Source organism: Notolepis coatsorum (genome assembly GCF_963971535.1).
Source record: "Notolepis coatsorum genome assembly, chromosome: 1".
Classification (NCBI taxonomy): Eukaryota; Metazoa; Chordata; class Actinopteri; order Aulopiformes; family Paralepididae; genus Notolepis; species Notolepis coatsorum.
The window spans coordinates 258,588,778-258,660,866 of NC_140165.1; the positions used below are offsets into that span (position 1 = coordinate 258,588,778).

Sequence of the window (72,089 nt, forward strand, 5' to 3'; positions counted from 1 at the left end):
GCCTATCATCGCTTAATAGAGATAGTGAATGGATAAACAACGTTATTTAACATTGCAGAATGGCTACAATTACAATGCGGCTCAATACAAACAATTGTTAAGGGGCCCAGGGGGTGTAGACTGTTGTAGTTTGAGCTCATTTACACCATGCTCCAAAAAAAGAAGAAAAAAAACTGCCGAGCGATCTGGCGCGGGGAGCGGGGAGCGCTCGATTCAAGGTGAGCGGGGAGCGAGCGGAGAGCGACTTGGGGGCGGGGTCAACATGAGTGATTAGCGGAGCGGACCAAGCTTTAAAGAGCGAAGAGCGGATTTCTCGGCCGCGCCGATCCGCTCACGTGGTCTGATAGGGTCAGTAGGAACTTTCTCTATTTGCATCTGATTTAAACAGTATATGGCCAGTAGGAACTTTCTGTATAAAGATACATCTGATTTAAACAGTATAGGGTCAGTAGGAACTTTCTGTATTTGCATCTTATTTAAACAGTATAGGTCAGTAGGAACTTTCTGTAATTTCTGTATAAAGATACATCTGATTTAAACAGTATAGGGTCAGTAGGAACTTTCTGTATTTGCATCTTATTTAAACAGTATAGGGTCAGTAGGAACTTTCTGTATAAAGATGCATCTGATTTAAACAGTATAGGGTCAGTAGGAACTTTCTGTATTTGCATCTGATTTAAACAGTATAGGTCAGTAGGAACTTTCTGTATAAAGATGCATCTGATTTAAACAGTATAGGGTCAGTAGGAACTTTCTGTATTTGCATCTGATTTAAACAGTAAGGTCAGTAGGAACTGTATAATAATATACATCTGATTTAAACATCATTGACAAATACAAACAAGTGGCTGTGTGTTTTTTGTAACATGAAGGTATATATTGTAGAACGCTATCATCATTGGAGTTCACACAACGGAACAGTTCACATATAACATTCTGTATAAAAGAAAAGTAGCCTACAAAAAACAAACAAAACACATCCTATAGGCTACATAGAGGATGCAATCAGGAGCTGCTTTGTAGGCCTATTATTTTATACGAGCGTGTCTCCTGGCATTCTTCTACAAGATACAACAAGATACAAGATACAAGATACTTTAATGCCACACAACGATGGTTGGTGGTAATTGATTTCGGTACAGATGTTGAGCACTGGTTATATCAAACACGAAACAGACATCAAACATCAAAAACGTCAAAACATATATACATAAATACATATAGGACAGTCACAGTGTCGGTCGGTGACAGATGCTTGCCCGTTTGTGCAAAGGGGGGCGGGCCAGGGTGTTCAGTGTTCGGACTGCTGTGGGGAAAAAACTGTTTGTGAAACGTGTGTGTCTGGTTAGGATGGACCTGTAGCGACCTGAGGGCATGTGCTGGAATAAGTGGTGTGCTGGGTGAGAGGGGTCGTTGACTATTTTAACAGAGCAGGTGACTGTGCGTGAGGTGTAGATGGAGTCCAGAGAGGGGAGGGGACAGCCAATTATTTTGGAGGCTGTCTTGATGATGCGTTGGGAGTTTGTGTTTAGTAGTGTTGTCAAAAATATCGAAGTATCGATAAATATCGATACTGAATATTTAAAACAGTTACGATACTCATTTCCCGAAATACCGATACTTTCTGTAGTATCGGTACCCGCTGGCAGTGTTCTACCGGAAGTTTGTTGACACGCTGTTCAGAGCACGCTTGCCCCTCCAGCTGTTCAGAGCACGCTTCCCCCTCCAGCCCTCCCCCTCACAGAGCGAGCCGTCGGCGTCTTCACTCTTCAGTAAACATTTTAGCTGAGTGAACTAAGATGGCAGATGCAGCGCCTCCACAACTTAAAGATAAAGAAAACAGCAGAAGTGCTGTTTGGAAGTACTTCGGTTTTGAAGTAAACACAGAAGGGAAAGTTAAAGATGTCACAATGCCCATTTGCAAGCGGTGTTACAGGGCAGTGCCAACGAAAGGTGCCAACACCTCAAATATGGCAAAACACCTGAAGGACCGGCACGCGGATCTCCACAAAGAAATGAAAGAGGTTTGTGACTGAAGCATTAAACCACTAACTCTAGTTTAATACAAGATACGTTGTCTACTGATGGCGCATCATATCAACAGCTGATTCGTTGTACGTTACAGCTATTAGCTAAAGTTAGATAGCTACTGCTAGTCGTTCCTCTGTTAGCTTATGCTAGCTAGCCGGCTACCGCATGGAAACGGAGTAAAATTACGTTTAAACGTTATGTCGAGGTCATACAATACTACACTCGACACGAGGTTGGTTAACGTTACCAGCCCCGGAGAAATCTCTCTCTCTAATGAAAATTGTTGTAGTCATATATTTTAGTCTTATTAACTAAAATATTTTAACCAAATAAAAAGCAGCAGCACTATTGCATAACTAAGTCATGTTTGCTATGTATTTCTTTCTTTAGAGAGAAACAATGGGTTTTAAAAGTCTTATATTTCTCTTTTCTTATAGTACCAGAGAGAAGCTGAGGAGAATCGACCAGCAACAGCACAGCAGCCTACCCTACCAGCATTACTTGAACAACAAAGGAAGTATCATGCAAACTCAAAGGAAGCCAAGAAACTTAACAGGGCTGTAGCAGAGTACATATGCATGGATCAGGTCCCTGTCTATACTGTTGAGAAACATGGGTTCAGACAACTGCTTGGACAGTTAAATAACAAGTATTCCCTTCCTTCACGGAACCACTTCATGTCAACTGAAATCCCTGCCCTATATAATGAAACAAAAGACAAAATCATGGAGAGCCTTAGGGGGAAACCCTTATTTTCATGCACCACTGACTTGTGGACCAGCAGGGCCACGTCCACATTCATGGCAGTAACTCTGCAGTTTATTACAGAATCCTGGGACATGCAGAGCTGGTGTTTGGGCTGTGTTGGGCTGCACTCAGAGCACACGGGGGACAGTTTGAGAGAGGCGTTGGAGGAGATGGTACATGAAACATGGAAGCTGGACATGTCAAATATGGCTGGCAGTGGCATCACCACTGATAATGCCTCAAATAACAAGAAAGCATTTAAGCAGGACTTCACATGGGTCCCCTGCTTTGGGCACAACCTTCACCTAGCCATTAGCAAGGGTCTGGATATAGGCCGTGTGTCTGCAGCACTGTCGAGGCTGAGAAAGACAGTGTCTGCCTTCAGCAGGTCACCAAAGATGTCCCGACAGCTGAAGCAGAAGCAAAAAGAGTTGCAACTGCCTGAACACAAACTGATCCATGATGAGCCGACACGCTGGGACTCAGCGTATCAAATGGTGGCGAGATTTCTGGAACAGCAGCAAGCGGTCTGTTCAGTTCTAGCCGACGATCGGAAGAAATGGCACCTCATGCCTAAAGATTCAGACATTACAATTCTTGAGACTGTAAAAGATATATTGAGCCCTGTCAGCTCTTTCACTGATGCCCTTAGTGGTGAAAAGCACACCACACTCTCCTCTGTCCTGCCCCTAATTTGGAAGTTATCTTCAACTTTGACCATTGAGGAAAATGACAGCCTCCTCAAATGTGAACTTAAAGAAAATATTGGTACAGATCTCAACGAACGATATAACGACGTCGACGGGGCTCTGCAGCTGGTGTTGAACACAGCCACGTTTCTCGACCCAAGGTTCAAGGACAGTTTTGTTATGTTAAGAGACGAGGTCAAACGAAATCTGATGGACACTCGCACTGAAACAGGAAGACAAACACCCGCTCCTCCTCCTCCATGTGCCACTGCCATGCAACCACTACCACTACCAGGCGTACCAGCGAAGAAAAGTAGAACGGATCTGAAGGGACTGTTAACCAGCATACAGGGGGAAAAGAAGGGTCAACATGGTGGTGGCGAGGATGCAGAGGACGCAGAGGCTGAACTAAAAAACGAGTTCACAATATATGAAAAGATGCCTGAACTCAGCGCAGGAGACGACCCACTCGCATGGTGGAGGACACATGAGAGAACTTTACCTCACCTTGCCCAGCTGGCGAAAAAGTATTTGTGCATCTCTGCTTCAAGCTCAGCTTCAGAACGTGTATTTAGTACGTCAGGGCTCATTTGCAGTCCAAGAAGGGCACGGCTTACAGAGGAGCACATTGACATGCTGGTGTTCCTAGCAAAAAATCTGAAAGTTGTAAAGAAACTTTAGGCTAGTACATTATTACACTACTTGCACCACCTTATGTGTGATTAGTCTGAGGCCGTTGAATAAGTGCACTACCTATTTAAAAAGAATTTAACTTGAAAATGCACTTTTTTTTTGTACTTGCACTTTAGTGCCTTTTGAATGTGTGCTTAATGCAAAAAAGTTTGAATTATTGTTTTAGTCATTCTGCTGTCTAAATGCCCTACCTCAAGAAGAATATTGTTTCATTTGCTAGTTGCTGGCTGCTACTTGAAAATGCATAAGATTGCAGTTTTTTTTTTTACTTGAGGCCTTTATATAAGGTATGATAAGGTATAAGTACTAAGTAGGTATTGTGCATCGTTCGGTTCGAGTCCTACAGTTATCAGTACCCCCATCGTTCCTGACGTTATCTGGACGCTTATCCAGGCTGGTCAGACCCCTAGTGGTGATTGCATCCGAGGAGCTCCGGGTCAAGAGCGACTGGACCTGTATATTGGATTACTCTACCCGACGACGGCGAGCCTTCCACGGCTCTTATGCTTTATGTGTATCACTAGGTAATGTAGAAGGTATGAGAAGGTGGTATGAGAAGGTATTAGAAGGTGGTATGAGAAGGTATTAGTAGGTGGTATGAAGGTATTAGAAGTTGGTATGAGAAGGTATTAGTAGGTGTAGGTGGTATGAGAAGGTATGAGAAGGTGGTATGAGAAGGTATTAGAAGGTGGTATGAGAAGGTATTAGTAGGTGGTATGAGAAGGTATGAGAAGGTGGTATGAGAAGGTATTAGTAGGTGTAATGAGAAGATATTAGAAGGTATTAGAAGGTGGTATGAGAAGGTATTAGAAGGTGGTATGAGAAGGTATTAGTAGGTGGTATGAGAAGGTGGTATGAGAAGGTATTAGAAGGTTGTATGAGAAGGTATGAGAAGGTGGTATTAGTAGGTGTAATGGTATGAGAAGGTAATGCACTACCTAAGAAGAACTTGACTTGAAAATGCATAAGATTGCACTTTTTTCTTACCCTGCCTTTTGAATGTGTCCTTATTGTTTTCACTAATGCAAAAAAAAGTTTTAATTATTGTTTACTACTACTAGTACTAGTAATTTTGCTGTTGTGAAGTTATATATGTTACACATATAGCCCTCGCCCTGTTATCTTTATCAAAACTGTTACCAACTGTAATACAAACAGTTCAGTTTGTCAGGTACATGCAACACAGATTACAGTGAGTGTTTACATCTGTCTGCTTGAGAAAATACTATGTTCTAACTTCTGCATCTGCAATAAAAATGATTGAAGTGAGATGAACAGTTCTTTTTAAATGTGTGATCTAAAGATAAACAAAGGGTTTTAAAAGTGTTATATTTATCTTATCTTATAGTACCAGAGAGAAGCTGAGGAGAATCAACCAGCAACAAAAGCTAAATTTGTTTAAAAAAAAAAAAATATATATATATATATATATATAATTTTTTTTTTTTTTTTTTTGATATCGAAATGGTATCGAAGTATCGATACTTTTCAAGGTATCGTATCGAAGTCGAAATTCCAGTATCGTGACAACACTAGTGTTTAGTGTGTTTGTCCGTGGAACCGTACCAGACTGTGATGGATGAGGTGAGGATACTTTGAATTATGGCAGTGTAAAATTGGACCAGCAGGTGTTGTTGGACTCTGTACTTCCTCAGTTGTCTGAGGAAGTACAGGCGCTGCTGGGCCTTTTTGATGATGGCAGTGGTGTTAATGTCCCATTTGAGTTTGTTGCTGATGTGGGTGCCGAGGAACTTGAATGAATCAGTTAGGGTTATGGGTTGGTCTGCGATGGTTATTGGGAGTATGGGTGTTTTTTTTGAAGTCCTGAAGTCTATAGCAATTTCCATGGTTTTGGAGGGGTTGAGCAGGAGGTTGTTGGATGCACACCACCTCACTGCTCTGTCCACCTCCTGCCGGTAAATGGACTCGTCGTTGTTGGAGATGAGGCCCAGGATGGTGGTGTCGTCGGCGTACTTGAAGGCCTTGACTGAGCTGTCCAGGGGGGTGAACTGGTTGGTGTAGAGGGAGAAGAGCCAAGGGGAAAGGACGCAGCCCCAGTGCTGAGGGTCAGAGGGCGGGATGATTTGTTGTTTACTTTGACTGTTTGGGTTCTATTGGTGAGGAAATTGAGGATCCAGTGGTTGATGGTGGGGTTGATGTCAATGTCCTGTAGCTTATGGAACAGATTATTGCGGGAGATGGTGTTAAAAGCTGAGGTGAAGTCAATAAACAGAATACGGGTGTAGGTGTTGGGGGTTTCCAGGTGCTGTAGAGTGTGGTGGAGAGCCAGGTTGATGGCGTCCTCTACTGACCTGTTGGTCCGGTATGCAAACTGGTGTGGGTCCATGTGGGGTTCTGTGGCAGTTTTGAGGTAGTCCAGGACCAGATGTTCAAATGATTTTATTGCTACTGATGTAAGGGCTATAGGTCTGTAGTCATTGAGACAGGTTATTTTGGTGGTTTTGGGGACTGGGATGATGGTGGATTGCTTAAAGCACTGAGGGACTGAACAGAGTTGTAGGGATGTATTGTATATGTCAGTGAAGACAGGGGCCAGTTGGTCTGCACCAGGGGTGTACAGTGCGACATATATATCGCACGTGCTACAGCAACAGCTGTCTGTGCGATGGATGGATTTACTTCAGTAGCACTGGTGCGATAGGGATTCGGTTCATATAGATACTCTTATTTTGAAAATCCTGTAGCGGGTCTCATTTCTGCCCACGCGCAGCTCCAGCTAGGCTCCGAAAGCTAGCAACGTTCAGGTGCATATGATACTCTTATTTTGAAAAAACTCTTGTGACAACTCGACGAGTCGTATCCGCCCTATCCGTGCTTCTGCATTTTTATCTGCAAGCAGAGCAGCGCGTTGGTCGGTTGGTGCGCACTGCTGCGTTAACACAGCAGTGCGCCTACACGTCCCGAAATAAGTCCGTGGTGTTTTTTCTTTCTCGCAACGGGTCAAATGCATCTACATGCTTTGCACCGTCGCCATTCCTTTATGCGCACATCGCCCGAAATTAACGTTTATGTACCATTACAATCACTACAACGTTAGCAAGCTAACAAGCTAATCCTGATCAGAGGCGCAGAGCCAGCAGACACAGTGTGGAAAGGGAAATGGGGGGCACTCTCTCCCCTTCCCTGTGTGTGTGTGTGCGTGCGTGCGTTTGGAAAGACGATGAAGTCACTAGTCAGGACTCAGGACAGGAGTATATTATAGTAAACTGAGGATGGACAGATAATGATGATATTCAAATATAAACAAGTTTCGAGAGGAGTGGAAGTTTGAAGACAGACTAGACTACAATATGATGCGGGGGTGGTGAGTTGAAACAGTGTGTGTGAATGAATGAATGAAAACTTTATTTAACAGATTGCAGAATGGGTACAGTACGGCTCAATACACACAATTGTTAAGGGGATGCAGACCAGAGAAAGACGTTTGTCTTGTTTACATCAGGGTCCCCCATTGTGTGTGTGTGTGTGTGTGTGTGTCCCAACCGACCCCACTTCTATGTTTCAATAAATTATTTGCATTTAAAACTATTAACGCTGACTCATTCCTTCAGTCCACTCAAAATTATGCTAATATTCCTTATGTTGTTTATGATATTAATTGAAAATAGCATATGAGAGTATCATAGTAATAATAACACATGGCGATATACTAAATGACAGCCAAACATGGCACTGCAACTAAATAACACAAATACAATAGGCACATTTGTGACTGTTACAAATATAACACGTTTTATACTTGTGCTACAAGATTTTGGCCTGTGCTACAAAACTATCAACCTCTGTAGCACCAGTGCTATGTGCAAAAAAAGTTAACGTACAGCCCTGGTCTGCACAGTAGTGGAACACTGCAGAGGAGAGGAGGTCAGGCCCGGAGGCTTTCCTCTTATTGGTCTTTTTGAAGACAGTTCTCACTTTGTCCTCGTGAATGATGAAGGGGGGGGGAGGGGTCCTGTAATGACGCAAAGTCAAGTCTGCGCAAAGTCCTGTAATGACAGTCTTTAAATCTATACTGTGCGCGCGTCGGCTCTCAATACTAAGGACTGCTAACCCAGACAGTCTCTCTTGCGACATTGTGCTCCTCAAATAGGTCTTTATTAATTTAAGTTTTGAGAAAGATCTATCAGCACTGGCAACAGTCACGGGCAGGGAGCGAAATTAACTTTTTGACTCACCGGCCAGTGGCGGGTAGATGGGAAGAATCTACCCGCCAAGCATATTTCTTTTTTTGATTAAAAAAAAATATATATATATTTTATATACATTTTTCTTTAAATAAAATATATATTATATAATCATACTTGTAGTTGTATTATCTGCGAGACATCGACACCACGCAATAAGTCAAAATGCTCGCTATCTGCAAACAGCTCCACTGTCAAAATAAGAGTATCGTTATGAACTACACGCCAGACCTCTCAGTGGCAAGCGCCAAACGTAAAAACGTAAAACCTTCTGCACCCTGTTCCCACGTTACGAAATCTACACACTGTATAGGTTGTGCAGTATAGGTTGTGCAGAGGTAGTTTTGTTTGTTGTAGATTGTAAGCAATCTTCTTGGGTTTTATGGCCTACTTTCAAAGCTGCTTTTTCTACAATGTCCTGTGTGTACCCTCTGGTTTTAAACATCGTCTTTAAAGTATCTGTCTGTTCCTGAAAAAAGTCATCTGTACTACAGATCCTGTAGAACTGGCTGATAGGTAAACTGATTGAAATCTTTATTTTTTATTTTTTATCTCCAACCAAGATGAAAGCAGTCTCTGGGTGTTTACCTTCTTTGCTGCTGATTGTTCTGGCGTCGAGTCTCCTCGCCCAGCCATGTCTCCGTCAAACATATGATGTTGCAGTCCCTCGTTTCTTGTTGGAATGATATCCTTGCTCTTAGCTCGCACAGTTTATTATCCAGAGAGTGTACATTGGCAAGCAGAATGCTGGGAGGAGGGGGGCTATTGGTTCGCTTTCTCAGTCTCACCAGGAGGCCGGCTCTGCATCCCCACTTTCTGCGTCTCTTTGACCTCGGCAGCACTGCGTTGAATGGGTCTGCTGCAGTTCGTATGAACAACGGATCTTTGTGTAAAAACTCCAGTTTTGGAGTGATCGTCAAATCTTGTATGTCCAGTAGTGCCTCTCTGTCATATCTATATATGCTGGTCACCTTTTGTGTAAAAACATTACTAAAAAACATCATAACTAAAAGAGTTGCTAGGTCGATAAGGAGCGCACAACACATCTTACTTACTTATGTGGCGCCATCTTACTTACTGTCCAATGGAGAATGAACAGTCACCTCATGCTATGTATCCAATGGGGAATGAACAGTCACCTCATGCTATCTGTCCAGTGGAGAATGAACCTCTGTAATTTCACTGTAAGGCACGGTTCCTCAGGTCTTAAAGCATAAATCTATACATGGCCTTAGACTGCCACTTATCTCTTTATTTGAATGTTTCTTTCTCTCTCTGTTCCCCAGATCCATCCCCTGTCCTGCTGCCCGGCAACCAATAGAAACATGGAGGAATTGAGACGTCATTCCTGTGACCAGTGTGGGAAGAGCTTCAAGACAAAGGCACATCTTAAACGTCACCACATGGTACACACAGGAGAGAAACCTTACTGCTGTGACCAGTGTGACATGAGCTTCAAGACAAAGGCAGAGCTTAAACAACACCACATGGTACACACGGGAGAGAAACCTTACTGCTGTGACCAGTGTGGGAAGAGCTTTAAGACAAAGACACATCTTAAAAGTCACCACATGGTACACACAGGAGAGAAACCTTATGGCTGTGACCAGTGTGGGAAGAGCTTCCAGACAAAGAAATATGTTAAACGTCACCATGTGGTACACACAGGAGAGAGACCTTACTTCTGTGACCAGTGTGACATGAGCTTCAAGAGAAGGGCAGAGCTTAAAATTCACCACATGGGACACACAGGAGAGAAACCTTACTGCTGTGACCAGTGTGGGAAGAGCTTCAAGACAGAGTTTGAGCATAAAAGTCACCACATGGTACACACAGGAGAGAAACCTTACTGCTGTGACCAGTGTGGGAAGAGCTTCAAGAGAAAGTTGCAGCTTAAAACTCACCACATGGTACACACAGGAGAGAGACCTTACTGCTGTGACCAGTGTGACATGAGCTTCAAGACGAAGACACATCTTAAACAACACCACGTGGTACACACAGGAGAGAAACCTTACTGCTGTGCCCAGTGTGGGGAGAGCTTCAGGAGAAAGGCAGAACTTAAAAGTCACCACATGGTACACACAGGAGAGAAACATTACTGCTGTGACCAGTGTGACATGAGCTTCAAGAGAAAGGCAGAGCTTAAACAACACCACATGGTACACACAGAAGAGAAACCTTACTGCTGTGACCAGTGTGACATGAGCTTCAAGAGAAAGGCAGAGCTTAAACAACACCACATGGTACACACAGAAGAGAAACCTTACTGCTGTGACCAGTGTGGGAAGACCTTCAAGATGAAGGCAGAGCTTAAACAACACCACATGGTACACACAGGAGAGAAACCTTACTGCTGTGACCAGTGTGACAGGAGCTTCAAGACAAAGGCAGAGCTTAAACAACACCACATGGTACACACAGAAGAGAAACCTTACTGCTGTGACCAGTGTGACATGAGCTTCAAGAGAAAGGCAGAGCTTAAACAACACCACATGGTACACACAGGAGAGAAACCTTACTGCTGTGACCAGTGTGACATGAGCTTCAAGAGAAAGGCAGAGCTTAAACAACACCACATGGTACACACAGGAGAGAAACCTTACTGCTGTGGCCAGTGTGGGAAGAGCTTCAAGAGGATGGAAGAACTTAAACGACACCACATGGTGCACATAGGAGAGAAACCTTACTGCTGTGACCAGTGTGGGAAGAGCTTCAAGAGGATGGAAGAACTTAAAAGTCACTACATGGTACACACACGAGAGAAACCTTACTGCTGTGACCAGTGTGACATGAGCTTCAAGAGAAAGGCAGAACTTAAAAGTCACAACATGGTACACACACAAGAGAAACCTTACTGCTGTGACCAGTGTGGGAAGAGCTTCAAGAGGATGGCAGGACTTAAACACCACAGACGGCGGAGGCAGCCATGTAAGGTGCCAACCTGCTTAACGGGAGCAGTTAGGGGTTATGTGTCTTGCTCAAGGACACTTCGACACACTGCCCGGGATGAGCTGGAATCGAACCAGGAACCTTCTGATTACCAGACGGCCGCTCTACCTCCTGAGCCACTGTTTATGCAGGTGATTATATCACTGTAATGATGTGTTTTGATCTAAATCAAGATCCGTGGTCCGAGGTATTAAGAATAGAAATCGGAATGCTAATATTGAAATGAATATCCAAATGATTAGGAGACAATTCCTAAAGTTCAATAAGGTTGTCTATTATAATATGGATCCATACAGTTTAGGAAATAAAAATGCTCTTTCATTAGTAAAAGAGTGGGGAAGAAGGGTGGCGAAGAGGAGAGGATAAAGAGCAGAGGATATAAGAGACCGTAACACAGTAACAGTGTACATGTTTTATATCTGTCACAGACAAAGTCATATTACTTGATACATATTTAACATGTAAATTCTGATGTGTAAGTTCTCATGATGCAACTACTGTGTCTCGACTATGTCCATATTAGTCCATAAGGTACATCTCCCTTCGCTGATTATATATCATAGGCCGTTTACATTATAGTGTCGGAAGCAGATACTGAGCAGAGACAGGAGCTATAGAGCAACTGAGAACATAGTGTACAGAATATGTAAGGATGTGTGAATAATTTTTACTCCTTACATTCACATTGTAGGAGTCATACAGTATCATATAAACATCAGTAGCTATTCTCTATATTTACTAACTGAGGTTAAATCTGACTATTCTTTATATTTACTAACTGAGGTTAAATATGACTTCTTTATATTTACTAACTGAGGTTAAATATGACTATTCTCTACATTTACTAACTGAGGTTAAATATGACCATTTATATTTACTAATTGAAGTTCTATATCATGCTAGCTTCCGCTCAGCGTCATATTGCATATATCTCGCTTCAGTGGATATGCACTGAATAAATTTCAAAATGTACCTTTACATACCAACATCCGTCTGGCCACACCCCCATCTGCTACCTATATAAGCAGGGGTGGGGCCACACACTCATCTCCTTCTCAAATTTCACCACGAACAAGTGCCTGTATACCACCACTTGAATTAGGAAACGAAGAGAGGAAAAACAAGACAAGGAGATACGTTGACATTATATCTTTATTTTCTCTCTCACTATTTTCGAGAAAATACGGCGATATTGTCTTCGTCACTGGAGCGTCTGGAAGATGATGATCATTCTGACCTCCACCGGCTTTTTCGTATTAGGGGCTCGCGCCGCTGATATACTCCCCACCTGCAGTCCTCCTTGCTGCGGCTGGATAGGTATTGAACCTCCGGTCATACAGCTGGACTGTGGGAGGCACCGGCTGTTGTGAGAAACCGGTTTGCTTCCGAGCTGGGTGAGTACTGTTTTGCTTGCGAGCACTAGTTGTCTGTTGACGCTATGGGGGTTAGCTGACAATTTTACGACGGCCAGCCCCGGATTGGGGTCCTCTGCTCGGCTTCTTAAGCGGCGGACGGAGGATCTTGGTCTGACGCCCATGATGGTCAACCTAGTGGGCCGCGACCGAGACCTGGTTGAACCCGGGATTCTCTGGACAAGCGGATGCTTCTCTGTCCCGTGCAGGCCCCATCTTTCACATGAGTGAGAGTACACCCTAACGAGGAAATGTGGGCATGGATCTCCGTTATCGGAAGATCCATGCTCAAGTCGGCTGCAGCCCGGATGGGAATTGTGCCGGCTCCGCTGTATGTCTGGTAAATCACTGTTGAAAACTGTGTTTGACATTTCTTTTTCTCTTCCCTCTTAGGATGGGGAGGGACTCAGGCGGCGGCCTGTCTGAAGTGTGGCTTATTATGTCGTTGTGTACAGTTCAGGTGATAGTTGCTTAGCTGGCGTGCTAGTTTGTGGCCTACTGTTGTTAGCCAGTCAGCTGTTAGCTGCGGCGCTAGCTCGTTGTGTTTACTAGGCTAGTAAACGTTAGCTTGTTGCTATCAGTCGGGCGGCTGTTAGCTTAATGCTACACTGTTGAACGTTACTGTGACTATAACATGCCTTAAACACTCTGACTACGACGTCATCTTTGACAGAGGATGTTAGTCGGCCCTACACCCGGGTGCCATGCCAGCGAGGACTTCGTCAACATGGAGAACTGCGGTTGGGTGGCGTAGCGGACATTACCCTCGTCACCAATGCAGGAGATGCTGGGTTCGACTCGGTTGACCAGTGTTGCAGTCCTCTCGGCCTGCGCTCAGGGTGAAGGTAGGAGTCCTGACCGGACTTTAAACACTTCTTGTTTTCTTCCCTTCTAAATGTTTTGTAATAACGATGTTTCCAAAACGTGTGTTGCTGCAATACATTGAGGATACGACGCGTGTTGTGTGTGAATTGTCTTGTCACTGGTATAGCTTCTCTCTCCATAGAAAATCTGCGTTGTTTTTTACATGTGTAAAAATGAACTGGTTAGTTGTGATGAGAACATGTGTGTTCATGTAACGTTTGTAATGTGGGTGAACTCACAACTAAGAGGGTTAATTAACCTGTGAAGCTATGCTTAGTGACATGTGATTGAGGAATGAATCTTTTTCTCAGCCTGTGATGACAATGAACAGCATGTTCACATATTAACAGGGGTACCTGTTCAACTTGGTCGTGTCAAGGGTAAGATGGGAGGGGTGACCCCCCGGTTTCCCTGGGGCTTCCCCCCCTCCTCTCAGACATGTTTGTTTACAATATATTGTGTCACTGTGTTTGTGGGGATTAGGCTTGGGCGGTATCACTTTTTTCATACCGTTATACCTTGATTATATAATACCGCGGTGTACGGTATTGAACGGTATGACTTTCATTTTCATCGGGGGGGGGGGGGGCAACCCGTGGCAACCCGTGTTACCAAGTAAACAAGTCGCGGAGATGGCCAGTTAGCCCGCAGCATCCGAGTGCTACTATCATTAGCTCTCAGAATGGAGCCACTAGCCAGAAGCCCGCAGCAACCTAGTAATACTAACGTTAACTCTCAGAATGGTAGCCAAGAGCCCCGCAACACCCTAGTACTAGTAACGTTAGTATTGTGTATTAAAAAACACACCGGACTGCGACGTAACGTTTTACCGTTTATTTGCTTGTTCCACCAGTCCACAACAACACACACTCGTTACCACAACGTTTTACGGTATTTTCACATCACTGTCGCAATATTACCGTAAAGCGTGACCACCGTTGTGATACACATACACAACAGTTAGCTCTCAGAACAGCCAGTTAGCCCGCAGCAACGGTAAGCGTGTCTCGACTCTCATTTAATTTCCAGTGAAGCGGGGTTTCCCCATCTCCTCCTGTGTACTCCTGTGTATAGAGAACCAGCTGCCTCGCTCCACTAGTGACTCGAGTTTCCTGGTCCCACGCCCTGAAAAATTGGGCGTGTGCACCGCGGAAATTCCCCCGCCATAGAGTACGTCACTGAGCGTGTTTCTATTGGTAAGACTTCCGTGAGTTGTTCAGGTTCCATGTTATGGATCTGTTTCAGGGAGTTGTCAGAGCTCCTCCTCACGAAGTTCCTCCTCAGGGAGAAGTGCATTCTGTGAGTTCGGACTCTCCTTCCCAGTGAGGGAGCCTCCTCAGAGTTTCAGAGCATCCTCCTCAGATTGTCAAGGTGAGTAGAACTTCAAAAAGGAGTTCTGCTCTATTGTATGTGTATTCGATTCAATTCGATTATTGAGTGTGTATTGGTTCAGTGCCTCCTCCTCGGAGAGCCCTAACCTAAGTGTTACATAGCTCAATGTTGCAATATTTCTTTTCAATCTATACAGCTCGCGTGGGAAGTCTCTCTGGGGATTCCCGTCTCCTCCCTGTGGCGAGGGTGGCGGGATGTAAAAATGAAGAAAAAAAAATTACCCTCAGCCGCGTCACGTGGGATTCATGTCAGTCTGTGTTTCTTTCTTTTTTAATAAAAAGAGGAAAGAACATGAACGCACGACGGCTCCTTGTCGTTCTCCCAGGCGACTTGGAGGAACGATGTCTGGTGTCTTGTTAGTCTATCCATTGATGTGTTTGGGTCTCGACGCGTACATAGTGCTGGCTCGGGGTGTTTCTGATAAGAATCACGCATGAGGCTGGTACGCCTTGGTTGCTCGTTATTAAAACAGCGTTTTTATAGGGCAACTGGGATGGAGGTTTTCTCTTCCGAGCGCCTGTTACTAGGTCTCGACGAATTCTTGTTCATATCTGGGGGATGTTAACGGAATAGATCAAAACATAGGTAGAGGGGTCTCACGCCCTTGGGGTGGGCCACTGAGCGCGGTACGAATGGGACCGTCTGGGTGGCGCCCTCTTTTCATGTTTTAGATCGACACGCGTACCTACCCCCTCTCTTGGAGTGGGGATGTCGGCGTGATTAGGGCACGGGACTGGTTCTGGTCACGCTGGTCCAGGTAAGTTAACCAGTTGTCCGCCGGGGACGCAGATCTGCTGTTCTGGTACCCTGAGGGGCTTGTGCTTTTTTCGGGGGGAAAAATGCCAGGTCGGCCCGGGTGTCACATGGTTGGGCGTTATGGAGACCCTTTGTTGGGTACATGTTGTACCCTGCGCTATCATGAAGGGGCTGGTTCTCCATTATTTGTGCCCCTCTCTTACGTATGGCGGGGCGTAAGAGGGGGCTGTTGGGGTGGTCTTATGGACCTCCTCTGGCATCCCTGTGTGCTTCCCGGGCCGCTAGGCCCGGTCCGAAGTTGTGTTTCGTCGACCCGTAGGCCTGGAATAACCCCTTTTTGAAAACTGAAACACTTGTACTGCGGTATAGCCAGTGTATACCCGCAGGTGTGTTTTGGAGTTTTTTCTTGAGGTGTTATAGGAACAACCACCGCATGTGGTACCAAGAGGGTGGTTGATTCCCTGGTGTGTTACCCGGTTGAGTGTGCCCCTGCACGTTCATGACGTCTGCCAATCGTGTCAGCCTTCTCTGCCTCGGCCCCTCTGGGTCAGGGTTTTTTGGTGGAGGCTTTGTCATGGTGCGCAACAATGCCAGCATACGCCCCTTCCACCGGGGATGCTGTTTTCAGTTGACCCCTTTGGCGCCTGTCTTGTCCACAGTGCTCCAGGTTCGGGTCAAATGCCTGCTGCCTGGATTGAGAGATCGACCCCTTCTGGTGGTCGTCTCCCCGGTGCGCTGCCTGCTCCCGCTGTAGTGTAGCCTCTTGAGTGCTTCGAGTTACAGCCATGCTGACTGCCTGAGTGTGCCAGGGTCAGTGTGCCAGGCGGCGTGCTAGTGGGGGGAAGGGCCCGCTCTTGGAGGGGCCCTGTCCGAATATGCTGGCGATGTGGGGGGCGGTGTCACTAGTGACCGCCTGGTGAGGTCTTGATGCTGTGGCATCGTTGACCTCTCCGGGCCCCCTTTTCCGGGGGATCCAGTCCCTTCAGTGGGTCTGGGTCTTCTTTCGCGCTCCGCTGCTACGGCCTTGCCACAGGGTTGAGTTTGCTCTCGACCCCGTGATTTTGGGGGCGGTAACGAGGTTTGTTCCTTCCGTTTGTTCCCTGGTGGCATGCGGGTTGTGCGTGTGCGTAGTCGTGGGGTCAAGCCACGGTCTGCTCACCCTGTGCGTTGAGTTGCTCGAGTTTCTCTTCGCACGGTCGGATCCGTCTCCCTCCCGTCCTCCAATAGGGAGGGTATCCTCCATTAGGGAGGGTCGGGGGGGCTCGTTCCTCTCCGGTCTGATTGTTGTTGTTGTGGGGGGCCTCAGCAGGGTACATTTGTCGAGCTTTTAGCTCCCGCTCAGCTCCTGTTATGCAATATGACGCTGAGCGGAAGCTAGCATGATATAGAACGTAAGGTTATGAATATAACCAAGTTCTATGAATGCTAGTGACGCTCAGCGTCTAGACACCACTGCAGCCCTTGATTTTTCATTGTGGTGAAATCTTTTGGGAAGGAGATGAGTGTGTGGCCCCACCCCTGCTTATATAGGTAGCAGATGGGGGTGTGGCCAGACGGATGTTGGTATGTAAAGATACATTTTGAAATGTATTCAGTGCATATCCACCAGGCCACGTGAGCGGATCGGTGCGGGCGAGAAATCCGCTCTTCGCTCTTTAAAGCTTGGTCCGCTCCGCTAATCGCTCATGTTGACCCCGCCCCCAAGTCGCTCTCCGCTCGCTCACCGCTCACCTTGAATCGAGCGCTCCCCGCGCCACATCGCTCTGCATATTTTTTAGCTCAAACTACAACAGTCTACATCCCCTGGGCCCCTTAACAATTGTTTGTATTGAGCCGCATTGTAATTGTACCCATTCTGCAATGTTAAATAATGTTGTTTATCCATTCACTAGCTCTATTAAGCGATGATAGCTAGCCGAGCCACAATGCTATGGTCGCTGCCATTAACGTTAGCATGTAAGCTAACGACAACAACAATGGCGTCGATACTTTTTCTAACAGGAGTGAGTGACAAAGCCTGAACAGGATATCACAGGTTCACCCTTCTCATTGGTTGAAAATGGCCTTCATGTTTTTACATCGCCATCTGTTGCTTTGGCATTGTATTACATGTATATTACATCAGTGTTAAACCACTGTGAGCGGCCTGGAGTGGATTGGAGCGGAGGAGAACTCTCGCTCCGGACGTCGCACCAACCCATTTTAAAACCCACTCCTCGCTCACGTCAAAACCGCCCGCGCCGCTCACGCGCCGCGCCGCTCACATGGCCTGATATCCACTGAAGCGAGATATATGCAATATGACGCTGAGCGTCACTAGCATTCATAGAACTTGGTTATATTCATAACCTTACGTTATATCTGACTATTCTCTAGTATATATAGAGCAGGGCTGTACGTTAACTTTTTTTGCACATAGCACTGGTGCTACAGAGGTTGATAGTTTTGTAGCACTGGCCAAAATCTTGTAGCACAAGTATAAAACGTGTTATATTTGTAACAGTCACAAATGTGCCTATTGTATTTGTGTTATTTAGTTGCAGTCAGGGAACAAACTTAACTTTTTGACTTACCAGCCACCAGCCAAAAATTATAAATAGCTTTTTAGTATATCGCCATGTGTTATTATTACTATAATACTCTCATATGCTATTTTCAATTAATATCATAAACAATAGCACAGACTGGGCGGATATGACTCGTCGAGTTGTCACGGAGTTGTTTCAAAATAAGAGTATCATATGAACCTGAACGTTGCTAGCTGCCGGAGCCATAGTTATTATAGCTGGAGCTGCGCTTAGGCGGAAATGAGACCCGCAACAGGATTTTCAAAATAAGAGTATCGATATGAACCGAATGCCTATCGCACAAGTGCTACTGAAGTAAATCCATTCATCGCACAGACCGCTGTTGCTGTAGCACGTGCGATACATATGTCGCACTGTACAGCCCTGATATAGAGGTTGAGTAGTCCTATGATCTATCACATTCACACTCCAAGTGAGCTAGATTAACTTCACAACTGCAAATATACCCTACCTGCAGTATTTTAGCCTGGTATCACCCTCAGTACCTGCAGTATTTTAGCCTGGTATCACCCTCAGTACCTGCAGTATTTTAGCCTGATATCACCCTCAGTACCTGCAGTATTTTAGCCTGGTATCACCCTCAGTACCTGCAGTATTTTAGCCTGGTATCACCCTCAGTACCTGCAGTATTTTAGCCTGGTATCACCCTCAGTACCTGCAGTATTTTAGCCTGTTATCACCCTCAGTACCTGCAGTATTTTAGCCTGGTATCACCCTCAGTACCTGCAGTATTTTAGCCTGGTATCACCCTCAGTACCTGCAGTATTTGATCCTGGTATCACCCTCAGTACCTGCAGTATTTTAGCCTGGTATCACCTTCAGTACTGGCATCAGTATCTGTGTATCCACATCAGTATGCATGGGACATATGAATCAGATATGAGCCTATAACATATTGAATCTTCTAAACATGCACTCTTTAACTCTTCACAGTGTGAAAGTGCGGTCAAGACTGAAGCTTCACTTAAAGAGCAAGGGTTGGACCATGAAGATCTGCAACGGGAACAATCCATAGATCAAGATTCCACCTCAAAACTAGCAGCGGCGTCTCCCTCCACTGACATAGAGGTGTTCGACTCTCTAGACGGGTTCCTAAAGGCCAAGAACATCAATTATGCACACTGTCCCATTTTTTCTGGCCCAGAGGAGGAGGACGGCGACATTGAGACCGGGGATCAGAACCCGAGGCCACAGATGACACCTTCATGTGAAACTGAGTCTGAGCCTGAACATGATGGGGAGCTAAGTACCTCTGAAACTGAACACAGTTCTGATTACTCAACATCTTCACCAAAATATCACTCTTTAACGCTGTCCAAAAGGTTTTCCAAAAAGCTTCCGAAGAGCTTCCGAAGAGCTCCCTCCAAGGCCGATTGTAAGGAGGAAGAAGGCGAGGACAAGTCAGACGTATCGCAGAGTCAGCCGTTACCCGAGTCTGACTCCACACGTCAAGGTTGAAAGAAAGTGTTCTTTTCAGCGACTGTTTATTACTGTTATCAATATTGTCAGAACAGTAATATGTTTGTAGTAGTGCTGCCAATTTATCGCGTTAATTAGATTAATTAATTACACAGCAAATTATCGCGGTATGACATTTTTTATTTTATTCTTTTTATCTCATTCCATAAGAACGTAGAATACACATTTACAGATTTTTTTTTTTTTTTTAAATATGTCCATTTGCATGTGCTTGGTATCTGATTCTAGGGACATCTATGGATCTCAGGGAATGTATTCCCAGTGTCAGAAATACTGTGTCCGTTACTAGGCTTGAGTAAATTGTAATGAACCAAATGAGAATATCAATAATTCTTTTTTATTATCTTTGACTGTGAATAACACCATGCTCAAATTGACCAGACCTGACAAATCTAAGCAAATTAATAGATGGAAGATGATTAAACAGAAGGTTTTGTAGATACAGTACTGAATTCTGCCATCCGGACACATGCAATTTGAAATATGATTATAGAATATCAGGCATAAAATGGTTATGCGATTAAAATGCGATTAATTAGATTAATTAATTACAAATCCTGTAATTAATTAGATAAAAAAAAATGCCTGACAGCACTAGTTTGTAGGTGAAGTATTTACCTTTTTTAAAGGTACTATAGATAATCCTTATGTAGAGTAATCATTACAAATATATTGGCTAAATCCACATAGCTTTTAGAAAGGTGCAGAATAAATGTATTGCTTTTCCCCCAAAAAAGTATTGGTTAATGGATTTATCATTAAAAACGAATTGTGGGTCCAAAATGAATGTTGCAGCAGGCATGTATCCCCTCTCGACTTCCTATTTCTCCATGTGGAACACACCTGATAAATGACATGCTGGTGCTCTAGTGGGACACCTTGTGGCTGAATGTTATCTATAACACCAGCCAGGTGTTACAACCAGGAAATGCCCAAGAAAGTTTGTCATAATCCATGCACATAATTCCTTTTTTTCCCAGGTAATCTCTTGATTACAACAAGATTGTAACAGTAATGCATTTTTATAGTTTATACGTGACAAGGCTTTCATTTTGGGTAAACAGAGTTTGTTTATCATGGCGACTTGTGGCCCTGTAGTGGTCTGAAAATAGTTACAGCCTCTTAAAGTTTTACAAAATAATAAAAAATGTATGTGTTAATTTTAACAGCCCTGGGAAATATATGAGTGACAATTCAAATGTAAATAATTCATCATATTTGATTGATCTAATTTGAATTATTGTTCTGGACCTTTGTTTCTTTTCATAGGACACTGAGTGAAGGTTACAAGTGGAAAGATGGGAGACAGTCATGTGAAACAAAAGGTAAGACCTGCCATTTTGCTTGATAGGGTTCCTTCCTTGCTCTAATCATACACATGTGTGTACTATTTGCTGATAATACTAACATGTTCTGTACAGGGGAGGACATCCAGCAGCTTATGACGGTCTTAACAATAGAAATGAATAAATACAAACTCTGGTTTGATATAAATAAATTATCTTTAAATCTAAATAAAACAAAATGTATGGTGTTCGGAAACTGCCAGATAAATACAGACATTCAGTTGATAATAGATAATAATAGAATAGAAAGAGTATATGAAAATAAATCCCTGGGAGTGATTTTAGACCATAAACTCTGCTGGAAACCCCATATAGAATATGTGAGGGCTAAGATGGCAAAGAGCATCTCAATTATTAGTAAGGTGAGACATGTACTCAATCCCAACTCATTGCACACTCTGTACTGTGCAATGATCTTGCCTTACCTGCATTATTGCACAGAGGTATGGGGCAACACATACAAAACAACCATAAATACATTGACTATCCTACAAAAAAGAGCAATAAGAGTAATAAACAATGCAGGATACCGGGACCACACACACACACTGTTTCTACAATCACACATTTTGAAATTCATTGATATTGTAAACTTTAAAACTCTGCAAGTTATGTACAAAGCAAGAAATAATCAATTACCGGTAAATGTACAATACAACCTCAGAGGACCATTGAACTTCAAAAAACCTGTGATAAAAACCAACCTGAAAATAATGTGTATCTCCTCTTACGGAGCCACCCTGTGGAATGGGCTAAAGCAGGGGTAGGCAACCCTAGGCACGCGTGCCTGCATAGGCACGCAGGGGCATTTTCATAGGCACAGGGGGCAGCATTAAAAAATATATATATATATATAATTTTTTTTTTTTGCTTTGAAATATTATAGTGAAATATTTTGCACTGTATATTATATATTTATTAATATTTATCTTGTTGAAATCCTCCCACAGGTTCTTTTTACTACCACATATTTAATTGAGACCCTTTATTTGTTTATTATTTCAATTTAGCTGGAAATACATTGCTACATCATTCAGTAACATTTGCAGAGCCTTATAACAAAAACATTATTACGGTCACCATTGTGACCAGTGGGATTAATCAACAATTTTATATTATTTATTTTTCTATTTCATTGAACATTGCACATGTTAAAAGCCATTTTTTTTACTCAAAATGTGAGTATTACCAAGTCAACTTGTGTTCTTAAAACAATGACAATTAGGTTGAAATAATGTGGTTGTGTACTTATTTTTCTGTTAACTTATTATGGATTGAAAACTGAAAACCTTAATGCACAGTAACTGAACTCAATATTTTTAAGTTCTGGTAACTTATTATTATTTATTTTTGTACAGTGTAGTCTTGCGATCAATCAAAACTTATTGGTGTTCTCCTGGTGTTCTCCATTAGGCCTGTAGGTGGAGCTATGACAGCACACGTACAGTACACACACCGATGGTGTGTGATGTGTCCAAAAATGAATGGGCAAATGTGAGTGAAATGGTCGCACTGTATGCAGCTGTTTGTCTGCATTGCATCCCCCCCCCCCCCAACTCAGATTTAGGGTTGATACAACCATCATAATAATATTGTTAATAATAACAATAACAATAATGATGTAATAATGTAAAAATTATCATTAAAAAGACCTGATTATGAGAAAAAAATTTACGATGCATGGAAAATTGTTGAGGCACACTAGTTACAACTATATTTCAAACAGGCACTCCATGTCAAAAAGGTTGCTGACCCCTGGGCTAAAGGATGAACTAAAATATTGTGAAAACATAAATCAATTCAAATCTAGACAAAAAAAATCTATTTTTGATAGGTACAGAAGGGAAGAAGAGCTTTAATTGCATATTAATGAAAAAAAAACGTATTGTACGTTATATCATATTACACTATATTTGCAGTATATACTATTATATTATGGTACTATATTATATTGTATATATCATGTACTATATATCTAATATCACATTATATATGTGCTGTATACACTATTATGTACTATATACTAGTATGCTATTATATACTGCAGGTATACTATACTGTAATGTGTACTGTAATGTGTACTATATGTATGTAAATGGGGAAAAAAATAAACGTAAGTCTTCAGGGGTAGGGCCCGACAAGCCTAGTGCTTCTCTCTAGCCCTTTTCGGACAATTGGACAATGCTGCAATAGCAGCTGATAAAACGTTGGCGATTTATGGAATGACTGTTGTTATGTGTCCAAAGCCCGAAATAAAAAATAACTGAACTGAACTGAACTGAACTGATGCCTGATCGGCCCAAATCAGGCAGAGGTTAATTTCACGTCACAAATAGATCACTACAGTCCGTATTAAGTAATGTTGCATTTCCTTTTAAAATGTAGCCAAGAGTAAAGACCCTAACCCTATCAAAACGGCAGTCAAAGTGTATATTTTCAGCACTACGTTTGTTTAGCAATGATTTTAAGTGTTATTAGCTAAATATGACCCCACACATAAATCCCTACTACATCCCCATCCAAGACACACACCCCAATAGCACGCCATGACCGAAGAAAAACACGAACAGCCCTTGCGCCACTCACACCGCCAATGTGTCAATGTACACCTGAGAGAAGAAGAGGTGTTCGTACTGTGAGAAAGGCTTTCTAGAATCATTTGAAAAGACACATGTACACACACTCCTGCCCACAATGCTCCAAGAAATGTCCAGTCGGGTCACCGAAAGAAGCATTACATGAGGCAGATGCTGTATTACCTACAATGACACCCTGCTCAGTAGGTTTTACATCATTTATATATTTTCTTCCTTAACACTTTGAGTGCCACGCCCGAGAATATTCGGGTTTACGCCCCGACCGCTGAGTGCCACGCCAGAGAATATTCGGGTTATTTTATTTTTATTTTTTATTAGCGATCTGAAATCATATTGCATCACGCGAGCCTACCGTTGGAGATCCAGGGACCGCCGGCGCTCAGATCTGAAAAAAGCGCCCCCTATCGTCTCCCAGATGGTAAATCACCCTTTTGGAATGGACTCAATGAAAGTGAATGGGAGAACGGATTTCTGACTCCACATTTTACTTCTCACTGATGCAGCCGGGGTCTACCAGAGTTCATTCTGGAGCCTCTGAGCCGCGCGGATCATGTGTTCTACTCTATACACGGTTGATCAATACATTTATCGATTTTTTCGAATGGCGATCGGAAATTGGAATAAACCATTTGGATACCATCTGACCTCAGGTAAGGAAGCTATGTTATCAGTGTTAGGATAATCAGACTCGTTTTCACGGAGATATAAGCGTTTCCACTATATGTGATATAACTGTTTTGACTATAAAAGCCATGAGGAAATAACAGCAGCGATTATCAGCGCACGGCATGAGCGTGCGTGCACACACATATACTATCGATCATCTAGCGTTTATTTGGAAACGATTCATAAATAGGCCGACAAATGACAACGTTCTGGAATATTCCAGTAAAAGGCGATTATCATAGAATGTGTTGTTTTTCCCTGGAAAACGGGTGATTTTCAAAATGCTATCAAACGGAAATGAAGCGATAAAAATACAATCTGCTTTGCCAATGTTGACTGGAAAATGAGTCTTTGATAAGCGACGGGCAGATTAGACTTATAGCCATAATTTAAAACATAGGTTAGGCGATATTAACGTTAACATTGGGAGTGGATGGTGGCATCAAGGGGGTAAAAAGGAAAACCCGGCGTGGCACTCAAAGTGTTAATTGAGACCCTTAGTATGTGATTGGACAGGTAAGGATACGTCACATTCAGCATTCTAATGCAATACATTTGGCGTTTGTGTTTATTTGTTTTGTGTCTGGGTTTAACAAAAAGCCCCTTTCTACAGTGAAAATCTAATTTATTTGTAAGGCCCGACAACACACATTAATGTCCCCATGGGCCGGACACGTCTTCTTTAAACAAGTCGAGAAGAAACATCACAATTAATCAAAAACAAAACAAAAAACAACATGAAATCCAAAATATAATGTAAAATAAATAAATGCAACACTCCCAGATATGCCCCACGCGAAGTTAAGGAAAAACTCACTAAAAACCTAGCAATAGGAAAAAAGCACCACAGGCAACGTGGAGGGGAGAAACTTTAGAAGGGCCGTTCAAGGGGGGATCTCCCTTCTTAGATGTCGGTGATAGTAGTATCAATGGGTGGAGAATAAAACGGGTAAAACAAGATACAAGAGTTTTATTTGTCACGGCATACAGGTATACAGTGAAATGCGGGGGGTCTCGCCCGCAACGATGTGCATAATACAATAGTAATAATAATAAGAGTCCAACCAATAGAGCGACATAGTGCAATAAACAATTAAACAAAGTAGGCATATCGGTATCGAGTTATTTACAGAGCATGGTAGGACATGCTAGGTCCTGTGGTAGTGCAGTACACTGTTAGCTACGGATGAGGCACTGGGTCTTTATGTACACTGCTATACAATGCTATATTATACAATCTCAAGCTATACTATTCTTAAAGTGACCTTTCCTTCTGTAAAGTGTCCATAAGTGTGAGCGTGTGCAGCATGAGTGTGTGTGTGCTCATGTTAAAGTGGCTGCTAGTGTGTGAGCGTGTACAGTGTGTGTGTTGTGTGTGTGCTCATGTGTGCTTGTGCGTGGAGAGTTCAGTGTTCAAGGCTCTGATGGCCTGGGGGAAGAACAGTTGGTATGTATGTAATAAAACACAAATATGTACATGCAATAGCCAATGTGGTATTAAAAGATGGTATAAGAGACCTGTTTTATTCAAAGTGGACATATTTGAGTCCTTTTCAACAAGTTAATATTCTGTACGTAGTTCTTTCAGCTGAAGAAAGAGGTGTTTTTGCTGAAGAAAAAGCATTCTAGCAGCATCTATACCTCTCTGTTTCAGTCCTGTTCTCAACGGGCTGTTTCTGTGCCTGTAACGAGCGAGCTGCTTTTATTGTACAAATACAATAATTATCGTACATCTAGCAGTGGTGTGTGACCCTGTACCATAATTATCATACATCCAGCAGTGGTGCGTGACCCTGTACCATAATTATCGTACATCTAGCAGTGGTGCGTGACCCTGTACCATAATTATCGTACATCTAGCAGTGGTGCGTGACCCTGTACCATAATTATCATACATCTAGCAGTGGTGCGTGACCCTGTACCATAATTATCATACATCTAGCAGTGGTGCGTGACCCTGTACCATAATTATCGTACATCTAGCAGTGGTGCGTGACCCTGTACCATAATTATCGTACATCTAGCAGTGGTGCGTGACCCTGTACCATAATTATCATACATCTAGCAGTGGTGCGTGACCCTGTAGCATAATTATACATCTAGCAGTGGTGCGTGACCCTGTACAATAATTATCATACATCTAGCAGTGGTGCGTGACCCTGTACCATAATTATCATACATCCAGCAGTGGTGCGTGACCCTGTACCATAATTATCATACATCTAGCAGTGGTGCGTGACCCTGTACCATAATTATCGTACATCTAGCAGTGGTGCGTGACCCTGTACCATGATTATCGTACATCTAGCAGTGGTGCGTGACCCTGTACCATAATTATCGTACATCTAGCAGTGGTGCGTGACCCTGTACCGTCAAACGGAATTCAGATCCAACTTTCAGACTGGACTCTGCAGATCAAATATGACTCATAGCAATCCTGTCGTTACAAATGTTGTCAGAAACATATTTTAGGTTCAATGCAAATTAGAAGTTTCAAGTTCAAGTTTCTTTAATAGTTGTCATACAGAAGTACAGAATACTTTTGTACAAAATGCTTCTTACTGTTGCGCTCCAGAGACTGTGCATGACAAGATAAGTATGAAATAAAAACATAGTAAAAATTTGAAGAAAAAAAAGAGGTCACAGTGTTCAGTTTAGACATATGTACAATGTTCGTAGACGTAGTTACCATACAATATACAATACTGTGCAGTGTACTAATATACAATACTATATAGTGCAAGGCATAAATGGACAAGGTGCAGTTTAGGTACAATTCACAGTAGGTGTACGAGTTGTAGTGCAAATCCTTTATCAATAAATATAAAGTGTAAGTGTGTTTGTGTGATCTAAAGTGTGGAGAGTGGGTGCTGCAGTGTGTTGTTTGTTTGAGTGAGTGTGTGTGTGCGTGTGGGTGTGTGTGCTGTGTGCATTTGATGGTTGTTGCATAGTGATTATTGTTCGTTTAGCGATTATTGTTCGTTTAGCAGCCTGATGGCCTGGGGATAGAAGCTCCTTCTGAGTCTTTCTGTGCTCGCCATAAGACTCCGGTATCGCTTGCCTGACGGCAGCAGTTCAAAGAGGCAGTTGTTCGGGTGGCTCGAGTCCTTAATAATTCTCTTAGCCTTCCCCTTGCACCGCTTGTTGTAAATGTTCTGGAGGGTGGGAAGCCCCCCTCTAATTGTGCGTTCGGCTGAACGTGTCACTCTTTGTAGTCTGCTACGGTCTTGTGCAGTGCTATTCCCAAACCAGGAGGTGATGTTGCCGGTCAGGATGCTCTCTATTGTACATGAGTAGAAGTTCCTAAGGATCTTCTGACTGACTTGGAACTTCCTTAGGCGCCTGAGGAAGTAGAGGCGTTGTCGTGCCTTCTTCACAACACTGTCTTTGAACTGGCGCTGCTGTGATGGCTGCCTTTCTGATCGCTCCGACGAGACTGTGCTTTATTTTGTTAATTTTTATAGTATTAGGAGTTTTATTTGCACCAACTGTTGGTGCATTATATGTGTATGACCGTCAGTCAATCATTGACATTGGATTAAGAAAAACTTACCGTTTGGATTGCTCTCTGGATCGGATCGCTGAACAGCAGAAATGGCCCACCGAGATCCTTTGTTATGCCGGCCACGGACAAGAAAAAAAGCTGCCGCGAAGACGAGGAAAGAGAGCCGGGGTCCGGAACAGACTGAGGTCCAAACGACACAGAACCACATTGCCCAGCATATTGTTGGCCAATGTGCAATCGATAGGAAACAAATTGGACGACATCAGAGCAAGGATCCAATTCCAGAGGGACATTCGGGATTGTAACGTCCTCTGTTTCACAGAAACTTGGCTGAGTCCAGATGTCCCGAATCATGCAATAGAACCGGCAGACCATTTCTTCGTTCTACGAAAAGACCGGACGGCATTAGAGTCACTAAAGAAGAAAGGAGGCGGCATCGCCTTCATGATAAACAAGGAGTGGTGCGATTTAGGCAACACAAAGGAAATGTCTAACCACTGTTCCCCAGACCTGGAGTTTATCACGATAAAATGTCGACCCTTCTTCCTCCCAAGAGAGTTAACGTCCATCATCCTCATCGGAGTGTACATTCCACCACACGCGAACACTGAGGTCGCACTTTCAAAACTTCACGACGAGGTAAACAAACTCCAGGCAGCTAACGTTGACGCGGCCATTTTGGTCTTGGGGGATTTCAACAGCGCGCGTCTTAAAAAGGTGCTGCCGAATTTCTATCAGCATGTGACCTGTCCCACCAGAGGCGAGAACATATTAGACCATGTATACTCGCAATTTAAGAATGGGTACAAGTCACAGGCTCTTAGTCCATTCGGTAAAAGCGATCACGTTGCAATTTTTCTTTTGCCTAAGTACAAACAGTGTCTCAAGCGAACGCCGGTGGTCTCGCGAGAGGTTAAACGTTGGACCGTGACGTCAGTAGAGTCACTCCAAGCAGTGCTGGGAAGCACAGAATGGAGTGTACTCCGTGATAACACAGCCAATATTAACGAATACACCGAAACGGTGATTGACTATGTCTGTACTCAGGTAGAAGTAATAATCCCCACCACCAAAATTAATATCTACCCAAACCAAAAGCCCTGGGTAGACAAATCCGTCCGTGAGGCTCTGAAAGTGCGCACATCAGCATACAACACCGGGCTGGTGACAGGCAACATGGAAGAACACAAGATGGCAAGATACAACGTCAGGAGAGCAGTAATAGAGGCAAAACGGCGTTACAGGGATAAAGTTGAACTTCAGTTTGAACAGGCTGACTCTAGAGGCATGTGGCAGGGCCTCAGAACAATGACAGACTACAAAGGAACCCCCCTCAAACTGAACAGTGACATCTCCTTAGCAAATGATCTCAACTCCTTCTATGCGAGGTTTGAGGCTGTGAATAACAACACCAGCCTACAAACCACGGCAATGGGGGGGGGGGGGTCTGCTGATGGAGACTCAGTGTTCAGGGTAACAGAGCATGAGGTGAGACGGATCTTTAAAAAAGTGGATATCAGGAAGGCAGCAGGACCGGACGGCATCCCCGGCCGCGTCCTAAAAGTCTGTGCCGACCAACTGGCCCCGGTATTCACTGACATCTTCAACCTGTCCTTGGAACAGGCCGTCATCCCCACCTGTCTGAAGAAGTCCACCATCATCCCTGTACCCAAAAAATCTACGCCCGCTTGCCTCAACGACTACCGCCCTGTAGCCCTCACCTCCATAGCCATGAAGTGCTTTGAGAAGCTAGTGAAGGGCTACATCTGTTCCTCCCTCCCCATCAACCTGGACCCTCTGCAATTTGCATATCGCCCCAACAGGTCCACGGAGGACGCCATAGCCCATGTGCTGCACACAGCAGCATCACATCTGGACAAGAGGAAGGGGAACTATGTGAGAATGCTGTTCATCGACTACAGCTCAGCATTCAATACCATAGTCCCCTCCAAACTCATAGCCAAGCTCAGGGACCTGGGCTTGAACTATGACCTGTGCCAGTGGGTCCTGGACTTCCTGACGGGCAGACCCCAGGTGGTAAGAGCCGGCAACTGCACCTCCTCATCCATCACGCTCAACATAGGGGCCCCCCAGGGCTGTGTTCTGAGCCCCCTCCTCTACTCCCTGTACACACATGACTGCGTAGCACAGCGGAACAACAACACCATCATCAAATTTGCTGATGACACAGTAGTGGTGGGCCTGATCTCTGCCAACGACGAAAGGGCCTACCTGGAAGAGGTAGAGAACCTGTCACAGTGGTGTCAGGAGAACTGCCTCTCCCTGAACGTCAGCAAAACAAAAGAGATGATTGTGGACTTCAGGAGGTCGGGGGTCAAGGACTACAGCCCCCTCAGCATCGACGGGGCACCAGTTGAGAGAGTGAACAGTTTCAAGTACCTCGGAGCCCACATATCCGAGGACTTGACATGGACCACACACAATAGAAGATTTATGTGTCTTGTACATAAGCATCAAGATATCTTCACACGCACATTATTAACCACAGCGTGGCTGGCATTCTGAATGGCTGGTTTCACGAGGGACGGTTCTTGTCACAGCTGAACTGCAGAAAAGCCACAATGCACACATTTAAAGTGTTATTTTCTTGTTAAAATAAGTGGTCTACATGTTAAAATAAGGGTCCTACTAATCACCCCAAAGTACCAGAAAATACCAGAAAATACCAGAAACTACCCCAAAATACCCCAAAGTATACCCCAAAATACCAGAAACTACCCCAAAATACCCCAAAGTATACCCCAAAATACCAGAAACTACCCCAAAATACCCCAAAATACCAGAAAATACCAGAAACTACCCCAAAATACCCCAAAGTATACCCCAAAATACCAGAAACTACCCCAAAATACCCCAAAATACCAGATAATACCAGAAAATACCCCAAAGTATACCCCAAAATACCAGAAAATACCAGAAACTACCCCAAAATACCCCAAAGTATACCCCAAAATACCAGAAACTACCCCAAAATACCCCAAAATACCAGAAAATACCAGAAACCACCCCAAAATACCCCAAAGTATACCCCAAAATACCAGAAACTACCCCAAAATACCCCAAAGTATACCCCAAAATACCAGAAACTACCCCAAAATACCAGAAAATACCAGAAACTACCCCAAAGTATACCCCAAAATACCAGAAACTACCCCAAAATACCCCAAAATACCAGAAAATACCAGAAACTACCCCAAAATACCCCAAAGTATACCCCAAAATACCAGAAACTACCCCAAAATACCCCAAAATACCAGAAAATACCAGAAAATACCCCAAAGTATACCCCAAAATACCAGAAACTACCCCAAAATACCCCAAAATACCAGAAAATACCAGAAACTACCCCAAAATACCCCAAAGTATACCCCAAAATACCAGAAACTACCCCAAAATACCCCAAAGTATACCCCAAAATACCAGAAACTACCCCAAAATACCCCAAAATGCCAGAAACTACCCCAAAATACCCCAAAGTATACCCCAAAATACCAGAAACTACCCCAAAATACCAGAAAATACCAGAAACTACCCCAAAATACCCCAAAGTATACCCCAAAATACCAGAAACTACCCCAAAATACCCCAAAATACCAGAAAATACCAGAAACTACCAGAAACTACCCCAAAATACACCCCAAAATACCAGAAACTATCCCAAAATACCCCAAAATACCAGAAAATACCAGGAAATACCAGAAACTACCCCAAAATACCCCAAAGTATACCCCAAAATACCAGAAACTACCCCAAAATACCCCAAAGTATACCCCAAAATACCAGAAACTACCCCAAAATACCAGAAAATACCAGAAACTACCCCAAAGTATACCCCAAAATACCAGAAACTACCCCAAAATACCCCAAAATACCAGAAAATACCAGAAACTACCCCAAAATACCCCAAAGTATACCCCAAAATACCAGAAACTACCCCAAAATACCCCAAAATACCAGAAAATACCCCAAAGTATACCCCAAAATACCAGAAACTACCCCAAAATACCCCAAAATACCAGAAACTACCCCAAAATACCCCAAAGTATACCCCAAAATACCAGAAACTACCCCAAAATACCCCAAAGTATACCCCAAAATACCAGAAACTACCCCAAAATACCCCAAAATGCCAGAAACTACCCCAAAATACCCCAAAGTATACCCCAAAATACCAGAAACTACCCCAAAATACCCCAAAATACCAGAAAATACCAGAAACTACCCCAAAATACCCCAAAGTATACCCCAAAATACCAGAAACTACCCCAAAATACCCCAAAGTATACCCCAAAATACCAGAAACTACCCCAAAATACCAGAAACTACCCCAAAATACCCCAAAGTATACCCCAAAATACCAGAAACTACCCCAAAATACCAGAAAATACCAGAAAATACCAGAAACTACCCCAAAATACACCCCAAAATACCAGAAACTATCCCAAAATACCAGAAAATACCAGAAAATACCAGAAACTACCCCAAAATACCCCAAAGTATACCCCAAAATACCAGAAAATACCCCAAAGTACCAGAAAATACCAGAAAATACCCCCAAAATACCCCAAAGTACCCCAAATAGTGTGTAATAGTGTAATAGTGTGTAATAGTGTAATAGTGTGTAATAGTGTAATAGTGTGATAGTGTGTAATAGTGTAATAGTGTGTAATAGTGTAATAGTGTGTAATAGTGTGTAATAGTGTAATAGTGTGTAATAGTGTGTAATAGTGTGTAATAGTGTAATAGTGTAATAGTGTGTAATAGTGTAATAGTGTAATAGTGTGTAATAGTGTAATAGTGTGTAATAGTGTGTAATAGTGTAATAGTGTGTAATAGTGTAATAGTGTGCTAGTGTAATAGTGTGTAATAGTGTAATAGTGTGTAATAGTGTAATAGTGTAATAGTGTGTAATAGTGTGTAATAGTGTAATAGTGTGTAATAGTGTGTAATAGTGTAATAGTGTGTAATAGTGTGTAATAGTGTAATAGTGTGTAATAGTGTGTAATAGTGTAATAGTGTGTAATAGTGTAATAGTGTGCTAGTGTAATAGTGTGTAATAGTGTAATAGTGTAATAGTGTGTAATAGTGTAATAGTGTAATAGTGTGTAATAGTGTAATAGTGTGTAATATTGTAATAGTGTGTAATAGTGTAATAGTGTAATAGTGTGCTAGTGTAATAGTGTGTAATAGTGTGTAATAGTGTGATAGTGTAATAGTGTAATAGTGTGTAATAGTGGAATAGTGTGTAATAGTGTGCGTGTGTGTGTGCGTGTGTGTGTGTGCGCGTGTGTGTGTGTATGTCTGTGTGTGTGTGTGTGTCTGGGTCTCTAGCACTCAAGATGGATTCCAACTTGTATGGCATCTTGATGGAGGAGCTGTGGAACAAGGGAAACCAACCAGGGGGGAGAGAGAGAGAGAGAGAGAGAGAGAGAGAGAGAGGGGGAGATGGAGAGAGAGAAGGGGGAGAGAGAGAACAGGGAGAGAGAGAGAGAAGAAGGGAGAGAGAGGGAGGGAGGGAGAGAGAAAGATGGATAGAGAGAGAGAGAGAGGGGGGAGATGGAGAGAGAGAGAAGGGGGAGAGAGGGAGATGGAGAGAGAGAAGGGGGATAGAGGGAGATGGAGAGAGAGAAGGGGGAGAGAGAGGAAGAGAGAAAAGAAGGGAGAGAGAGGGAGGGAGGGAGAGAGAAAGATGGATAGAGAGAGAGAGAGAGAGAGAGAGGGAGAAGAGGGGGAGAAGGAGCTATTTATATAGCTCTTTTATCCAAAGCGCTTTACAATTTATGCCTCACATTCACTCACACACCGACGGCGGAGGCGACCATGCCAAGTGCCAATCTGCTCACCGGGAGGAGCAAGGCTTAAGTGTCTTGCTCAAGGACACTCGGACACGCCGCCGGGAGGAGCCGGAATCGAACCGGGAATCTTCTGATTAACCAGACGAGCGCTCGGCTCTACCTCCTGAGCCCTCTACGTTTTTTATGTCTCACTCTTTGTCTCACTAAACCTTTACTGCGTTAATCCCTTCCTGGATGCAGCCAGAGTACAGAGTGCCTCAGTCACTACAGCCATAATGTGGAGACACACACACACACACACACACACACACACACACACACGCACACACGCACACACACACACACACACACACACACGCACACTATTACACACTATTACACTATTACACACTATTACACTATCACACTATTACACTATTACACTAGCACACTATTACACTATTACACTATTACACACTATTACACACTATTACACACTATTACACCATTACACACTATTACACTATTACACTATTACACACTATTACACTATTACACTATTACACACTATTACACACTATTACACTATTACACTAGCACACTATTACACTTTTACACACTATTACACTATTACACACTATTACACTAGCACACTATTACACTTTTACACACTATTACACACTATTACACTATTACACACTATTACACTATTACACACTATTACACTATTACACACTATTACACTATTACACTATTACACACTATTACACTATTACACACTATTACTACTATTACACTATTACACTATTACACACTATTTGGGGTATTTTGGGGTATTTTCTGGTACTTTGGGGTATACTTTGGGGTATTTTGGGGTATTTTCTGGTACTTTGGGGTATACTTTGGGGTATTTTGGGGTACTTTGGAGTATTTTGGGGTATTTTCTGGTACTTTGGGGTATACTTTGGGGTATTTTAGGGTATTTTGGGGTAGTTTCTGGTATTTTGGGGTATACTTTGGGGTATTTTGGGGTAGTTTCTGGTATTTTCTGGTATTTTGGGGTATTTTGGGGTAGTTTCTGGTATTTTGGGGTATACTTTGGGGTATTTTGGGGTAGTTTCTGGTATTTTCTGGTATTTTGGGGTATTTTGGGGTAGTTTCTGGTATTTTGGGGTATACTTTGGGGTATTTTGGGGTAGTTTCTGGTATTTTCTGGTATTTTCTGGTATTTTGGGGTATTTTGGGGTAGTTTCTGGTATTTTGGGGTATACTTTGGCGTATTTTGGGGTAGTTTCTGGTATTTTGGGGTAGTTTCTGGTATTTTGGGGTATACTTTGGGGTATTTTGGGGTAGTTTCTGGTATTTTGGGGTATACTTTGGGGTATTTTGGGGTATTTTCTGGTATTTCCTGGTATTTTGGGGTATACTTTGGGGTATTTTGGGGTAGTTTCTGGTATTTTCTGGTATTTTGGGGTATTTTGGGGTAGTTTCTGGTATTTTGGGGTATACTTTGGGGTATTTTGGGGTAGTTTCTGGTATTTTCTGGTATTTTGGGGTAGTTTCTGGTATTTTGGGGTATACTTTGGGGTATTTTGGGGTAGTTTCTGGTATTTTGGGGTATACTTTGGGGTATTTTGGGGTAGTTTCTGGTATTTTCTGGTATTTTCTGGTACTTTGGGGTGATTAGTAGGACCCTAAAATAATAGCTCTACATTCCAACAGCCATCACTGTGTTTTGGTCAGTAACATGGATTCGATTCGATTCAAATGTATTGTCATCATTATACAGCACAAGTACAGTACAACAAAAATAAGTTTGGCATCCAACCAGAGTGCAAATGTAGCAGTAAAGTGCAACAGCAATATACAATGTACAGGTGGTTAACTGGGTACACAATATACATATTAGTAGTACTGAGTGTAGTGCTAATCAAATGTATGTACAGAGTTATATTATATATATATATGAGAGAGACAGTATGACTACTACTGGCAAGCAGCGTAACTAGTAAGTCAAGAGTAGGATATATATAAATAGTAAGGGACTGTGCAGGTAAGTACAGACAGGGTAGGTATATATGCAGTGAGAATAAATATATATATATGGTATATACAGAATTATAGTACATGCTATCATATAGAGCTATGGGTTATGTGCAGGTGCACAAGCAAGTATATGACGGGTTATATGTAGGTATTCAGACAAATATGGGTATATACAGAATACAGTATATGCGGTGATATCAAATCAAATTTATTTGTAAGGCCCGACAACACACGTTAATGTCCCCATGGACCGGACACGTCGTCTTTAAACAAGTCAAGAAGAAACATCACAATAAATCAAGAACAAAACAAAAACACCATGAAGTCCAAATATTTTTTTATAAATAAAATAAATGAATGCAACACTTCCAGACATACCCCACACGAAGGTAAGGAAGAACTCACTAAAACCTAGCAATAGAAAAAAAATTCACCACATTCAATGTGGAGGAGAGAAACCTTATATATAAGTGTAAATATGTGGTATATTCAGCACTACTGTACATGCTATCATGCGGAGTATATGGGTAGACAGTGAAAGCAGTTGGGAGGTATGAATTGAGTATAGGCAACAGAGTTCAGAGTCGTACAGTATGGGTAACAGAGCCTAGGGTGTAGGCAATGGAGTCAGAGTTTATATGGTGAGGGGGGGGGTCTGTCAACATCGCACAGAGTTCAGTGAGATTACCGCTGAGGGAAAGAAGCTGTTCCTGAGTCTGCTTGACCTGGAGCGGAGGTTCCTGGAGCGTCTCCCGGAGGGGAGAACGTCAAACAGTCCATGATTGGGGTGAGAGGTGTCCTTGACAATGCTGCGTGCCTTCCTCAGACACCGCTTGTGGTGGATAGACTCAATAGTAGGGAGTGGTGTACCGGTGATGCTTTGTTCTCACCACCCTCTGCAGTGCTTTCCGGTCAGAGGCCGTGCAAAAGACGTACCAGACTGTGATGCAGTTGGTGAGTATGCTTTCAATGGCACACTGGTAAAGGTTCACCAGGATCTGAGGGGACAGGTGGGCTTTCCTCAGTCTCCTCAGGAAGAAGAGGTACTGGTGAGCCTTCTTGACCAGTGCTGAGGTGTTGAGGTTCCAAGAGAGGTCCTCGGAGATGTGGACTCTCAGGAATTTGAAGCTGGAGACACGCTCAACCTCCGTCCCGTTGATGTGGACGCTGGGTCTGGTCTTCCTGAAGTCCACCATGAGCTCCTTGGTTTTCTTGGTGTTGAGAGCCAGATTGTTGTCGGCACACCACGCCACCAGGTGCTGGACCTCCCTATAGGCCAACTCATGGTTGTTTTTGATGAGGCCCACCACTGTTGTGTCATCTGCAAACTTAATTATGGGGTTGGTACCATGTATAGGAGTGCAGTCGTGGGTGAACAGGGATGAATGAATGACTTATTTTATTTTGAATGTTTACAAATAAGGAAGAAAGCCGAAGGCCGGACCAGCACTCTCAGATTAAAATTTTTTTTTAATGGCAGCCTATAGTACAGACATGTTTCGGAACAGGTGTTGCATCTTCAGTGTTAATAGGCTAGCAATGGTAGCTTGTAAAAGTGGGAGCTATATACCATGTGGGCAGGAAGTGACATCATTGTGGTGAGCTTGGGAATGCTAGTCAACTTTGACCTCCATAGTAAGGACTTTATAATGTAGAATGTTGAAAACAAATATAAACCAGAAACTTAAATAAGCCAAAAGCAAACACAAAATTCTATAAGAAAAAAACAACAAAAACAGAAGGAAAAGAGGAAAACTTTTCACCATTCGTAAAAATAATAATAATAGTAATAATAATATAATCATGATAATAAAAGTAATAAAAGTCACTTATAGGAAACAGGATAACACGTTCTTTTCATTCATTCCCTTTGGTACAGTACCATTAAACAAATGAATATAGTAGCCTGTCTCCCCCTCTAGAGGGCATTGTAGACTAACTCGCCAGATACAGATACATGGGAGGGGCAGCTGTCAGATACTGAGAGCGCGGTCTACCTTGACTTTGAATGTTTACAAATACAAATAAACAAACGAAAAGGATAGGTTTGAAGCTTATAGAGCAACCTACCCCTAATTCAAAAACTAATTCAAAACAGTTAAATGTTTCAAAATATAACAAACAAACAAAAAAATATCAACGTCAAAAATCAACAAAAACCGATCCTGATAAGAACAAAAAAAGTTTAAGTTTGCAAGAAAAAACAAACAAAAAATCAACTATCAACAAAAAACGTTCCCGAAAAGAACATAAGCCAACATAGGAAAATCAAAACTTAATCTGCAATACCCAAGTTTCATGGTAGAGAAAAAACGGAGTAGAGAAAGGGGACTTAGCACACAGCCTTGTAGCACGCCGGTGTTCAGGGTGAGGGTGGAGGAGGTGAGATTAACCTAACAAACTGAGGTCTGTTCGTTAGGAAGTCTAGTATCCAGTTGCAGACCGAGGGGTTGATGTCAAGGTCCTTGGTTTCCAGAAGGTCACCACTGGTTTGGAGATGAGTTTGGAGGCGATGGTGGTGTTGAATGCTGAGGTCTATGAACAACATTCTCACATGGGTATTGCTCTCATCCAGGTGGGAGAGTGTAGCGCTGAGGAGATGGCGTCCTCCGTGCTCCCGTTCTCACGGTAGGCAGATTGGTGACTGTCCAGTGAGGGTGAGTGGCCAGATTTGAGGTGAGCCAGGACCAGCCTTTCAAAGCACTTCTTGATGATGGGGGTGAGTGCAACGGGGCGGAAGTCATTAAGGCTCGAGGCAGAGATGTGTTTTGGACAACTGCCTGGGATAGTGACGGGTTGAAGATGTCAGTTAAGACCCTGGACAGTTGCTCAGCGCACTTCCTGAGCACTTTGCCGGGGATGCCATTCAGGGCCAGCTGTGTGGGAGTCCAGGGTGTCCTGAGTGTCAAACATACTCCAGTCTGTGTGGGAGTCCAGGGTGTCCTGAGTGGCAAACATACTCCAGTCTGTGTGGGAGTCCAGGGGCCTGAGAGTCAAACATACTCCAGTCTGTGTGGGAGTCCAGGGTGTCCTGAGTGTCAAACATACTCCAGTCTGTGTGGGAGTCCAGGGTGTCCTGAGTGTCAAACATACTCCAGTCCGTGTGGGAGTCCAGGGCGGCCTGAGTGGCAAACATACTCCATTCCGTGTGTTGGAACCGCTGCTGCAGCTCAGAGTCTGTCCTCTCAGGCCATATTATGACTGTTCTGACTGAGGGCTTCACACGTTTGATGAGTGGGGTGTACTTTGGGAGCATCAACAAAGAGAGGTGGTCAGATGGTCCCAGGTGGAGGAGGGGCATAGATTTGTATGCATCAGCCTATTGGTGTGACATGGTCTACTGTCCTGTCTCCTCAAAGGTTTTATAGTTTTTTCCTCCACAGATATGGTCCTGGCAGTCCAAAATGTGGGACAGCATGGAATTGAAATCCCATTACTCATGTAAACATAATCATGCAGATCTGTGCCACAAGAAGTGAGATGGAAAAACGGCGTTCGACTTGTCTGAAGGAAAAACTGAAGCACATCACTCACTCCTATAGTTAAAGACTAGAATACTTTATTAAGAGTTTCCTGTTAAAGACGGAAATGACTAGTGCTGTTTTTTATTATTATTATTATTATTAGTAGTAGTAGTAGTAGTATTATATATATATTTCAATTATCTTATTATTATAATTTCTTTGACCTGTAGCCCTTTATTTAGTTTTTAACTATAGGAACAAGTGATGGGTGCTGTTAGTGCTGGTTTTTAACTCCCATCCACTTTATCTTCCCAGTCTAGGGACCGGAGGTTGGCTGGAAACCTGGAGGCGGCCAGAAAGCACGGCTCCACCGCCCCCCGCCTCAACACCGCCGCCCTAACGGGTTCATCATCATCATCATCATCATCATCATCATCTTCATCATAATATCACTGTTGTGGACGCTCTGAGTGTGTTGTCTCACCGCAATATATAAAGCAATATATATAGCAACAACAAACCAAAATAGTTGAAACAATATATATATATATGTTAACTTTATATGTCTGAAAAGGAGTAGGAAGAAGTATAAACGTATTTAATCCTACCCTTTCTCTACTACTAAGTGATTGTAGATATACATCATTCTAAGTCTAAATGCATACATACACATATCTACACATACATGTACTGTTCTTTATACATTTAAATATATGTACCCACAATATTAAAGTCAATAAATAAATAATAATCTATGTAAACACCTGGTGATTGTCAAAGCCCTTCTTCATCCCGGTACCTGGTGAGAATCCTGTCCTTATAGCTCTTTTTAAACTGGTTCATGTTTGTACCTACTGGTGAGAATCCTGTCCTTATAGCTCTTTTTTAAACTGGTTCATGTTTGTACCTACTGGTGACAATAATGTCGTCAGCTCTTTTTAAACTGGTTCATGTTTGTACCTACTGGTGACAATCATGTCGTCAGCTCTTTTTTAAACTGGTTCATGTTTGTACCTACTGGTGACAATAATGTCGTCAGCTCTTTTTAAACTGGTTCATGTTTGTAGCTGGTGACAATCATGTCTTGAAACTTTGTTGCTGCCCTATGCGCCAGCCGGCGTAATGGAGATAAGTAAGTAAGTTATTCACTGTCAAAGAGGAATAAATGTAATTTATATTCTCCTTTGGTTCATTACAATTTACTCAAGCCTAGTAACAGACACAATATTTCTGACACTGGGAATACATTCCCTGATATCCATAAATGTCCCTAGATACCAGGAACATGCAAATGGACCTTGTAGGAGTGGAGAAATCTTCCATTTACTTAAGGATGTATTTTTAGGCCGAATCTAGGGCTCAAGAGTTTAACCGCGCGATTTGTGCATGGTATCTGCTCCGTCTTTGCGATATATTACCAAAAGATAGTGCGCGGATTAGATACTAGTGCAAACACGCCCATAGGTGTGCAATTTGCTGAACATAAATAATGAAAATAAAAGGTTCATTTAACACTTGTTACAGATAAGATATTCCTTTATTGATCCCATTGGGGAAATTCAGGCATCATAGCAGCATGGGGGGGGGGTACAGGTAGTAAAAACAACACAAGCAGTGTAAACAAATAAGTCAATATAATTTACTATCTAACTAACTGAAATATACAGTATTCACATACGGTGCAGTATTCACATAAGGTGCAGTATGCATAAGCTAGTGTTATTGTCCTCCTTGGGTTCCTATTAGTTCTAGTTGGATGTCTGGCAGCAGTCCCTGCCCACTGTTGTGGAGCCGGATGGCCGCTGGTATGAAGGACTGTCCGAGGCGGTTAGTTGAGTGTTGGGGGGGTATGGGTCTGTGGCTCAACATGCTTCTCATCTTGACTAGCTCGTCGTAGAGGGGGTTGGAGGGATTCTCCAGGATAGCAGCCAGCTTCCTTCTCATCCCCCTCTCTGCCATCACCTCTAGTCTGACCAGCTCGACTCCCACCACGGAGCTAGCCTTCCTCACCAGCTTGTTCAGTTTGTTGGTGTCCCTCGAGTTGATGTAGCCCCCCCAGCATGTAGTACATAGTAGTACTCTGTGTGCATAGTACATACTACATAGTAGTACTCTACTCTGTGTATAGTATCGAAACTGGCCCCTACAAATGTCCTAACCCAGTTGTACAGTAAATGACCAAGTATGGCTTTGTCAGTATTTCAATGTACAGTGTGTACAGTGTCCCCTACCCAACCCCCCCCCACCTACCCAACCTCCTCCAATGTACAGTTTCTACATCAAATGTATATACACTCTTTTTCTGGACACTTTGTATCACAAACAGTACTGTATTTGCAAATCTGGTATGTCATAAATATATAGATGTAGCAGTACTGCCTATCTGTATGTCGTGTGTGTCATATATGTTATGATGAATTGAAAATGGGGGACCCTGATGTAAACAAGACGAAAGTCTTTCTCTGGTCTGCATCCTCTTAACAATTGTATGTATTGAGCTGTACTGTACTGTACCCATTCTGCAATCTGTTAATAAACTTTTCAATCAATCAATCAAAGTACATAGTAGTAATCTGTGTGTATAGTACATAGTAGTACTATGTGTGTATAGTATAACAAAGCCGTGATTACCCAAAAACTGAGATTTACTCATCTGGGGAGAATCAGTTTTCACTTCAGAGAAGCTTGTTTAGAAGCTTTGTGTTTGATTATCTCAGAGTGGGGCGGGGCTATTGCTGTCTTTCTCTATCACATATGTTGGCTCTTTATCACATATGTTGGCTCTTTATCACATATGTTGCTCCGGCACAGCCTACCTCCTCAAAGCCCCCAGGACTAAGCTGCACACCATGGGCGATAGAGCCTTCTGCTCTGCTGCACCCAGACTGTGGAATGCTCTCCCCATCCACCTGAGAGCACCACAGTCCGTTGAGGCTTTTAAAAGGGGCCTAAAAACATTTATTTTTAACAAGGCTTTTGCCTGAATTATTCTTTTACTTTTATTTTTACTTCTATTAATTTCATTCATTTTATTTTTTTCTATTTTTTATTTGTATGTTCTTCCATTTCATTGGTTGTTTTATTCATTTTAATTGTTTTATTCATTTAACTTTTTATCTTTATCTCCTGTAGCACTTTGATATTTTCACAAATATAAAGTGCGGTACAAACTGAATTTATTATTATTATTATGTTGTCTCTTTATCACGTATGTTGGCTCTTTATCACATATGCTGTCTCTTTATCACATATGTTGGCTCTTTATCACATATGTTGTCTCTTTATCACATGCTGTCTCTTTATCACATGCTGTCTCTTTATCACATATGTTGGCTCTTTATCACATATGTTGGCTCTTTATCACATATGCTGTCTCTTTATCACATGCTGTCTCTTTATCACATATGTTGTCTCTTTATCACATATGCTGTCTCTTTATCACATATGCTGTCTCTTTCTTTATCACATATGTTGGCTCTTTATCACATATGCTGTCTCTTTATCACATATGATGTCTCTTTATCACATATGCTGTCTCTTTATCACATATCAAATCAAATTTATTTATAGGGCCCAACAACACGTTAATGTCCCCATGGGCCGTACAGATCTTCTTTAAACAAGTCAAGAAGAAAACATAACAATAAGTCAAGAACAGAACAAGAACACCATAAGGTGCAAACATTTTTAGATGGATGCAAATAAATGAAAGAATGCAAGCACTCCCAGACATACCCCACGCGAAGGTAAGGAAAAACTCACTAAAACCTAACAATAGGGAAAAAAAGCTCCACAGGCAGTGTGGAGGAGAGAAACCTTAGAAGGGCCATTCAAGGGGGGATCTCCCTTCTTAGATGTTGGTGATAGTAGTGTTGCAGACGGACAGTTGGTAAGCATGCACTCATGTGTGTAGTGGAACACAGATGAGTGCATGCAATAGCAACTGTACATTTTGAAAAATTAAAGATAGAGCTAATAGCGATAGCAACTGAACATTTTGAAAGATTAAAGATAGAGCTGATAGCAATCTATTTGAGGCACAGGGGCGGCGCAAAGAGGGTCACGTCCTCCCCGTCTTAGTCAAGGGACATTTAACACTCCGGTCGTTGCTCAGGGACAGCCGGAGACAGGGAGATAGGGGCGGCGCATATCACATATGCTGTTTCTTTCTTTATCACATATGTTGGCTCTTTATCACATATGTTGCCAGGTAAAGGCATTCACACAGAGAGAGTCATTAACATTAACGATGGACACAGAGATTGTCAGTATACGTGGCCTGGCACGCTCAGGTTTGACAAGGTCCCCGGTCGAGGAGCGCAAAATCCATGGACTGAGGAGAGCTCTGTACTCGATCCCCTGCGCGGTATTCCAGCCTGCTGTACAGGACCTCACTGATAATGTCCAAACATGTTCGTATAGCTTATTCCCCCCGACTCAACAACGTGAATGCACCACCGGTGGCGATCAAAAGCTATGAACGCACAGCCATGTATATCTTTCCAAAATCGACGCTCCAAATTATAAAGCGGCTTTTCTCCACAAACACTCTCATAACATTCCCCCAAAGGATGCACGGCTGTGCGCGTGAAAACCAGACGTGCGAGTACAAGTTTATACCCAATTATGCGCGGTGTGCATATCAAATGCACAATGCCAGGTCTGTTTTAGTTTTAGAGGCGTCAATTCCTGGGGGAGAAGCTCTACTCCTTTGATAGCGGGTAGCTCTGAACCTATAGTGTGAATATCTACTCATATTTATTTAATCTAGTGTGAATATCTACTCATATTTATTTAATCTAGTGTGAATATCTACTCATATTTATTTAATCTAGTGTGAATATCTACTCCTACTGAATCTACTCATATTTACTGAATCTAGTGTGAATATCTACTCCTATTTACTGAATCTAGTGTGTATATCTACTCCTATGTAAAGCAGTGCTACAGCACATTTCCTTGTATGCCAGTTCGGGTCATAACCTACCCAAGAGTCACCAACCGAACAGTGACAGTCCATTCCCTGAGTTTAGCTTTATTATACAGGAATATTATCACCCGGGTACGTCCAGTGATTTGTGATTTAATTGCAGAATGAATATGTGATTTGTATGTCCCCCCCCCTGTTTTGGGGTAAGAGTGGATGCATGATTGCATCCATTCTGATCACAGCACTTAATTATGTTAATACTATTCAGGAGAGAGGTGTGGATGGGAGGTATTGTCTACGCCCACCACAAACTTCCATAGGTGTTAAAATGTGGCATCACCTTTGAGAGCACTGCTTCAGTCTCTGAGAAAAAAGACAGCTTACCAGATTTAAACTGAGCACATCATAATAATAACATTCTCAGATTTCAAAATATGACACATCATTTGAAAGCTTACATTCTGTACTTTCACAATCTGGAAAATGAAAATGGAGACTTGTAGGCATTTTCGCTAGACTGGTTTATCCAAAGTCACCTATCCCTATTAAATAATACTATGCTATAATCCAATTTAAACCACGATACCAATGGTAATATCATGGTATTTTCATAATTTCTTGGTAGACAATAACATGTAAATACTATGATACTGTTATGTGTATTGTCACAACAGGACACAGTAATAAAACATGGCTCTAACACAGTTAAGGGTTCCATTGATCTGACTGGGGCCACTCGTACAGGAAAATGTACGCAGTCACGCAGCCATTCCATTGTAAAGGGAGCAGTATACTAGAAAAGCAGGATAGGAATGCAGCCACTCATCCATACGGTGTACAAGAAGAGAACACTGTAAGTCACGTTATACAAAGATGCCACCTAACTGGACATGATGGGAAAAAAAGAAAAACAAGTAAAAAAAACTACTTCACAATAAATTGTTCAGAGTTTATACTGTATACTGTGTATTATATATATATATATTTACAATATCTACAACTGTTGGATATATCTGCATATATTCCTGTTCACATACTACCATAGTATATTTATACCTGTACATAATACTGTACATACATTTCCAGTAGCTTGTTATATATATCATATTTAATCACTTGTACACATTGCACTTTACTGTTACATTCGCTCTCTGGTTAGATGCCAACTTCTTTTCGTTGTACTGTACTTGTGCTGTGCAATAGCAATACATTTTAATCAAATCCAACCCAGATTTGGTCAAGTTGACAACTACAAAAATTTATTTTTTTCTCAAAATGATGGACACAAATATGTATAATATATGTAAATATATGTAAATATGTATATAACAATATGGCTGAATTCTGCAATTACTGTAAAGCAGCGGTGTGGATCCCAGGCCCAAGAGCACTACGGCCCCCTGGAGGTTGGGGGTGTGGATCCCAGGCCCAAGAGCACTACGGTCCCCTGGAGGTTGGGGGTGTGGATCCCAGGCCCAAGAGCACTACGGCCCCCTGGAGGTTGGAGGTGTGGATCCCAGGCCCAAGAGCACTACGGTCCCCTGGAGGTTGGGGGTGTGGATCCCAGGCCCAAGAGCACTACGGCCCCCTGGAGGTTGGGGGTGTGGATCCCAGGCCCAAGAGCACTACGGCCCCCTGGAGGTTGGGGGTGTGGATCCCAGGCCCAAGAGCACTACGGCCCCCTGGAGGTTGGGGGTGTGGATCCCAGGCCCAAGAGCACTACGGTCCCCTGGAGGTTGGGGGTGTGGATCCCAGGCCCAAGAGCACTACGGCCCCCTGGAGGTTGGAGGTGTGGATCCCAGGCCCAAGAGCACTACGGCCCCCTGGAGGTTGGGGGTGTGGATCCCAGGCCCAAGAGCACTACGGCCCCCTGGAGGTTGGAGGTGTGGATCCCAGGCCCAAGAGCACTACGGTCCCCTGGAGGTTGGATTGATTGATTGATTGAAAAGTTTATTAACAGATTGAAGAATGGATACAGTACAGTACAGCTCAATACATACAATTGTTAAGGGGATGGAGGTGTGGATGCCAGGCCCAAGAGCAGCGGAACTCTCCACTGTAGTTCTGTGTCCAACATTTTACATAACCTTTAAAGGAAAACGCCAACATTTTGGGAAATTCGCTTATTTGCCATCTTCCCTGGAGTTAGACAAGAAGATACATACCCTTTTCTTCTCTGTGCGTGCATTAAGCTTAGCTTAAGCGTAGCTTAGCTTCATCACTGAAAGTGGGTCAGACTTGTACCCTGATGTTCCCTACAGTCCCCTACAGTCACGAAATACACTCCAAATACAACTCCAAAACGTTCCTGTAAACATGTTGTGACCTGTGTATTTACCACGTGGAGAAATAAAAAATTATTGAATTCGACAATTACGTTTTCTAACCAAATATACTCTGAACTATTTTTGGCCGAACCACTCCTCGGGGCACAGTCAGTGATTTTGCGCAACTAACGTGACGCCGTGTTTGTTTACATTCTCATTTCATTCAAATGATCCGAACCGATTGAAGTTTATGGATACCATGACTTAAAATCCTCTTACTTTGACGATTAAAAGCCTCCCCAATTTAGAAAACAGTATTCCCATGGCTGGTCTTGATATGCTGCACGCTAACGGAGCTAACCAGCAACCGGACACTCAAGCAAATAACGAGGGTAACTTCCGGTCGGGGGGTTCCAAAATAAAAGAGCGACGTCTATAGCACCGGAAATACGTTTATTTTGTACATTATCTAACATTAACACAAACCTAAACTAACTTTAGGTTAGTTGTAACGTTAGTTTAGGTTCGTGTTAACGTTAGATAATGTACAAAATAAACGTATTTCCGCTGCTATAGACGTCGCTCTTTTATTTTGGAACTCCCCGACCGGAAGTTATTACCACTGGTATATGTAAGGGATAATGTATAGCTATACTCCGCGCCGAGGTGTTCTAAACGCAGTGAAGGTCAATTATTTTGCGACAATGACCGAGTATAGCTATACATTATCCCGCTTATTACATGGCTAACTTACTAACAATATACCGTAATTTTCGCACTATAAGCCACACCTGAATATAAGCCGCAGCAGCTAAATTGAATGATGTGTACATATATAAGCCGCACTGGACTATAAGCCGCAGGTGTTTTAATATTTAATTACCATATGTAATTAGCATTGGGACACAATACTGTCGGACAAATAACAAGAATTAACTCATTTACAAGTTGTATTATGTTTAGCAAATAAGGGAACAGATAAATAACATTTCAATGCAGTCAAAAAAGCAATATTTCGATTTTTACATTTTCGGGTTTGGTCACGTCGAGTCACATATAAGCCGCACCGTTATATAAGCCGCAGGGTTGAAAAATGGGGGGAAAAGGCACGGCTTATAGTCCGAAAATTACGGTACCTAATTCATTTTACACCATCGACAAGACGAGATCAAATGCAGACGCAGTTGTTCTGTGGCTCCGCTGTCAGCCCAAATAAAGTTATTATTATTATCGCTGGCAGCCGGCAGGTTTGTGGTCTGATTGCACTGATGAGTGCAGCTGTGCATATGCTGAGCTTAGCTTTCGTGACTGCGATCTAAATGCTTGATTGTGATTGGTCAATAGCGCTCTGTTACCCGTATCAGCAGTGATTATTGCACGTTGCCCATAGCAGCGGTCAGTTATCGAGAAATAATTCACCGCTGCTAGGGGCAACCGAGCGCTATCAAGCATGTTGGCGAATGTTAAAACGCCATGTAATAAATCAATATAACACTGGTGTATCAATATAACACTGGTATATCAATATAACACTGGTATATATCAATATAACACTGGTATATCAATATAACACTGGTATATATCAATATAACACTCACTGGTATATATCAATATAACATGGGTATATCAATATAACACTGGTATATCAATATAACACTGGTATATATCAATATAACACTGGTATATATCAATATAACACTGGTATATCAATATAACACTGGTATATATCAATATAACACTCACTGGTATATATCAATATAACATGGGTATATCAATATAACACTGGTATATATCAATATAACACTGGTATGTATCAATATAACACTGGTATATCAATATAACACTGGTATGTATCAATATAACACTGGTATGTATCAATATAACACTGGTATATATCAATATAACACTGGTATATATCAATATAACACTGGTATATCAATATAACACTGGTATATATCAATATAACACTGGTATGTATCAATATAACACTGGTATATATCAATATAACACTGGTATATATCAATATAACACTGGTATATATCAATATAACACTGGTATATATCAATATAACACGGTTACTCTCAAAAGAGATTTGTGTGAATGTCGGAGGTTGTCGCACAGGTGTCTCTCATTGGTGGGATTACAGTGTGGGGTTACATAGAGATACTACGGTAACAACAAACTTCTCTCTTCTCCTTCCCTCCTCATCGCTTCTCGTCTCCTTCCCTCCTCTCTTCTCATCTCTTTCCCTCCTCTCTTCTCCTTCCCTCCTCTCCTCTCCCCTCTTCTCCTTCCCTCCTCTCATCTCTTCTCATCTCTTCTCCTCTCCTTCTCTCTCTCTCCTCAGATGTCTCCTCTCCTCAGATGTTATGGAGTGTTGCTTGGTCCTCCTGCACCTCAGTAGATGTTCCTCCGTGGTCTCTGACTCCCAGCAGCGTGTGGCCAAGGAGCTCCTCCGCAAATACGGAGCATCCGGTTCCCTCCAAAAAGCCTCCTGTTCGTTCCTTTACTGAATGTGTCGTGGGTACAGTCCAGGGTGGGAAGCTAGCGCCAGCCAAACGCTGCTGCATGTTTCTTTCCTGAATGTGTCGTGGGTACAGTCCAGGGTGGGAAGCTAGCTAAACGTTTCATTCACTAGAATAGAACCCTGGTCCCAGCGCTGTCCTGCAGGCTTTTCCACGCCGTCGTGAAGACAACGTCTAGACCTTGCTCTGCAACAGGAAATAAACTCGGACCAATTTTGAATGTTTATGTTTGAAGCGTTGGCTGGTAGAATAATGAAAGTGTCAGGTGACTTTATGAATCCTTACCTTACTCCCTTATTTCAGACATCACCCTTACTCTCCCTTAGTTCAGTCTTCCCCTTTACTTAACTCGGCTGTGGGTATGATATAGACCAGGGGTGGGCAATTATATTTCCCAGGGGGCCGAATGAGCAACTGAAAATATGTTGGAGGGCCGGGCCAAAATTCCAAACTCAATTATGCATAATATACATTTTATTCCTATATAAAAAGCAGTAAATGGCATTGTTTTGAGCCCTGGTAAGAGTGTATGTTATTATTTGGCAATTAAAAGGTGAGGTTAGCTTTCAAAAATATAATTTATTCAAATAGAATTTATTTCCAAAATGATAAACAAAATGTGAAACATTAATAACAAAGGGCATTTTGAGTTTCATATACTATTGAAACAAGGATTTTCTTAGCTTTATAAAGACATCACATCATCTTATAGCAAAAATAAACAAGACATGTCACTGAACCGTGTAAAGAAAAGTGTCCCAGTTTTGTAGCTTTTTTTACTTTACATGCCTATATTAAACATTTAATGTTTTCAGAACTGTGCAAAAAATAAAAATAAAAAGATCAAGTGTCCCATTTCACTTGTTATATTTCCACATTTTAGTGTTCTTCAGTTCTTTTTTTTTCATTCAGTGTGAGAAATCCAGTCTCTGTTGAGCTTTAACAAGTCCATCAAAGTCAGGTTGCATGTCTGAGGTGGAGATGCGAAGCACAGCTGCCAGATGTTCATCAGTGAGAGAGGATCTGTACCTGGACTTGGTAAACGTCATGACTGAGAATGTCTGTTCACATAGGTGGATCCAAAGAGAACCAACATCTTCTGAGCATGTCTCCTCATGTTTGGAAAGTTCTCCTCCTTGAGAGCAGAGTAGAACTCTAGCAGTGATGTTGACTTAAAGTGCTCTTTCAGTAGTGAATCAGACTGCAGGTCAATGAGTTCAAGCTGAACAACTATCAACACAGCAGGTAAAGGGAGAGGAAACCAGCTGCATTTCACCCTCAACCTTTTTGAAATCTTGAAAACGCCTTGAAAATTCATCATGCAGTGCTCCCAACATGGATGAGTACCTGTGCCGGTGATCAGCTGATGGTTTGACTTCTTTCAGGGTTTTCATGCGTTTGAGATTGTTGCTGCCTAGTTGCCTTGAAATTAATTGCAACTTTGTCATGAAGGCTTTCACATGGCTATGCATTTTATGAGCAAAAATGCCCTTGCCCTGCAGTTGTGTGTTCAGTAGGGATGGGTACCGTTCACATTTGAACCGATACGGTACCGGTACCTGTGAATCGATACCGGTACCCAACGGTACCTTTTTTCTGTACTTTAGTCTCTAAAAATGTAATCTACCTACCTCAGTTGTGAAAAAAAATACAAACTTCAAATAACCACACTTTCGACCGTTTTTCAGCTTGCCCCGACTGCTTTGTTGTTGAATCAAGTCAAATCCTAGGTAAGCGTATATTGTGCGTGTGAACGTTGACATGAAAAGAAAAAAGTAAATTTTTTTATTTTATTTTTTATTATCATGTAATCTTTCGCGGGCCGGTCAGAATCATCCCGCGGGCCGTACAATGCCCAGGTCTGATATAGACTATCACATGCTGCCCTACTGTCAGTCTGGGGAGGATGTAGACTACCACAATACCACACGCTGCCCTACTGTCGGTCTGGGGAGGGTGTAGACTACCACATGCTGCCCTACTGTCGGTCTGGGGAGGATGTAGACTACCACATGCTGCCCTACTGTCGGTCTGGGGAGGGTGTAGACTACCACATGCTGCCCTACTGTCGGTCTGGGGAGGATGTAGACCACCACATGCTGCCCTACTGTCGGTCTGGGGAGGGTGCGATGACACAAAAATGACTCGTCGCCGGCACTTATCACCTAGACTTTGCATAATAATAGGATACCGACAACCAAATACAAGCCCTGTAGGTGGGGGGTTGCTTGATCTCTCGACTGGAAGGATGAGACAAGGTGTACCATCTGTTCTGTGCGCAACCGAGGGAACATGTATGCGCGTGCGCGGGCGTTTGGCCTTCGCCCATATTACGACTGCACCCCTGATTTCACTGTCTGCGACAGAGTTGGAGAACTATCTGACTCTCTCCCTCGGATCACACACACACAATGGAGCCATGCTGCCGCTTGTGATTGGTGGAGGCGGGACCAGGCGATACAACTGATTGACAGTGGAGGCGGCGAATGGAATGGCAGATGGCACTCTGCAGAATACTGTAACAGCCAGGCAGTGAGCCAGGTAGTTTTGTAATAATGAAAGGTCTGTTATTTAATGTTTGTGTAAGGGATATTTTAACTGTTGATGGGTAGTGCATCAGTAAAGTGAATATGGTATTGTGCTCTTGCTCTGTTTGAATAGGTGGAGAGAGTGGTTAACTGTATTATAATAGTAAATAGACAAATATGTTGTGCTCTTGCTTTTTTCTTTTTGAAGGTGGAGAGAGTAGCATTGCTAGTGCCACAACAGTTTTATTTGAGGTTCATAACAGTACATTGTACTAAGCAATTGTTGGCTCATTAGTTTGTGATTCACATGCACTAAAATTCACCAGAATGCAGGAAATTAAGTCTTTGTAACAAAAGAAATCCTGGTGGGGGACCCCCAGACCCCCCGCTTAAAAAGTGGCCTGACTGGGGCTATATTTCGCGCTATATCTCCCGGTATGAATTATTTCCCCAGTCCGGCCCTGGTGTAGACTTCCACATGCTGCCCTACTGTCAGTCTGGGGAGGGTGTAGACTACCACATGCTGCCCTACTGTCAGTCTGGGGAGGGTGTAGACTACCACATGCTGCCCTACTGTCAGTCTGGGGAGGGTGTAGACTACCACATGCTGCCCTACTGTCAGTCTGGGGAGGGTGTAGACAATCACACACCTCCTCTGATACATGTGGAGTTGCCAGCCACTTCTCTTCACCTGACAGCGAGGAGTTTCACTGCGAGTGCTTAGACCTCTACACTACCAAACTCAGCCTTATTTCAAGATATCTTGGGTCACATCATGTCACTTAACTACCACATTATTATTCTGGTGTCAAGAAATGTATCATTTGTTGATTATATGACTTGTTTCAAGATGGTTTACTTAAAAGGCCCAATCATTGAAACATAAACTAATTAACTCTTTCAGTGCCACGCCTGGTTTTCCGTTTTACCGCTTGAATGCCACCATCGGCGCCAATGTTAACGTTAATATCGCCTAATCTACGTTTTAAATTATGGCTATGTGTCTAATCTGCCCATCGCATTATCAAAGACTATTTTCCAGTCAGTGCTGTGAAGGCAGATTGTTTTTTTATCGCGTCGTTTCCGTTTCAGAGCAGTTAGAAAAGCCCCCGTTTTGATATAAAAAACAGCTCATTCTGGAGCATTCTATGAAAATCGTCTTTTAGTGGAATATTCCACAACGATATTCGTCGGCCTTTTTATGAATCGTTTTCAAATAAACGCTAGATGATCAATATTATACGTGCACGCAAGGACATTACAGCCGCGCACTGATAATCGCTCCGTTGATTTCCTCACGGAGTTTTACAGTGAAACCGAAAGAAGACATTTCACAAAACAGCTTATAACTTCATCAAACTTACTCCGATTATCCTACCACTGATAACATAGAGTCCTTACCTGACATCAGATGGTATCCAACTGGTATATTCCAATTCCTGATCACCATTCGAAAAAATCGATACGTGTATGGATCCAACGCGACACTGTAGATCTCCATGATCCACGGGGATCTGAGGCTCCAGAATGAACTGTGGTAACCCCGGCTGGATCAGTGAACTGGAAAATGTGGAGTACCGGATTTTTTCCCCCATTCATTTTCATTGAGTCCATTCCAAAATCACTTATGTCATCTGGGAGACGACAGGGGGCGCTTTTTTCCACAGTGATCACCGGCGCAGCTCGGCTATACTCGGGTAGGCTCGGGTGATGCAATAATTTTTCAGATCGCAAAAAAATAATAATAATAATAATTCAGAGAAATCTCGTGAGTGGCACGCAACTGCCTATAAAAAAACCAGAGAAATATCGTGAGTGGCACTGAAAGAAATGGCAACAGATGATTTTATTGAGTTAAGTCTTATTTTTCATCAAAATTGCCTCAATTATGTTAAAGGGGACATGCATTATAAATGCCTTTTTTCTGTGTTTAGAGAGAGGAGCTTCTGTCTGGGAAACAAATCACGCGCGAGGAAGCAGCAGTAGCACATACTCATTTACACACAACCTGGGCTGGACCTCACGCGGGGAAGCAGCAGTAGCACATACTCATTTACACACAACCTGGACCTCGCGGGGAAGCAGCAGTAGCACATACTCATTTACACACAACCTGGACCTCGCGGGGAAGCAGCAGTAGCACATACTCATTTACACAGTGCTTATGGGTGGAGCCAGGCCAACACAGCCTGAAATCCAAAGTGAGAAAAATTTGGCTTTTGAGTACTTGATTAGAAATATAAAACAATTACTTTTTTTTAATAAAAGCTTACAGATGTCTTCAATAGACTCACAGGAATTGTGTAAAGTTGCCCAAATAGTGCTAGGAATAGCAATGCATGTCCCCTTTAAGTTCACCTCAAATATGTTTCATGTTTTTTTAAATTTTTTTGAACAAATATTTTTTATTTACCCTTTTTTTTTTTTTACATAAAACCAGACACACAATACATTATCAGTAGAAATCCATAATAAATCACAGGACTATGATCGACATAATAACAATAATGACAGTCCAGTACTTAAATCAAAATAAATGTAGATTAAAAGTTATACCCATAATAAATACAACACAATACATATGCTCTTGCTCGCTCCCCCCCCCCCCCCCTTAGGACCCCCTCTTGGACACCCATCCATTATTCCGTTTAACACCAGGAATTACAAATTCATATGCTATCCTTTATCCTCTCCACCACCTCTAACCAGATTGCTATACTGGCTTCATTAACACCTAAAATTCATGCAGTAGATATCTCTAGATAAATCACATCGAGATAGGTAAGAACCCATACCTTCCGGCACATTTTATCCGGTTGAATCCAGCGTGATGCTATCAGCTTTTTAGAAGCCGTAAGGCCGGACAAAATTAGTCTCTTTACCTGTATAGAGGCTGCTAACTGAGAAACATCATTCAATAACAATATAGAAGGCAGTACAGGTATGGTCAGAAATAAAAATTCTGATAATTGCGTGGTTACTTCTTCCCAGAATATCTTAACAGGAGGGCATTCCCAATACATATGCATAAATGTACCAATATCACCGTTTAAACATAAGGAGCATCGGGAGTCTTGTTTAAGCCCCATTAGGTACAAACGTCTAGGAGTTAAGTAAGTCCTATGAATAAAATTAAGATTAATCTGTTGATGATCCGGGTTGCGTGATGACAGCCGTACGTTTGAATATGTTTCATGTTAAGTTCACCTCAAATATGTTTCATGTTAAGTTCACCTCAAATATGTTTTATGTTAAGGATTTCTTTCATGATTATCTCTTTAAACAAGTCATATTTCCTTTTTTTCTTTTTTTTGTATCTCTCTTTCTCCGATTTTTCTCTGTTTTCTCCCCGTCCCAATTTAGTCGTTGTGCCAATTCCCCCCCCTCCCCTACCTGGTTGTTGTGCGCATGTTCTCCTACTGGTCGGTACAAGGGAACCCTGAAGTATCTGCACGCTTCCTCCGACACGTGCGGCGACAGCCAGTGGCTCTCTTCTCACCTGGCAGCGAGGGCTCTCATTGGTGAAGTGTAACGTGTGGGAGGTCACGCTGCCTTCCTCAAGTCCTGCCTCCGCTGAGCAAGCGCCCAGACCTGACCTGTAGGCATCGCTGTCCACAACGCCAGTTTCCCACCCACGGCTTCCCTTCCCCTAACCCAGCCAAACGAGTTAGTATAGCGATCAGCCCAAGCCAAGGCAATGCTGACTCCCGGGAGTCGAGACCGCAGCCTCTTGCATTGGTGACGAGCGCAATCTCCGCTACGCCACCTGACCGCCCAAAAACAAGTCATATTTCCTTGACATAAACTTTATAAGTCTGAGGTTGTTTATTTTGTATTAGTGTCTGACTTTATGCACTTAGCAGCAGAAAATAGAAAGGAAAGCACCTAATCCTAATGGCATGTTTTATACTGTATATCAGTGGTCACCAACCCGTCGATCTTGATCGACTGGTCGATCTTTGAGACTGTCCCTGTAACTGAGGGGTACAATTCCCTGACTGTATTAAAGAGTATGGTATATTAAACCACTACTAGTTATGTACTTTAATTACTGGCCATACAGTACATGAATATATATGGTGAACACCCACACAAGAATACGGCAATGACACATAAAGTACTATTTAGAGGGTATTTATTATTATCAAGCAACGTTAGGTTACAGATTGAGAATTATGCTCGCGCTTGTATGGCGAAGAACACACGTAAAGTAAGTCAAGAGCGTAAGTCAATGAGAATAGTATGAATACTAAGATGGGTCTAAACTGACGCCACCTGTGGCATAGCAATTACATAGGGCACACTAGTACCAGCTGGAGACACTGGGGGGTTCCCTCCGGGTGTAAGGCCGGCCGGGGTAGAGGAATGTTCGGGTACAAAGTCTGGGTCAACGAGGAATAACGAGGTTCCAGATACAGGAGCCAGTGCAGTACTCCCTTGATCAGTAGACAAAGCAACAGCTATAATCCAGTATGCTCGACAGCATGGAAGACAGCTAGCCAGCCTCTTCCTAGAGGCGGGCTCGAGTGATGATCCTCACGGGGGGTAGATCCCAAACGATAGTGGGGTCGACGGTTCTCTGCTCCAGCAGTCACGGTACCAAAGCAATATAATCCAACCAGAAATGGTTCTGCAGTCGCCGGTGTAGGTTCTCCGGTGTACATATCCAACGGTTCTCGTCTAGGACTCCTCGGGTGGGGGCACGAGTTTAGGCCGCCCAGCCTGGATAAGTGCACTAGCTATATACACGACGAACCGGTGGTAATGCTGGTCACTGAAGAACGGTAGCCGCACGATACACTATAAATGATAGACTATTACTTCACATTAGAATAAGTCGAACTCAACGGTACTGCGTTAAACTCTGACACTTTAGCAATCTATTCGCACGCGGTTCTCAAGGCTCTATTTAGAGGCAAAGTTGCTCACTTTACTGCACGTTGTCTCGTGGTGAAGGCATCAAGGTTTTAGAAGACAAGTGCTGCTGTGTACACCTGCGCCGTATTTATACGTAAGGTGAATTATCTAGTGCCAACCTCAGTTCTGTCTCGTATTACTGCGCAGACCCTGGACATGTTGAGACATGCCTGGAGTTGCCTTTGAACTTGCCTTTGGGGGCATGGTCGCTGGCGCCTAGGGGTCGCTGTCCAATAGGAGAGCGCATATTACTCTGGTTTGTACCCAGGTAAAGGGATATTCCGTGTATATATACAAATAATATACAAGGGATATCAAACGATATACAAATATTATACAAGGGATCTCAAGCAATAAATATATATATTCGATTTAATCTGACCCTTTGTAACAACCGCCTCCTAATTAGTCCGCACCTAATTAGATAAAGCAAAGACAGATTAATCGTCTTGTCAACTACTCAATGTCTGTTGTGGGGAGTAGGGCAATCTACAAAGTCAGTGGGTCATGATCGTCATCAAGGGAGTCAGGGAGCCTTGGCAACTCTATCAGCCTCGCCACGGGTCGGGTGTAGCGGTGAGGCAGGTCGGCCCTCCTGGGTATACTGGGCTGTGCTCGCCACTGGTGGTCTGGTCGAGTCCGCTGGAAGCGTCGTACTGCTTCTCTTTCATTCAGTATCCAATAGCGACGTCGGATCTCAGCGAAGACTCTCTCTGCCCCAGCGTGATGCACATCCTCGTCGTATTTCTTTATGATGAGCTCGGTGACCTTGTGTGGGCTGTTGAGGACTATAGGAAACTTGACGTCATCCGTTAAGTCCGGGGCCCGTCTCAGACGACCACCCACTCTGATGAGGTCATGGGCGTCGCGCTCAGGGGCCAAGTGGAGCAGTCTGCTGTCTGACGGGACTGGCTTTGATCCCTGCAGACAGTCTAGCTCGTCGGGGAACGAGTCTCTTTGGGCTCGCTGTAGCAGAAGGAGTTCTGCTTCTTCGTAGTTAGCTGCATTAATGTCAGTAGTGGAGGGAACCTCAGGGTGGTGCCACAGGAATGTTTTTAACTGCGCACTCTCAAGGGTGGGGCAGTCGTCTATGTTAGGGTCGGTGGGGACTGGTGTGTGCGTCAACCCACAGAACATAGATTTCTTGATCTCTGCCTCCTCTTGACTAGCCTCCCGAGGGGTGGGGTTAGGCCACTCTTCTTCCGGGAGCTTGAGGAACTCGGGACCGTCACTGTAGATATTGTGACATGTGAGGTCATCTAGGGACATCCCCCGTGTGATGACATCTGCTGGGTTCTGTTTCGTGTCCACGTACCTCCAGCATGCTGATTCTGTTAAGTCTTGGATCTCTGTGATTCTGACTCCCACGAAGACCTTGTATCTACACGAATCGGACTGGATCCATGTGAGTACGGTCATGGAGTCTGACCACAGGATTGTTCTTTGCACCGGGATGGTGAGTTCACGTTGGATTAACGTGGCGAGTTGCGCGCCTACCAGGGCTGCGCAGAGCTCTAGACGCGGGATCGATTGTTGCTTGCGGGGGGCTATCCTTGAGCGAGCCAGGATGAAGGCTGTGTATATTTCTCCTCCCTCCTCTCGGGCCCGCAAGTAAGCCACCGAGCCGTAGGCTACTTCTGAGGCGTCGCTGAAGACGTGCAGGTCCATCTGGCACGTCTCCAGCCGCACTGTGGGTGGGAAGTAGCTGCGGCGTATGTTCACATTTGGGAGCGAGTTGAGTTCTTTCTCCCACTCTCTCCAGGTGGAAGCGAGGTGGTCGGGTATGGGGTCGTCCCAGCCCTGTTCCTTGTCCCACAGCTCTTGTACAATCATTTTCGCTCTGGTGGTGTAAGGTAGGATACATCCCAGCGGGTCATATTGTCTGGCGAGTGTTCTGTATACACTCCGTCTGGTGGTCGGTAGAGAAGTCGACCTTCCCTGCTCCGTGGTCAGGGGTGTGTATCTGTAATGGAGCAAGTCTGTTTTGAAGCGCCAGACTAGTCCTAATGTCATTTCTTGGGCTTCACCTGGGATGGTCGCCATCCAGGTCTCGCTGCTTGCTGCCTTTGTCTCTGGGGAGAGGCTGCGCAGTACTTGAGGGTCGCTGCTGGCCCACTGCCGGAGATCAAAGCCGCCTTTGATCAGGGAGGCGCGGAGCTTGAGTAGGAGGGCTTCGGCTTCTTCTGGCGTCGAGACGCTTTGCAGACAGTTGTCCACGTAGAAACTCCTCTCTACACTTTGTCTGACCTCCTCGTCAGCTGCTGGGTCCTCTGCGACATGTTTTTGCAGTGCGAACGTAGCACAGCATGGGCTGCATGTGGTTCCGAAAGGGAGGACCTCCCATTGGTAGATGGATGGTTGCTCATCCCCGATCCTCTCTCTCCATAAGAACCACAGCAGGGGCTTGTTCCCTTCCACTAGTCGCACCTGCAGGAACATCCCTTTGATGTCGCCGCTGATGGCCACCTTGTCTTGGCGGAAACGTAGCAACACGCCTAGTAGAGAGGGGCCGAGTGTTGGGCCGGGCAAGAGTTCTTTATTCAGATTCTGTAGTCCGATCTGGTAGCTGCAGTTGAACACAATACGATCCTTGCCGTTGTGGTGGACCTTGTGGTGGGGCACGTACCATGATTCGGTCGTCTGATCGGCCTCTTGAATGTCAATTTTCTTTATGTGTCCCGCTGTGATTAGCTTGTCAATCTCAGCGCGGTACACAGTGGCTTGAGTGGGGTCTTTGGCTAGACGCCGCTCGGTGTTCAGTAGATATCGCTCCGTCGCTTCTTTTGAGGCGCGGAGGGTGGGCATACCCTCTCGCCTCAAGAGTGGAGTTGCGTATCTCATCACTCCATTGACCTCGACTCTCTTTGTCCTCTGCTCGAGGAGGGTTATGGCATAAGTGTCTTCCTTTGATCGAACGAGTTTCTTTTCATTCTTAAAGGGCATCGCGTCTAATGTCCATAGCCTCTCGACGTGCTATAAGAGGGTGGTGTCTTCTTCTTTTATTCTTGAGTGGAGGCAACGAGTGGCTGCTGGTCGGTTGGGAGACCTGGAGAGGGGGCCTTGTAGTGTCCATCCTAGGCGGGTCTCGACTGCTGCTGGACAGCCTCTGGGCCCGATGTGGACCCGGTCCGTTGGGACGATGAGGTGTGCGTGGTCGGATCCTATGAGCAGGGTCGGGGTGGCGCCGTCGATGAGCGGTATAGGTAGTTGACGTAGGTGCACGTATTTTTCCATCAGCTTGGGGATGGGGTAGGTGTACTGTGACAGGCCTATGTCTTGGCTGGTGAAGGCGTTAGTAATCCTATACTGCTTCTCGGGCTGCCCGACTGCTGCTATCGTGAAGGAGACATTTTCACCCTTTATGGTCTTCAGGTCTCTTCTTATAGTACGGATTGTCATTGTTTCTTCGCTCCCCCGCAGACCCAGCCGGGCTGCGGCGGATGCGAGGAGAGTCTTTTCTGACCGATCACGCGTCCAGGACGGCGTAAGTGTCCATGACCTTGTCCTCGTAGCTTAATATCACTCGGACCACTTTCAAGAGCACTCGGGAGCTCCCGCTGCTGGCGGGGTCGATATACATGACGTTCACTCTCAAGCTACTTGGGGGTGCGAGTTTCTTCTTGTTGCTGTCATGCAAGACATCCAAGTGGGCGCCGTCGCACTTGCTGCATTTCTTCTTTAAACGGCACTCGGCTGCCATATGGCTGCGCGCGCAGCGGAAGCAGCGGCGGTTGGCTTTGATCCACTGACTCACCTCGTCAGCGGTCATCTTCTTGAAAGTGTCACATTGAGACAGCCAATGTTCCCTTTCACAGTACTGGCATACAATCTTCCACTTCTCTTTCGTCAAGGGGGTGTTGTGGTTCTTGTGCTGCGGTACTGACTCGGCTTGGTGCATAACGGTCACCGACCGGCGGTTATCATTAGATCTCCGAGGTCCATCTCTTGGGCTTGGTCCACTCCACACGAACGTATCAAGTCGTAGGCTGCTGACTTCCCTCGCGAGGAAGGCGGCCAGGTCTAGGAGGGATGGCTCGGGACCGTCGGGATCACGGTGGTCTCTCTGCCGCCGAAAGCGCTCTTGGCGGGCTGGAGGGAGCTTCTCTAGTATTCGTTCCACATTAGAGTTAGCATATAGTTCGTGTCTCCCTTTCTCCTTTTGGGACCCCAGCATCCCTACCAGGGATTGTACCTTGATAGAGAGGTCATCCAATGCTCTATTGTCTTTGGCTGGGGGGAGACGGTCAATATTTCTTATTTCTTGTATCACGTAGTCCCATATGCGTCCATAACGCTGGTCGAGGGCCACTAGAGCCGCGGAGTATGGGGTGCTTGAGTTGGAATATGCCAGCGCTATATTATGCGCTCTGGGCACCTTGAGATGCTTGAGGAGGATGGCATATTTGTACGACTCATCAGGGACATCGGACATCATAGTCTCTAAGCACATCCGTAATTCCGTATACTGTGCTCTGTCCTCGTGCGTAAAGTCGGGGAATGTCGGTGTGCCAAGGTACGATGCCATGGACGGCTGGCACATTGGTGAGTGTAGGGGAAGAGGCCTCCTGGGCGAGTCTCCCCATACGTGTTGTCGTGGGCTGGTACTTGGTGGGTACCAGAGGCCGGGTACCCAGGTGCTGTTCCTCGGTGCCGACTGTGCGTCAAACTCACCCGTGAGTTGAGTCGGGGGTTTGTAGCGCAGTGACTCGGGGGTGAAGTCTGGGCTGTACTGGGCCTCCTGGTCCTGAGTACGTTGCTGCTGGTGGGCTTGACTTTCCTCCTCTTCCTCTTCTTCTTCTAGGTCCTGAAGTCTTCTATTCAGTCTCTCGGCGGCGTAGGCCGGTTCTTCCCGGTTGCTGGGTCTCGTATGGACCGGTCGGGGAGGGGGTTCGGAGACTTAGATAGGATCCTTCTGTTGGCCGGGTTCCGGGTCACTTGGTCGGGTAGGGGAAGGTGCCCTAGACCCTTGTCGTGATGATGTCCTGGAGCTCCGTGCGGAGAGAGGGGGTGTCGCCCTGGCAATCAATTGTTCTATCATCTGTGCCTGCAGCCGGTCGCGCTCTGCTTCGTGCTGGGCATGGGCGATGTCGCGCTCTGCTTCGTGCTGGGCATGGGCGGCGTCGCGCTGTGCATTGGCGGTGTCGCGCTGTGCATTGGCGGCGGCGCGCTGTGCATCGGCGCGGCCTCTTTCAATGTTCTCTTCCGTCTGGAGGCGTCTGGTCTCCAGTCTTATGCGGTCGTCTTCACTCCTTTGTTGCGCCTGGAAGCGCTCTCGCTCGGTGGCAGCGTGTTCGCGTTCACTAAGGGCTTGCGCTTGGAGTTGCGCGTGAAGGCGCTCTCGTTGGTCTGCAGATTGTTCGCGCTCGCTTGTCTGTTGAGCCTGAAGGCGCTCTCTTTCCATGGTAGTGTTCGTGCTCACTTAGTTGTTGCGCCCGGAGGCGCTCTTGTTCCATGGAAGACTGTTCGCGCTCACTAAGCGTCTGTGCTTGAAGTCGATCGCGTTCACCCTGGAGTCGATCGCGTTCGGTGGAGGCTGCCAGGGTGGCGATGAATGCCTGCGCCAGCATCTGGTCCGCCTCGCTGGGGGATGACACTGACGGAGGTGATCGGCTTCTGACAGTGCTCGTTGGAGATCTGTTCTCTTGGCGCGCCCCAAGGTCCATCTCCTGGGCGCGCTTCTCTTCTGGTCGTGTGTCGGGTTCTGTCCCTGGAGCGCTTTCTTTATCCTGGAGCTCTCCGGGGACTATCCCGTTGACTTTGTCTGGGGGTATAGTCATGTCATGTCCCCCCTGGTCCCCCCCGTGAGCTTGGTCAGTTTCGTTAGAACCCACTGGGGTCTCTACTGGCAGGGTCGCCTGGTCGGTAGGATTTGACATGCTTTGACTATCCGCTTTATCCGCATTTAACGTCTGTTTAAAGCTAGGTATTAGACTGACAGCGTATTCCTCCAGATAGGGAGGTGGCTGACGTTTGCGCTGCGGGCGTTCTAGCTTGGGAGAGCCGCTTGGGGAGTGTTCACCGCTGGCCATAGTTAATATCAATATTATATTAGATATTACACTGATACCCTCCGGCTCGAAGGACCAATTGTAACTGAGGGGTACAATTCCCTGACTGTATTAAAGAGTATGGTATATTAAACCACTACTAGTTATGTACTTTAATTACTGGCCATACAGTACATGAATATATATGGTGAACACCCACACAAGAATACGGCAATGACACATAAAGTACTATTTAGAGGGTATTTATTATTATCAAGCAACGTTAGGTTACAGATTGAGAATTATGCTCGCGCTTGTATGGCGAAGAACACACGTAAAGTAAGTCAAGAGCGTAAGTCAATGAGAATAGTATGAATACTAAGATGGGTCTAAACTGACGCCACCTGTGGCATAGCAATTACATAGGGCACACTAGTACCAGCTGGAGACACTGGGGGGTTCCCTCCGGGTGTAAGGCCGGCCGGGGTAGAGGAATGTTCGGGTACAAAGTCTGGGTCAACGAGGAATAACGAGGTTCCAGATACAGGAGCCAGTGCAGTACTCCCTTGATCAGTAGACAAAGCAACAGCTATAATCCAGTATGCTCGACAGCATGGAAGACAGCTAGCCAGCCTCTTCCTAGAGGCGGGCTCGAGTGATGATCCTCACGGGGGTAGATCCCAAACGATAGTGGGGTCGACGGTTCTCTGCTCCAGCAGTCACGGTACCAAAGCAATATAATCCAACCAGAAATGGTTCTGCAGTCGCCGGTGTAGGTTCTCCGGTGTACATATCCAACGGTTCTCGTCTAGGACTCCTCGGGTGGGGGCACGAGTTTAGGCCGCCCAGCCTGGATAAGTGCACTAGCTATATACACGACGAACCGGTGGTAATGCTGGTCACTGAAGAACGGTATAAATGATAGACTATTACTTCACATTAGAATAAGTCGAACTCAACGGTACTGCGTTAAACTCTGACACTTTAGCAATCTATTCGCACGCGGTTCTCAAGGCTCTATTTAGAGGCAAAGTTGCTCACTTCACTGCACGTTGTCTCGTGGTGAAGGCATCAAGGTTTTAGAAGACAAGTGCTGCTGTGTACACCTGCGCCGTATTTATACGTAAGGTGAATTATCTAGTGCCAACCTCAGTTCTGTCTCGTATTACTGCGCAGACCCTGGACATGTTGAGACATGCCTGGAGTTGCCTTTGAAGTTGCCGTTGGGGGCATGGTCGCTGGCGCCTAGGGGTCGCTGTCCAATAGGAGAGCGCATATTACTCTGGTTTGTACCCAGGTAAAGGGATATTCCGTGTATATATACAAATAATATACAAGGGATATCAAACGATATACAAATATTATACAAGGGATCTCAAGCAATAAATATATATATTCGATTTAATCTGACCCTTTGTAACAGTCCCTGTAGATCTTTCCCTGCATTTTTTATTTTTATTTTTTTTTTATCTTACCCTGAGAGTCCACATTACAGTTCTACTTTTGTTTTGATGTGAAAAGTGATGCTGCACTTAGCACTGACTGAGAAAGTACACATACAGTTCTACTTTTGTTTTGATGTGAAAATGATGCTGCACTTAGCACTGACTGAGAAAGTACACATTACAGTTCTACTTTATAAAATGCTAATTGTAAATATGTTTGTCAATGTTAATAATATGAGAAAGTCCACATTACAGTTCTACTTTTGTTCTGATGTGAAAAGTGATGCTGCACTTAGCACTGACTGCACTTAGCACTGACTGAGAAAATACACATTACAGTTCTACTTTATAATATGCTAATTGTAAATATGTTTGTCAATGTTAATAATATGAGAAAGTCCACATTACAGTTCTACTTTTGTTTTGATGTGAAAAGTGATGCTGCATAAGATGACTGCACTTAGCACTGACTGAGAAAGTACATAATAGTTCTACTTTGACGTTTTAATGTTGGACCAAAGCATTGCATAATTAATTAGAATACAGGCAAATAAAAGTAATTTAGTTTAAAGTACAATTTTCTTTCTCTCAACGCTTCAATAGGTAGATCTTGCCTTCACCAAAAAAAAATTATCTTGGGCTTAAAAAGGTTGGTGACCACTGCTCTATGTTAAATAAAAGCTTTCATTACAAAATCACAAGTAAACACTGTATTTTATTGTAAATTCAGAGGAAGCTGGTTGGTAATAATCCCTGGGAAATGGAGTCATACAACAGGTGAAATACTAAGATAATTGCATTTATGGAGATTATGTTACCAATTAACGCAAAGTAATACTCTTTATTTTTATTTTTTATTAAACAAGTCAACTCTGTTCCTCCTCCAGCTTCTCTCTCCGTTCCTCCTCTTCTCTCTCTGTTCCTCCTCCAGCTTCTCTCTCTGTTCCTCCTCCTCTTCTCTCTCCGTTCCTCCTCCTCTTCTCTCTCCGTTCCTCCTCCTCTTCTCTCTCTGTTCCTCCTCCTCTTCTCTCTCTGTTCCTCCTCCAGCTTCTCTCTCTGTTCCTCCTCCTCTTCTCTCTCCGTTCCTCCTCCTCTTCTCTCTCCGTTCCTCCTCCTCTTCTCTCTCTATTCCTCCTCTTCTCTCTCTGTTCCTCTTCTCTCTCTGTTCCTCCTCCAGCTTCTCTCTGTTCCTCCTCTTCTCTCTCTGTTCCTCCTCCAGCTTCTCTCTCTGTTCCTCCTCCTCTTCTCTCTCTGTTCCTCCTCCTCTTCTCTCTCTGTTCCTCCTCCTCTTCTCTCTCTGTTCCTCCTCCTCTTCTCTCTCTGTTCCTCCTCTTCTCTCTCTGTTCCTCCTCCAGCTTCTCTCTCTGTTCCTCCTCTTCTCTCTCTGTTCCTCCTCTTCTCTCGCTGTTCCTCCTCTTCTCTCTCTGTTCCTCCTCCAGCTTCTCTCTCTGTTCCTCCTCTTCTCTCTCTGTTCCTCCTCTTCTCTCTCTGTTCCTCCTCTTCTCTCTCTGTTCCTCCTCCAGCTTCTCTCTCTGTTCCTCCAGCTTCTCTCTCTGTTCCTCCTCTTCTCTCTCTGTTCCTCCTCTTCTCTCTCTGTTCCTCCTCCTCTTCTCTCTCTGTTCCTCCTCCAGCTTCTCTCTCTGTTCCTCCTCCAGCTTCTCTCTGTTCCTCCTCTTCTCTCTCTGTTCCTCCAGCTTCTCTCTCTGTTCCTCCTCCAGCTTCTCTCTCTGTTCCTCCTCCTCTTCTCTCTCTGTTCCTCCTCTTCTTCTCTCTCTGTTCCTCCTCCAGCTTCTCTCTCTGTTCCTCCTCCAGCTTCTCTCTCTGTTCCTCCTCCTCTTCTCTCTCTGTTCCTCCTCTTCTCTCTCTGTTCCTCCTCCAGCTTCTCTCTCTGTTCCTCCTCCAGTGGCTTCCCTCTCTGTTCCTCCTCTTCTCTCTCTGTTCCTCCTCCTCTTCTCTCTCTGTTCCTCCTCCTCTTCTCTCTCTGTTCCTCCTCTTCTCTCTCTGTTCCTCCTCCAGCTTCTCTCTCTGTTCCTCCTCCTCTTCTCTCTCTGTTCCTCCTCTTCTCTCTCTGTTCCTCCTCCAGCTTCTCTCTCTGTTCCTCCTCCAGTGGCTTCTCTCTCTGTTCCTCCTCCAGCTTCTCTCTCCTGTGTTTTGTGATAATTGTTTGGACTCTGATTTCACATGAGCCCATTTCTTTTTCACTTCAGCTGCTGTGCGCTCCTCTCCTGACACCACGTTGACCTCACCTGTTAACTCTCCTCTCCTGACACCATGTTGACCTCACCTGTTAACTCTCCTCTCCTGACACCACGTTGACCTCACCTGTTAACTCTCCTCTCCTGACACCACGTTGACCTCACCTGTTAACTCTCCTCTCCTGACACCATGTTGACCTCACCTGTTAACTCTCCTCTCCTGACACCACGTTGACCTCACCTGTTAACTCTCCTCTCCTGACACCATGTTGACCTCACCTGTTAACTCTCCTCTCCTGACACCATGTTGACCTCACCTGTTAACTCTCCTCTCCTGACACCACGTTGACCTCACCTGTTAACTCTCCTCTCCTGACACCACGTTGACCTCACCTGTTAACTCTCCTCTCCTGACACCATGTTGACCTCACCTGTTAACTCTCCTCTCCTGACACCACGTTGACCTCACCTGTTAACTCTCCTCTCCTGACACCACGTTGACCTCACCTGTTAACTCTCCTCTCCTGACACCACGTTGACCTCACCTGTTAACTCTCCTCTCCTGACACCATGTTGACCTCACCTGTTAACTCTCCTCTCCTGACACCACGTTGACCTCACCTGTTAACTCTCCTCTCCTGACACCATGTTGACCTCACCTGTTAACTCTCCTCTCCTGACACCACGTTGACCTCACCTGTTAACTCTCCTCTCCTGACACCACGTTGACCTCACCTGTTAACTCTCCTCTCCTGACACCATGTTGACCTCACCTGTTAACTCGTCCCATGGCGCTTTTTTTTGGGATGGCCTTGTACCCCTATTGACACTACTAAATAAGATGTCACGCTAAGATGTCATGTTCTCCTCCTTACAACAGTTAGGTCTGCGTTTACGGTGCACCATGTATATACTATATTAATGTATTCTTACCGTCATCTATTTGTAATGAATTAATCGCATTTTAATCGCATAACCATTTTAGGCCTGATATTTTATATTCTATAATCATATTTCAAATAGCATGTGTCCGGATGGCAGAATTCAGTACTGTATCTACAAAACCTTCTGTTTAATAATATTCCCTTTATTCATTTGCTTAGATTTTTTTGGTCTGGTCAATTTTAGCATGGTGTTATTCAGTCAAAAAATAAAAAATAATTGAATTGCTATTCTCATTTGGTTCATTACAATATACCTGCATATCATCCCTTTTACATATCTTTAGATACTATCTGTACATATCCCTTACAGTACCTACTCTTACTAGTTATGCTGCTGGCCAGTATGACTTACTACTGGACTTTACCTGCATCACTGTACATATTAATACTACAACTCTGTAGTCGTATTGTACTACATACATCTGATTAGCACTAGTATTCCCAGTAGTTATTCATTTATATATTTTATACCCAATTGAATCACCTGTATGTTGTATATTACTATTGCACTTTACTGTTACATTAACTAAAGATAGATCAGTGCATTCATACAGGACAGAAGCCCTACTGTTATCTTATATAATGCTTTGGTCCTTCCATATTTGAATTATTGTGTTGAGGTGTGGGGAAATACTTATGAAACCAACCTACTTCCTTTGGTTATGCTCCAAAAAAGAGCAATTAGGATTGTAACAAATGAGAGCTACAAAGCACATACAAATTCTTTGTTTTTAAAACTTTCAGTTCTGAAATTAAAGGACCTGGTGGACTACAAAACTGCCCAGTTCATGTACAGAGTCATTCACCACAGCCTTCCTGACAAGATACAGAAATTGTTCTGTGAGAGAGCTGGACTCCAAAGATATAACCTTAGAGGGAAACTCAAACTGGAACAGCAATCTTCAAGACTAACCAGGAAGGCTATGTGTATTTCTCTATGTGGAGTTACCTTGTGGAATAATCTGGAGGAGGAGATCAAATCCAGTCAATCCATAAATATATTAAAGAGGAAATTCAAAATGATGGTGTTCACAAAATACACCAGGGAGGAAGACCAACGTATTATATGAGAATGATTTGAAGGGTGACATGAGAGTATAGTCTAGTGTGTGTGTGTGTGTGTGTGTGCATGTGTGATTGTGTTGTGTGTAGTTGAAGTATTTGCAAATTGTATGGTATTATATGTATTGGTAATCGTGTCATACTTGCTGAAGTATATAGTTATTGATGGGGGATGGAAATATATAAGCTTTGCTTCTTCCATCTCCTTTTCAAACCGTGTATAGTTTTTGGCTGTTTTATTTTTAAACTTTTGGGGGGGGGGGGTTCCTCTTTTCCCATTTCATTTATTTTCAAATGTTGTTTTGCCGGACAATGGTAAATGTAGCCAAACTAATGTGGTAAAATCCAAACATAAGATCATCAAAGATCTAATCAAACTGTTGTGTAAAAGTCTTAAAGAAACAGTCAAAATGGAACAACAATCAAAATAATGTGTTATATTTAGAGAAAACAGCTGCTAAAATCAAGTCAGCCAAAGATATGGCTGGTGATTAGATAACTCTGCCCTTTTGGGTGAATTTGCATACAAAGTGTGGGCAACAGCCTGTATCGGTCGTGTGAGAACAGCTGAGTAGACAAGGTTCAAACCAAGACAATAGAGGAACTGTTTACAACCACTGTTTATGCAATCAGCCACCTGGGTGAGATAGGGGGTGTGTAAGAACAAAGGGCAGGAAATTCTAGAGAAACATGTCTCCTTTTAGGAGACATCAAAAGACCAAAAGGTCACGTAAACATGTTATCTCGCTGGAGTTTCCTGTGACACACACACATAGTCTCACACACACACACATTCACACACACACACACACACATTCACACACACACACACACACACACACACACACACACACACACACACACACACACACACACACAGAGAAGATCTCCAAACAAGCTAACTATTTCCTGGTATATTGTTTTTGAATTCTGAAGTCATTGAAGTAAGTTAAAATCATACTTAAAGTAGGTAATTAGTTAATGTGCCTGTTCTGTTTTCATTTATGTTCAATATGATTAATTGATTGTTCTATTCTATTAAGCTAACAGAATGATTAGATTTGTTAGATATTTTCTGAAAGTCAGTAGACTTAGTGATAAAGAAATATATCTGTGTTTATGTGGGCAATTGTAATTCAAATATAGATATTAGGAAATGAAAATAATGCAATGTTTAAGGTAGATTGTTAGTATTAAACAAAGGACAGTATACATTGTTGACTGTAAGGACAGCCTCCGTTTGCAGTTATGTGAAGGGGGTTTGGCCTATAAGCCAAACCCCTATTTTCAAATGCCAGCTTAGCAGACCTGGGATTGGAGGAAAGAATTTGGTGATATCATTCTGATGACATCACAAGATTATGCAGGTCTGGCTATAAGATCCCAGGTGTGATGGGGGAAAGGGACTCTGGAAACAACCCAACCACAGGACAAGACCTCTCCACCATCTCATCCACAAAGCAAGGCGGCAAGGACAAGGAACTTCTTGGAGGGAAAACCAAGTCTTTGTTATCAAACAGAGACTTTCAACAACTCAACAACTAGCATTCTCTTCTTTAGTCTGGTTGTATCACTCACGGCATAGTGTTTGTGATCACAACTATAGCATTTTCTTATTGTAATTTGTATACACTCTTAAACTTTCATTAGACAACTGTTATACTATTTTTCCTCCTAATTCCTTCTGCCTGCACCGCTCAGTTTGAAGAGAAGTGATTCCCAGAGCTTTAAAGTATTGAATCACAACGCAGAGTACTAACGCAACCCGGTTCTGAGCAGAGCAGAACCGAAATAGCTTGGGAAATCCACTTCATTTTGGTGCCGTACTTTAGAATCAGAGCGCTCGTGTTATCACCACAACAAAAGACATTTTTTTTTCTCTACACGCCGGTCGACGAGGAGAACAACTGATCGATCGATCGTCTTCAAGTAACTGGAGAAGTTACTAAGAGGTGAGTGTGATGATGTTTGGGTGCTCTATTCGAACCACGGAGGGGGTTGCTAAGAATTTAACCTCATGTAAGCATGATGTAAGGGAAAATTGAATTGAATGTTCTGGCTGGGGAGGGCGGCTCTGTAAACACCGTGCGTCGTATTTTCTAAAGTAGAGATTGAGCACACCGTGCGTGGTACATTTTAAAGTAGAATTTTAGCACAATAAACGGAGCGCCGCTGCCAGTCGGAACAGGTAAGGGGGTAGGAACATGTCTAGATTCGTGCTCAGGGTTGAACCAAGGTAAACAAGTGTGCGTCGTATGCCTTAAGGTAAGGGCTTAAGCACACCGTGCGTCGTATTTTCTAAAGTAGAGATTGAGCACATATCGGTCTAGTTTAACCTTGGGCACGGCGGGCGTGTTAAAATTAGACGGCGTTAGGCTGTAACATATGATAGTACTTAATGTAGAATTTTTATTTGTGTTAGGAAGCGTGTATGAATGTATAGTTGGCGAATGTTTATGGTTAGGAGTGATTGGTGGGACGTGTGAGAGTATAGTTGTGTTATTATGTAATTTAAGTCACCGATTGGCCGTGGGGAAATGTAATGGTAACGCCGGTTTTCCGGGGCCCGGGGAACGCAGCAGCAGTTAGCTGTTGTATTAGCCTCTGAGGCGCCGGAAGATACGGCGGACAAATAAACATAGGTTCAGATGTATAGGGTCGATCGATAGTGTCTTGAGATTACGGGGATGTGTAAGGCACTTAAAAGTTTTCATATTCGTGGCGGATAAAATAGATGTGTAATGTTTAAGGTGATTGGGATTATCTAGACGGGGACCCGGAAGTCGTTCTAAGCTCGCCGGTGATGACGACAGAGGGGTCAAACTAGTGTTTTGCTGTTATGTTTTTATATTTCTATTTAGATCACTACACTGGCGTTTTGAGGGAAATAGGATTCTGTTGTGGGGAATGTGGTGTTGTATTAACATTGCGAGGTGTCGGCCCGCGCGGCGAAACGGGTCGTTGGGGAACGTTTTTATGGGATCATGGGAGAAGCTAAGCTAATGCTACCTAGCCGCGCTAACGGCTAAAGCGGTCGCCGGTTGTGACGTCATAAGGGTGCGCGGTCTGACGGCCTACGCGCGCTGGGTTGAAGCTAACGAAGCTAATATGCTAAGCTAACTGTGCTGACGTCATGGCATGATGGGGCTCTCGGGATGTCTCGCGATGGGACGGCCATCTTGGTAGGGGCGCCGAGCGTCCATTTTGGTAGGGGCGCCGAGCGTCCATCTTGGTAGGGGCGGCGAGCGTCCATTGTTAAGGGGAAGGTGGAGTTTATTTAGGAATACGGTAGGGGGCAGAAGAGGACAGGATGAATATGTTTGGATTCTGCTCACAGAACGTTTTCATTGTACACTCTCTCTCCCCCTCTCTTCTCTTTCTCCCCCTCTCTCTCTCCCCCTCTCTCTCTCTCTTTCTCTCTCTTTCTCTCTCTCTCTCTCTCTCTCTTCCTCTCTCTTCCTCTCTCTCTCTCACTCTCTCTCTTTCTCCCACACGCACCATTCTCTCTCTCTCTCTCTATTTCTCTCTCTCTCTCTCTCTCTCCCTCTCACCTTCCCTCTCTCTCTTTCTCTTTCTCTTTCACCCCCCTCTCTTTCTTTCCCTCTCACCTCTCCTCCCTCCCTCTCCCTTTTCGCCCCTCTCCCTCTCCCTCTTACCTCCTCTCCCTCTCTCTCTCTTTCTCTTTCACCCCCCCCTCTCTTTCTTTCCTTCTCTCGCCCTCTTCTCTCCCTCTCCCTCTCACCTCCCTCCCTCTTTCCCTCTCCCTCCCTCTCTCTCTCTCTCTTTCTCTCTCTCTCTCTCTCTCTTTCTCTTTCTCTCTCTCCCTCTCACCTCCCCTCCCTCTCTCTCTCTTTCTCTTTCTCTTTCACCCCCCCCTCTCTTTCTTTCCCTCTCACCTCTCCTCCCTCCCTCTCCCTTTCCGCCTCTCTCCCTCTCCCTCTCGCCTCCCCTCCCTCTCTCTCTCTTTCTCTTTCACCCCCCCCCTCTCTTTCTTTCCTTCTCTCACCCTCCTCCCTCCCTCTCCCTTTCACCTCCCCCCTCTCTCCCTCTCCCTCTCACCTC

The 72,089-nt window shown here is 44.0% G+C and overlaps 1 protein-coding gene across 1 annotated transcript; it reads left to right on the forward strand.

Annotated features, from left to right (window-relative positions):
• Positions 1-10,999: 10,999 nt before the first annotated feature.
• LOC311234687 (uncharacterized protein) lies at positions 11,000-39,927 on the forward strand. Its single transcript, XM_084321931.1, has 4 exons — positions 11,000-11,448; positions 19,263-19,782; positions 21,078-21,133; positions 39,543-39,927. The coding sequence occupies exons 1-3, from the start codon at positions 11,005-11,007 to the stop codon at positions 21,083-21,085; spliced, it is 972 nt and encodes a 323-aa protein (XP_084178057.1). The 5' UTR covers positions 11,000-11,004; the 3' UTR covers positions 21,086-21,133; positions 39,543-39,927.
• Positions 39,928-72,089: the final 32,162 nt, after the last annotated feature.

Bases quoted from the DNA above. Each gene is read 5' to 3' on its own strand.
- LOC311234687 (XM_084321931.1), top strand. From the start codon at position 11,005: ATGGAAGAACTTAAACGACACCACATGGTGCACATAGGAGAGAAACCT. The intron at 11,449-19,262 runs GTGATTATATCA...AACTCTTCACAG, and splicing joins CTGAGCCACTGTTTATGCAG to TGTGAAAGTGCGGTCAAGAC.